The sequence below is a fragment of the Acomys russatus genome, chromosome 27, assembly GCF_903995435.1.
Source record: "Acomys russatus chromosome 27, mAcoRus1.1, whole genome shotgun sequence".
Classification (NCBI taxonomy): Eukaryota; Metazoa; Chordata; class Mammalia; order Rodentia; family Muridae; genus Acomys; species Acomys russatus.
The window spans coordinates 4,223,298-4,295,386 of NC_067163.1; the positions used below are offsets into that span (position 1 = coordinate 4,223,298).

The window sequence follows — 72,089 nt, forward strand, 5'->3', positions numbered from 1 at the left end:
AGCCCGGGAGCGCAGGTGCTTCTATAAAGTCTGTTGCATATAAGGAAGTGATTCCAGCTTAAGTGAATCTCTAAAAGTTGGCGGGTTCACAATAGTCATCACTCTACAGTCCAGCGTGAGCTTTTAAATTTTTTGGCTTCGGAGTTTCTTTTTGTTGTTTACCATTTTCTTACTTGCAGATATTTATAATCTCAGAACAAATTGTTACTGGCTTCCATGGTGACAGTAATTTGTCATCCAAGTTTTTGCCCAAGATGACTGCATTTGCTCAGCCCTTGGTACTGAAAGGAGAAAAGCATACAGGTGACACTAACTTCCCACCTGGTGTAGTTTGGAAGTGTCTCCTTCACAGGTTCCCATGCTCTCAGGACCCTTCGGGCCTCCAGCATCCTCACAGGCAGATCCTGTTCATCTGTCCCCTGGGACTATCAACACACATATTCATTATTGATGGCCTGTGGTAACCGGCAGGGAAATGGATGGCTCATTCTGTGGTGGCCCCAGCACACCGAGAATAGCTATTTGGGGTTTGCATTTCAGCTGTGCGTCTGGCAACGTGTCAGAACTTCCCAGTGCTCAGCAGCAGAGGAGGAAAGTTGATGTGAGACTGGAGCTCTGTGCGCCTTGAAGTGTGATTGGAGCCTGAATTCCAGCATCTTGAGGCTGCCCCCTTGTGGTGTGGTTCTCACTGCCCTGTACAGTCTTCAACCAGCCAAACTTTGTAACTCACAGAGGCTGTTTTCAAAGGCCTTAGGCTGTTGGTAAAATCAGTTAACAAATACAAACTGCACCTTTTCCACTTTAAAATGATTAGATTGTGTAGAGAGTAATTTTATTTGTAGGGTAGTTTTGACATTTTTTAAAGTATAAATTTGTCTATGATAAAGACCTAGATCCGCCCAGTTTACTACCTAGTTTATTACCACGCTGACAGTTACAACTCATCCACTCCTTCAGCTGAGTTTCAGTTACTCATGTAGTTGTTACTCTTTAATTTCGGGTGTCATCACTGGGTAAAGAACCTCATATATTTACATATTGCTCAAAGGATCTCAGTAGTATGCTTTTCTCAAGGTCACGGGGAAGGAAATAGTTACGTTAAAGGACAGCTCTCAAACTTTGGTTTTGAGACCTTGTGACTTTTAAAAGATAGGTTTCTGTTTTTTAATTCTCTCTGTCTCTGTCTCTCTCTCTGTCTCTCTCTCTCTGTCTCTGTCTCTCTCTCTCTCTCTCTCTCTCTCTCTCTCTCTCTCTCTCTGTCTCTGTCTCTGTCTCTGTCTCTCTGTGTGTGTGTGTGCACCCTCTGCTTACATCTCTCCCTCGCTGTCTGGGTATGTACACCTGAGTGCAGTGCCCTCAGAGTCCAGCAGAGGGCACTGGGTCTCCTGGAGCTTATTGAAAGTTGTCCAGCAGGGGTGCTGGGACCTGAACTAAGGTTGTCTCTCCAGCCCTCAGGACCTCTTTATAGTAATTATTGAGGACTCAAAATAAATTTGGGCTAAATGGATATTTTATTGTATTAGAAATTAAAAGTGGAAAAAAGGGAAGAAATTAAAAGTGGAAATTTGTAAATTAGTAACAAATCCATGACAGAATAAACAACATTTCTTGTAAACCTCCTGTAATTGCAAAAATAGGGCTCTGGCATTGCATAACCCTTTATCACTTTAGTGCCTGCTTGGTGGAAGGCCAAGCTGTGCTTCTGCGCCTGTGCTCAGAGGTAAAGTGTGCAGAAGTATTTCCACACTCCACTGGCTGTAGGTGGAGGGACAAGGTGTTGTCTATCACTGCAGCACACTTAAGAAGTAGCTCCCTAAGAGTCGCTTACCTTGTGGCATTGGAAACCCGTGTCAGAGAAATTTTGGACAGTGAGATCCACTGGGGCTGCCTTACATTTAAAATGGCTGTGTTGTGTTACACTCCTGGCAATGTAAACTCATGACTTCTAGCCTTCCCCAGTGCGTTCACTCACTTCTGCAAATGGTAACACAGTCAGTCGCCAGAAATCACACTTGCTAGTAGCACCAACACAGAGTTGTCAAAGTCTTCAAGTACTAGAAACTTGAAGCTTCATTCATCTCAAAAAAAAAAAAAAAAGTCTTGTAAAAATGTAGCCTGCAGTTTGTCAGTTGTCTGTTAACGTAAAAATACGTCACTGTGAAAAGGCGGCCAGTGTAGCCTGCACTTCAGATGTGTGTCCGTGCATGACCCAAGAGCTTTCATGCACGTTCCTGTGTACAGCACATGTTGGGTAAGTTTTAGAAGTGTTAGCATGTAGCTAACCGTTGATGTTGTCTCTGCAGAACTATTACATGAACCTGTGTCCCCCTCCTCAGGCTCATGATTAGGAAGGAAGGGAGCTCCTGCCTGTTAGTGCTGCACATGGGCACTGCTAGGCCACGGCTGCTGTCCACCATCACATACACAGTGCAGTCACCAGACACTGGCAGGGTATGCACCGTCATGGTGTGAAGGCAGTGCTGTCCTCATGGACCCTCCGCAGGGTCTTGAGCAGCTCCAGAAGCCTGTACCACCTTTTGAGAACCTGCAGCTGGGGCCTCAGAGTTCATGGGACGTAACTGCTCTAGTTTCCCCTCTGCCGCCCTGGCCAAGTACGTATTAGCTTACTCTGAACCCTTTGTGTTTCCAAGAACAACTGTGCTAAGTGGTTGAAGTTGAGTGGCACCAGCACATGTCGTGGAAAGGAGGAATCTTAGCCCCGCAGCTAGCCCTGTCCTGCTTCTAAAACACTTGCTCGGCGTTCCCTTGGTTTCTTTTGTGATGGGCAGTAGTGAAGTGAAGCTTTGGGTTTGTTTTCCTGTGTTACGGATGATTGATCTTTGATTCTCTTCATGGCCTCTGTAACTGCATGAACTTATGATGTAGGTTCAGTCATGAGTGTATGTCTGTCATGCGAACAGCGCAAAATCTGCTCAAGATGTACCCAGCAGATGATGAGCCTGCAACAGCAAAGCTGTAGCGCACTGATCATGGTCAGCATGCAGGATTCAGCGTGGTGACCTTGTCTGTGGTGCTGCCCTGGGTCTTTAAGTGGTGTGACACAGTAAGATCATCACTCTTAGTGAGCACACTGGGAAGTCAACTGAGGTCATCTCCAGTGGGTCAGGTGGGCTTGGCAGCAACCCTGAGGCATGGGCATAACTTTGATATTGAATTCTATCTCTTGATGTACCAGTTTATAAGATAGTTAAATGCTTTTCTGTGTATGTGCGCACCTCTGTGAGATTAAGTTTACGTCACGTGCATAGGAACCTATGGGGGTCAGAAGATGGCATTGGGTCCCCTAGAGCTAGAGTTACAGGTTGTTGTGTGGCACCATGTGCATGCTAGAGATTGAGTGAGCAGTAGTAGTACGCACTCAGGGTGGCTGATCCTTCTCTCCAGCTCCGAGGACGTATGGGAAGGAATACAGTTTGTATCAGTCAGGGAGCACAGGACTGAGGAGGTTAGGTGATCGTGGCCTGTGCGCTTGGTATATTAAGTAGTTTTCCATTTTGTCTGCAGTCGCTTGGTCTTGTGTGGCAGTTAGCCTTCCTGGTACCTCACTGAAGCCCCGATGGCAGGGCAAGCTTTGCAGCAGCTTACATGCCACACACCAGGAAGCACAGAGCTTTGTGGAGCAGAAGTGGAGCTAGGCTATTAACTCTCAAGGCCTAACCTAATAGGCCTGTGTCTGCCAGCCAAGCCCCAGGGCCAGAAGGCTCCACAGTCTCCTAAAACAATGCTGTGAGCAAGCTGGGGAGTGCTGAAACCCATGAGGCCTTGGGAACACTGCACCTTTAAATCATTGCTGAGTGTACCTGCCATAGACATAAAGACAGGAAGCATCCAGAGCTCAGTGCCCTGATCGCAAGGAGGCACAGCTCATCTTCACGTTTGTGTCTCAGGAACATTTCTCTCACAGGAAAGCAATCCTGTCTGACCTGACTTTCCTCCCTTTTTATGTCCTGAGACATGCTTGCTGACTGCAGTGCAATGCTCCAGGCCGCTCTGTTCAGAAGGCAGGAGTTAGCTGTAACTGTAACTGTTTTCTCATTCACATGTAAGTCAAGCATGGTGTAGTAGGACATATACTCTGTGACTGGGCCATGTATGGTTGGTGGCATTGATGCTGTAAAGCTTACGTTCAAGCATGTCACACTCTTCTGACCATAGCTAACATGATGCAGCAAGCACTTTGAGGAGGAGCATGTGCTTAGCTGTCGGGAGCCTCAGGTATTGGAGAAGAGAGGTGGAAAATGTAGATGAAGAACAGGCATGCTAACAAGGACTGGTACATTCTAGTGAGTGCTAGAGTCTTGAAGGAAACCACCTAAGGGGAACAGTGCTGGTTCTGTTCCTGTTGTACAAAACGTGAGGAAATTAGTGTTCAAAGAGATCTGTGGCTCATGCTTACAGACACTCACTGCTCCTTGCCTTGTGCCTGTGTGGGGCAGTATGCTGTGGAAGGATCCGACTGGTAGAGAGCACTGCTCCTTGTAGGGTCCTAGCTTCCTCCCAGGAGTCGCACTTCCTGAAGCTCCATGTCATCCAAGAGATCCTGGAGACAGCCACATCCAGACTGTACTAGAAATCATTAAGCAGACATTAGCCAGAGCCTGCAGGGTGATACATTGACGAGGAAAGAGTCTGAAGATGATGGACATTAGGGTTGCAGACAGTGGTTGCCACTTCAGTCAACTGGATGTGATGGCCAGTGAGGTTTGTTCTCGCATCTCAAGAGCTCACTGAGATTCCCAGGAGTTTCCTAGGAGTGGGTGAGTCTACAGAGTGATGCCTTTCAGAGACATCTGTGTGATGCTGTCAGGTCATGTCTGACAATACAGCAAGGACAGAATGAAAACATGAAATCAGCATTTCCTTCCACACAGGCTAATAAACTCACAGGCAATGGTGTAGCCGAATGCTGTGGAAGAGGTTAACACTTAGCATTTCTGTGTACTTCATAGACGATCCAGTGCTTTCTTCCGGTAGGGATCTGGGCTATGACTAAACCATCATTTCTCCTGACTGTGATGCTAAGGTGTGAGTGCATTCAGCTTGCAAACTGCATATTCTTTTCTGGTGATACCTCATAAATGTTTTGCCATGTGGCGTATACTTTGAGGAACAGTTGATGACCTCAGTCATCTTGCGTGACGGAGTCTTGGGTTAGCTGGGCCTTTCAGACTCTAAGACGTAAGTATCACACAAGGTGCGAGCCAAGCTCTGCAATATTCAGTGGTGGCTGCATAGCCTGCGGCATCAAGTATCTCTCTCCCATTGGTAGCTCAGGGTTAGTGGAAAGATGGCACGGGGTGGAGAGTAGGGCCCACACAGTGCAGCTGCCTCCTGCTTCTCACACAGTGATGTCTTCCTAACAGCCCATGGGCATAGGATCTGAAGCCTAGCAGAGGACAAGCTGTTTATTCCGTATGGCACCCAGCTCAGAGAAGCCCTCACTTCAGCTTGGCCGGTCTGTAGCCCTTCCCTGTCCTCTTAACCAGAAGGAGCTCACCAACAGGAGGCTTTTCCTGGCCAGCCACAGTGCTCTGTTGAAGCTCAGCTAGGAGCCTGCCTTTCTCTAGTTTCAATAGGCCTGCAGGTGAAATGCAGGTTGCTTTTTGTATGCTAAGTGAGGAGGAGGAGCTCTCCTTAACCTTCATCCATCTCTGTATGCAGTTGACTCACTCACGGCAGCTTTCATTTCCACTGTCAGACGTCCAGCTGTATGTGTTGATAGCGTAGCTCATTGCTGACAGTTTCACTGAATGACATTCACTGTTGCAGTTCCAGTTCCTCAGAGAGAGAGAGAGAGAGAGAGAGAGAGAGAGAAAGCGCCTTTGAGGTCGCTGGTGGAATAGGGCAGAGCTTGCCAACAGGCTGGTCACATGGTGTCATTCTGACCCAAGCCTGTCGGCATGAAGGAAACATTCATGCATGTGTTCTAAACAACTCAAGTTCCATTAGTACTCTTCAAAATGGCTGACAGTTATCCCTGCACTGTGGTGTAAGAGCCCACCACAAATGATGTATCATACTTGTTTTCATAATGATACTTTGAGGTGGCTTCTAAGGAAGGCTTTGTGGGAACTTCCAAGTTTGTCACTGCTAATCAGTTAAATGCTCAGACAGACAAATGGCCTACGTGCTCACTGCTCAGAAAGTACCTCAGTTTTAGCAAGCTGAACTTTAAACCATGACTGGTTTTCATAGGCAGTGTAGTCTTGGGTGTGTAGCCGTGAGGGTTGCAGTACTTAGGCAAGAGAAGAGGCTGAGGGCTGAGGTAGCTGAGCAGACCTAGGTGTGGCTTCCTGCGGATGGTGAGCGCCCCAGTCCCCTTACAGGTGACTCTGTTGTCTTTAATAAGAACTGTGATTTGGAAACTAAGTCACCTTATTGCTAATTACCCAATTGCAGGCACACTTTCCATGGACACATGTTTATAGATTTTTATTGTCTTACATGTATTAAGTAAATTCTTATATTGATAATTAATTTCAACCACAACCAGAAAGCTATAAAGTCAGAAATATCAGTTATGGGGCAAATGAAATTATCATATTTTTATTGCTGACCAGCCTTATGTAGGAATTAATTTAAATCTCATTGTATTACAGAGAGAGATCAGACAAGAGCTAGGTGACAAGTGAGGAGGCAGTCACTCAGTAGGACTGAGTAGACCAGTGGGGCCTGCTTGCTGCTTCCTACCTAGGAGGCTAGGGCTAGAGGAAGACTGGGGACCCTGCGGCGGAGGCTTGAGGGCAGTGGGTTGCAGTGCGCTTTTGCCTTCCAGGTCATTATTGCCCTGAGTCACTCAGCATTGACACCCTGTCAGGTGAGTGAGTGGACTGGGAAAAGAGCAATAGAGTATGACTTTTAGAAATAAAATCTTAAGTGGTATCTAACCAAGTTTTGCAGTACTCTAATGTACATGTGTGTATAGGCACACAATATGTGTGCCATTCCAAACATTTTAAGTCAATTTTTGGATCATAATTACAATTGTCATCATCATTGTTTTTGTTACATTGTAAAGCTGGGGATCAAATCCCAGGCTTTGCATGTGCTAGCAGGTAGTCGATCATTGACTTGTATGTGTTGCGTCCACTTTTTAAAATATTTTATATAAAGTTGAAGCCAATTTATTTTCAGGTTTTCTGGGTTTTGTTTCTTTGATTGATTGTATTTTTGGTTTTGTTTTGGTTAGTTGGTTGTTTTGATTTTTCAAGACAGCTGGCTGTTCTAGAACTCTCTCTGCTTACCAGGCTGGCCTCGAACTCATAGAGATCTCTATCTTGAAAGTGCTGGGATTAAAGGCGTCTTAATTCAACTCAGAAATAAGTCTAAGGTTTGTGTGAAAAGGCCATATGATCATGTAGTGTCATATGACCGTGTGTCCTCCTCAGACTCTGCTGCTGCAGAAGAGGAGCTGAGCCCTGTCTGAGCCTCTGACAGGAGTATGAGCTAACCCTGCAGCCTAGTATGGTGCTCTGCTGAGCAGGCTTCATGCTGTGCCCTGTGGCTCCGTTTTACCAGATGGATACTTGGCAGTGCTTGGGCATTCTTCCTTTAAGTTGTGTTTTCATTTGACCTGCAGTACTACTCTTCCTGTAATGGGACTTGGATGGCCATGCTTATGTCTACTATTCCTGTAATGGGACTTGGATCGCCATGCTTATTTCTAGAGATAAAAGATAAATGGATTATGCTGGTGTTTTATGTTTAAAATAATTCACTTGAATAAAATCCAAGCATGAAGACTGAAGGAGTGGGGAGTTCAGTTGCCTAACATGCAGTGTCCCCAGCGTGTAGTTCCCAGAGCCATATAAGACTGAGCATAGTGCTGTAAGCCAGTAGTCCCACACTGGAGTCACAGACAGGAGGGTCCAAAGTTCTAGGCCATCCTTAACTGTGTACACACACACACACACACACACACACACACACACACACACAAACTAAGGGTGGAAATATATATGAAGCCATAGTAAAAACTCATTTATGAAATAACTGACTCTTTTGACAAGTCTATAAGTTTATTTTTTGCAGTCAGTCAATAAACACAGTGTTTATGGCTTACTGGTGTTTTTTAAAGCATAAAAACTGTCTCGGTTCATTTATGACAACATGCATAAAATGTATTTTTGAGATACAGTCTAAGTAGCCAGCACTAGCCTCAGACTGAAGCTACCCCCGCCCCTCCAGACACAGCACCTGGGTAAACCTCCGACCCACACTGCCCGCTGGTGCAGTTTCTTCTCCACCATGTCAGGACCTGCTGCTGCTTTGTCTAGCAAGCCCTTCTGCTTCCTTTAGGTCTGCCTCCCAGGATCTGTGTGCATCTGTTTCACATTTGTGACATCTGTGTCACATTGACAGACTTGGCTGTGTGTCAGCACCAGCTCCCTTGTTGACCTGTAGGACTGACCTCAGTGAGGATCATTGCAGCATGCTAGGTGCTGCAGTGCGTTCCTCACAGCACTAGCAATCAGATTTGTTTACAGTCTCATATCAAGGATATGTTGTTAAGCTTTTTCTCAAAGTAGTGTAGTATTAGGGTAAGTTACTTTAGTTGGTGTTGGTAGGTTACAATCTTCTAGTCCCCTCTTTCTAAGTACAGTTTGCCCTGGACAAGTGTGTGTGGCTTAGCCATCCTTTTGCCATGAGCCTGTGATTTCTGTTTCTTTGCCCTCTGGTAGTTACTTTTTGTTTTTGTTTTTGTGTTTTGTTTGTTTGTTTTAAATCAGAGTGAATGTAAAGTTGTAAAAAAATAAGTGGGGGTGGGATTGAAAGCACTGAGGGTAGGAGGGGCTCCAAGAAGCCCGCTGCCTCCTGACTGAATTATACAGCTGGCACAGCAGCCAGGTCCAAGCCTCCACCTCCTCACATGTGACGCTGGGAATGGCGTTTACAATTTGTTTTTGTTGTTAGTTTCTGTCGACCCACTGAGAATACATGAATGAAGTACCTTTTCACAGAGTGTAGGTTTGATGACTGTGATTCGTGACTACAGGTTGGGAAGACAGAATGGAGGCTGCTGGGGAGTTGTAGTGACCCCTTTCCTGGGCAGAGGGAATTAACTCCTGGAGTGCTGAGTGCATTTCATGGTGGCCCTTACCTGTGCAGGAGAGGTGCTTTCTGAGTCACGGCCTCTCTCTGTCTCCTAGGATACCTACGTGGAGCTACCATGGAAAAATCCTGGATGCTGTGGAACTTCACGGAAAGATGGCTACTAGCCTTGGCATCCTGGTCTTGGGCTCTGTGCCGCATCTCCCTTTTGCCTTTGATAGTGACTTTTCATCTGTATGGAGGCATTGTTTTACTTCTGTTAATATTCGTGTCGATTGCGGGCATCTTGTATAAATTCCAAGATGTCTTACTCTACTTTCCAGAGCAGCCGTCCTCTTCCCGCCTTTATGTTCCCATGCCCACGGGTATTCCACATGAAAATATTTTCATCAGAGCCAAAGATGGAGTCCGCCTGAATCTGATCCTGGTGCGATACACTGGAGACAATTCCCCCTACTCCCCAACTATAATTTATTTTCACGGGAACGCGGGCAACATAGGCCACAGGTTACCGAACGCGCTGCTTATGCTGGTGAACCTCAAAGTGAACCTCGTGCTGGTTGACTATCGGGGCTATGGGAAAAGCGAAGGGGAGGCCAGCGAGGAAGGACTGTACTCGGACGCGGAAGCTGTGCTAGACTACGTGATGACCAGGCCTGACCTCGATAAAACGAAGGTTTTCCTGTTTGGCCGCTCACTGGGAGGAGCTGTGGCCATTCACTTGGCTTCTGAGAATTCGCACAGGGTGTCCGCCATCATGGTGGAGAACACCTTCCTCAGTATCCCACACATGGCCAGCACCCTGTTCTCCTTCTTCCCCATGCGCTACCTTCCTCTGTGGTGCTACAAGAATAAGTTCCTGTCCTACAGGAAGATATCGCAGTGCAGGGTGCCTTCTCTCTTCATCTCCGGCCTCTCTGACCAGCTGATCCCCCCCGTGATGATGAAGCAGCTGTACGAGCTCTCCCCATCCCGGACTAAGAGACTAGCCATTTTCCCAGACGGGACGCACAACGACACATGGCAGTGCCAAGGCTACTTCACTGCGCTCGAACAGTTCATCAAGGAAGTGATCAAGAGTCATTCTCCTGACGATGTGACGAAGACATCATCCAGTGTCACCATCATCTGACGCTGCCTCTTGATGGGTGCAGAGGATGTGTCCTTTCTGGGTGTGCTCATACGGTCTGCAGTGACTGAGCTTTGAGAGGCTCCGCTCTGCGTCTGATGGCCCTGGAACCTTCCATACTTTCAGAGCTGGGCTTCTTGAGAATGTTTGATCTTCCCATCAGAGCTCCAGCCTGGTGAAATACCTACCCTTAGCTTTAGTTTAATATTCTGGTTTGATAGACGTCATCCAAACGCTTCTTACTGGTTAAGCGGTAAAATCTATGTTGTGCTCAGATGGAGACACAAGCAGGAACCCTTCAGGGATCATTCCTTTAGTAAATACTGGGACAATCACGGGAAGCAAGCCTAGTGCTGCTGCGTTTTCACCTTAAACATTAAGATGAACTGCATGGTGATGTTTTATTCTTGACTTATGCAATGCGATATTTTTAATGTAAATAACACTGGTCACATGCCAATGTATATGGTCTCCTGGGTTATATCTATTTTTATGTAAACTCTATTTTGTTTCAGTGAGGAATGAGTGTGAGGACTGTGATGGATTCCGTGCTCTGCTGCTGCTGAGATCAGCGTTTTCCTATAATAAACAGGACCATTTTTCCGATACAAATGTACTGTGTTTCTGTTAGGTACTGTCCGCATCGTGGCTCGTGGGACAGGAAGTTAGCATCTTGCTGCAGCTTTCTCTGCATGCTGGACCTTTTGACATCGGTGATTTTGGTTGCAAATAGAATTTTTGCCTCTGTCAGTTTTTTGAATCTCCAGCTAAACACTAACAGCCAGAGAGGGTGAGAACTAGCTGGTGGGTGACTCAGGGTATCTGAGCACGTGTGAGCACAGCATTACGCCGTGCTTTCATCTGAAGTCCAGTACCTAGGATGTGCCGGCCCTGGCAGAGGCCAGCTGCATTTATTGAACTTCTTGCAAGTAAATTACATACTGAAAAACAAAAAAGCAAATAGTCAAGTGTGGCTTAATATTCCAGTTCTGTGTAATGGGGCTGTGTAAAGTGACCGTTTTCCCAGATGGGACCGAAGGGTTCCAAAGCTTTTGCCACCTGTTGCATATGTAGCGATTGAGCTGTAGGTGGGAAGTTGCACTTGAGGAAGGGAGCCCTTGGAAGCCTGAGAATCCTTGCTGTTCTCCCAGCCAGGAGGTGGGACCTGCCAGGCCCTTCCCCACAGTCCTCACCAGGTAGATGGGCTTGATACCTGTGTTAGGTCAGCTCCAACACAGTTGCAGAGAGCTCGCCGCACGCGCTGACCTTCCACAAGCAGCTAGGGCAGAGGACGAATGAGTCAACCATCTTACCTTGATTTCAGACTTTCCATGAACATAGGGCTAGAAATACTTTTCCAGGTAGCAATTCTTAGCCTTCATTTTATGCCAGTGTTTAGAAAACAATAATGTATAGCAAGTGTAATTTCTAAAGAATAATGCTTTTCTATAAATTATTAATTGTAAAGAGTCTTGTTTTTTAAAGAGCTGGTAACTCGTCGTGGAGGGTATATTTTGTATGTGTAAATTCAGTACAATTAAAGGCTGCTTTTCATCTTGTCAACCGTTGCTATATAGATGACTAACTACCCTGAGTAATACTCTACTGAGAGGGCAAAAACTAGCAACAGCCAGACATGAGCCGTCCAGGCGTACACTGCCAGTTTTTATGTTGACAGAGATCTGTGTCATGTTGTGCTTCCATCAGTCACTTTGTCTGGAGGAGCTTACAGTGTGAGTGGATACATCGTCCTGCCGAAGGAGGGCAGCTGCCTCTCCTTGCTGTTCCTCGGCTGCTTTCTGTCAAGCTTTTGCTGAGTGGGGCTTGAGGGCTGGAAGAGCACTCAAATGCACCACTTTTGCTCTCCTAGAGCAACCTTCACTTCTGCAGCAGAGACAGTCAGAGCTATGTTTAGGGGTATAGGGTGTAGGGCCATCTCTCATGACCTGCTTTCTGTTTAATGTGGTTCCATTAGATGGGCGGAGATGGAAGACAAGCCTGTACTTACAGGGGCCGTGATGCACTCCTGGCAATGTTTTTAAAAACTCTCATTTGGTCTCAGTCTCATGGCCTCCCAGTCTGTGAATTTCTAGCTCATTGCTCAAGAGTAGTGAGAAAAATGAATAAATAATCTTGTTATTTAGTTCCTGTGAATTTGGAAATACTAAAACTATCCTAAACATGACAAGAAAAAACTTAGAAAAAAATCTAAAATTCTATATCTCAAAGAATAATAGAACCAGATGTTAAAAAAAAAAAAAAAAAAGAAAGAAAGAAAGAAAAGAAAAAAAGGTTCTTCAGAGAATACTGCATACTAAGAGAACAATCTATTTGTCACAGACAAAAGGCTACTAGCAGGCTAGGAATGACCTGACAGAGCTGGTGACTCCATTCTTCACTTGAGAGGTAGAAATACTTAACTAACGAAGTGGATGAGCTGAAAACCCTAGGACATCATTTTAGATCCAAGCCCCAACACCGGGTCATCTGAGGTGACTTCCTTAAGCTTTGCTATGAAGGTTTTGACTGCAGTGACACATCCATTAACTGTTGCTGTAAAATGGATCACACAACATCTTAGATCATGGGTGGGCTGGAGACATCGCCCGAGCCGTGGCATGTGAGGCTCTGAGGTTCACACCTGCTGCTGTTTGCCCTTCTGTTAGGTTTGTCTTGGTCTGGTAGAGACGCTTGAATACAGTATGAGCTGCCTTGGAGCTGTGCTTAGTACTGGCTTATGCTAGCCTGTCCTCCCTCCTTGAGGTCAGGGTTCATAAGGTGAGCAGTTGAAAGAAGTCACTTCTCAATTAGGCCAGCGATTCTCAACCTATGGGTCAAACAGCGCATTAACACAGGTCGCATATCAGGGATTTGCATTACGGTTTCACAACAGTAGCAAAGTTAAAGTTGTGACATAGCAATGAAGATGATTTTGAGGTTGGGAGTCACCACAGCATGAGGAACTGTATTAAAAGGTCGCAGCATAAGGAAGGTTGAGAACCATTATTGACTTAAGCCCTCTGGTCATGCCCCAAGCCTTTCTCCTATCATGTTTGATAATTATATATTTTAAAGAGAACTGAAAGGAAAAATTAGTCCTAAGTAACTCTTTTGGATTGTCCACTTAAACTTAGGTATTTTCACGTGACTCAGGTAAAGTTAGAATTGACGCAGCACAGGGGTCTATTTTTTAGCTAGAGTAGAAAATGCAACTCTGTGTTCTGACTGCCTATGCACCTCCCCTCCCCTCCCCTCATCGGAAACACTGCTCGCTTGTGTGGCAGAGTCAAGTCAGCCATCCTACTGCTAGTCAACATTTGCCAATAACACAGATATACCTCCATTTATATTTTGTATTGTAAAAATGTAGATTAAAGATAGGACCATATAACCCACACTTTTTGACAAAAAGTGCAATATATACATATATAATTGGTGTGTGTGCGGCAGCATCTCTCACAGCTTCTGTCAGTACAGCAGGTACTTAAAACCCATCTTCCACATAGTTAGATGCATTCATTATAAAGTACGTTAGTCCAATTTCATAATCTGAGCCGTAATTTTGTTATTGCTGTATTTCTTTAAAATAGTAATAAAATTTTATAGCTCAAATTTGAATGTCCTAATACCTATGTGCTAACCATGGCAAGGAAACATTGGTGGGGGTTTTGTTTATTTGGTTGGTTGGGTTTTTGTTTTGTTTTATATTTCTTTTAAGGTATACTTCCTATTTTTCTGTACTGACATGCAATAAATTGATATATAGACAGCTTGATTATAATGTCATCAGATAGTTTGTATTCAGTCTTTTTAAAAATTCTATTCATGTAAAGTTTATCATAGGATATTAAGGTATCTAATGGTTCAATAAAACCGTGAATTTCACTGAAAGTAATGAATCTTATTCTAATGGTGTGGATGAAAATGTTTGCATTTCTGTCTCCCAAGAATATGACAGTTTTATGTGTGTTTAATTTAGGCTGATATCAAAAATATATTCGACATATTAACTATTGTTGAGTGCCTAAACCCCAAACATCTCTTCAGTCACATGGCTGCTGTTGAACCGTCTCCCCATTTACAGATTTCATACTTTTCTAAGAAGTGTTTGTGGTTGTTTTCCTCCCATCTGTGTTTTAGTTGATGACTCCGAGTGCTTAAGATGGTCTCACAGTTAGCCTTCAGGGTGTGTAACTCGCTCTCCCTAAAAAGACAGACACTTTCATATCTGAGTAGTGCCACCCAAGATAGAAGATTGGAAGTACATGGCATGCCGCAAAGCGTCCTAGAGAAGCATCTGGATCAGTCACTGTTGCGAACTGCCTTCTGTGAGAAAATGGAGTGGGAAGCAGGTGCTCGTGTGCTGTCCTCAGAGAACCCCAGCCTGCATTCAGAATGCAGACGGCTTTGGATCACTGCTTTCATGTCTGACCCTGTGATTCTTCCTTAGCTTCCTGCGACATTCTAGAAAGTCATGAAGTTTGATCTGACAGAGCTGACTTGCTGAGGGATACGGATGGAGAAGATGGTGTTTGAAAGCTTAGAAACAAGGCCTAGGTGCGAATGGGTTTGTGGCGCCAAGTCTTCATCATAAACTTTCTATAGCTGGTGAGCAGCGCGGCCTGGGGTACTCAGAAGGATTTCTTTCCCCACCTCTGTGCCACATCGTTTTCTCTGAGTCCAGAACACATTTGCTAATGTACTCCGTGAAATACCCTGGGAATGATACCCATGTTGGAGTAGACTGGAATTGCTGAAATTGGTATCCAAAGTGGACTTATTAGGTCACTCCAAGGAATTGCCAAGCGCTGGAATCAAGAGGTTTGTAACAGGCTTTATTCACTTGTTGTTACATAAGTGGCTTGCTTCTTGCAGAGGCCCAGCGTACTCAGCAAACCCCATGCTTTGCGAAGCCTCTTACAGTGACTAAGGCTGGAGGAGGCTTGGCGAGTTCTAAAGTGATTTCTAAAAAGACTGGAACCAAGTTATTGCTTCCTGCTCTCCACTATCTGCCTTACCAGTGCTGAAATTATGACAGCTGACACCTATTGAAACTTTAAAAAGATTTGTTTTTATTTTACACATGTGGGTGTTTTGCCTGCAAGTATGCCTATGGACCATTTGTGCATAGTACCCTCTGAGGCCAAAAAAGCCGTCAGATCCCTTGGATGTAGTTACAGATGTTTGTAAGCTGCCTTGTAGATGCTGGAAATCAAATCTGGATTTTCCAGATGAGCAGCAAGTGTTCTTAATCATTTGCCCATCCCTCCAGCACCTATTTTGCCATTATAACTGAAAGGTCTACCAACTCATTCCTAACGTGTAAGGCTACCCCTCTGTGCTCCCTGGCTGCATCTCAGATTGAAGGCTCCTTCACAAACAGGTTTCAAACCTCACCTTTTTATTCATAAATGTGGACTCATTCTTTGCCACTGACTGTAACCTGGTGCTTGTGGCTGTAAGTGCCTCTGAGTCTCTGACTCAGGTTTGTAGAAGCCCAGAGCATTTTTCTCTCTTTTCTTCACTGTCCGTCATATTCAGCCTTTTGTCTTAATACTGGTTATGCTCAGGTCTCTATTACATACTCTTGTTTTCCTTTCCTCCTGCCACAGCAAAGCCAACTGCCTTTTGCTTATTATGTGTGGCACCTAGTGAATTCTAGAAACTCTGTCCTTGCTTGATGCTGAGCCAATCCCCAATCCTTCAAGGAAAGGAAGCACACAGAAATGATCACTGTGAAAATTCATTTCACCGGGTTGAGACCTAGAGCCACAGCTAACAAGTCTGAAAGTCACATCACACACATCACAGAGACGTTGGAGACAGTTCTTGTGACTACACGTTAGGAAGTAAGGGGTCCGTGCCATGAGCCATTCTCTTTGGGAAGTCAGTGAGCACGTGAGCTTCTGGAATATAAAGAGTAACTGGATGCCAAGGTTAGCAATTGGAGGTCCAGCTTAAACCTGAGTAGAAGAAAAGAAAAATGCGGAACGTGCTTGTAGGATGGACACTGGTGGGTGGATGTCAACATGGCTAGTGCCAAAGCAAGAACGGAAGGCATGCTGAGGGAAGACTGTAGAGAGAAAGCAAGAACGGAAGGTATGCTGAGGGAAGACTGTAGAGAGAAAGCAAGAACAGAAGGCATGCTGAGGGAAGACTGTAGAGAGAAAACAAGAACAGAAGGCATGCTGAGGGAAGACTGTAGAGAGAAAACAAGAACGGAAGGCATGCTGAGGGAAGACTGTAGAGAGAAAGCAAGAACAGAAGGCATGCTGAGGGAAGACTGTAGAGAGAAAGCAAGAACGGAAGGCATGCTGAGGGAAGACTGTAGAGAGAAAACAAGAACGGAAGGTATGCTGAGGGAAGACTGTAGAGAGAAAGCAAGAACGGAAGGTATGCTGAGGGAAGACTGTAGAGAGAAAGCAAGAACGGAAGGCATGCTGAGGGAAGACTGTAGAGAGAAAGCAAGAACGGAAGGTATGCTGAGGGAAGACTGTAGAGAGAAAACAAGAACGGAAGGCATGCTGAGGGAAGACTGTAGAGAGAAAGCAAGAATGGAAGGTATGCTGAGGGAAGACTGTAGAGAGAAAGCAAGAACGGAAGGCATGCTGAGGGAAGACTGTAGAGAGAAAACAAGAACGGAAGGCATGCTGAGGGAAGACTGTAGAGAGAAAACAAGAACGGAAGGCATGCTGAGGGAAGACTGTAGAGAGAAAGCAAGAACGGAAGGCATGCTGAGGGAAGACTGTAGAGAGAAAGCAAGAACGGAAGGTATGCTGAGGAAGACTGTAGAGAGAAAACAAGAACGGAAGGCATGCTGAGGGAAGACTGTAGAGAGAAAACAAGAACGGAAGGTATGCTGAGGGAAGACTGTAGAGAGAAAAGAGCTGGTGGGGGTAGATGTCAATAATCCTAACATCATATTGATCAGCAGACCAGAAAGGTATATGTGGATGGATGGATGGATGGATGGATGGATGGATGGATGGATGGATGGATGGATTGATGGGAGGGAGGGGAGCCAGTGGAGTGGTAGTCATTAGGTCTCAACTTCAGGTTTTTTTCAGTGTACCTGTAGTTCTCTTAAAATTATCACCATTAATTTAAAAACACATGTAAATGTCACCCACTGGCATTTTCCTGAGGTGAGTTTGGGCATAACGTTATAAATATGCATAAGAGCAGGAGACAGGCTGCACCAGCAAGGGTGAGGATGAGGGTTTGCACAGACAGCCTGCATGGTGGGGTTTCCCAAGTGTGTACTGATTCCTCAATTTCCAGTAGGTGGTATTAGAAGGGGGTGCTTTAGGGGGTACTTATATCATGGAGAAGGGCCACAGCTGGGTTTGGTGTGCATCAGAGGAGAGCCACAACTGGCTTTGCTGTGCATCGGAGGAGAGCCACAACTGGCTTTATTGTGCATCGGAGGAGGGCCACAGCTGGGAGGGCTGCGAAGTCCTCTGCCTCTGAAGACTCAGAACAGATGGTGGCCAGCTGTCTCCAAGCCCAGCAGCACCCTCAGTAGATTATCTTCCAATCTTTACTTAGCCTCCAGGTCTGTGGAATCCTGTTCCAGCAGCCCACATTGAGTAAGAGTAAAAGCTGGAACTTGTGAGTGGGTCTAGAGGTGAGTGAGAACAGACTCCCTTTGAAGTCCATGTCTGTGCAGCCCCCTACTATGACTTCACATTTGGCTAGCTTGTGATGTAGTCACTAGCATCTCGAGTTTCAGACACCAAGTGTATATTTGGTTAATAAAACCCTATATTATGATGTGGAAATAGTTCTCTTCTCAATTATGTAACTAAGATGCCATAAATAAGGAGCAAAAAGTCCCTCGTATATAAGTACCCTGCTACAAGCATCAGCCATGGGTGACATGAAATCTGCATTTCCTAGCACATCTACCAGGGACAGAGTTCTTGAGCTCTCAGTGTTCCTTGAGTCACGATCTTGTCTCTAAGCTCGTGAATACCTCAGGATGCAGGTCAGCATTAATCTCGGTACTAGAGTTAAGATGATAAAGTCACAGCCCAGTGTAAATGGTAATTATGCTTATTAAAGCAGTCACTCAAGTTAACGTCGTACATAACAATTTTAGAATACAAGATGGGGAGTGACTGCTGTGCTCCATACTTTCAAAGGAAAAGTCTCATATTCAGACATCCTATGCAAGTGTATGCATATGTATAAATAGATAAAGCCATAGCATAATTATTTCTCTTTCTGGATAGTTATTCTTGCTTATATCTTCAAACTTGAGAAAATAGGTCACTGTTCAACTCATTGCCTTTTACCATGTGACTATGACCGAAAAGGGAAGCCAGAAACCTACCAAGTACTCCTGAGAACCAGTCGACCAAGTTCATTAAGAAACTGACGTTAGCAAACTGTTCTACTGAGAAACAGAAGCCAACCAGAGCCAGGAAGGACGGTGTTGGACTGTGGGGCTGAGCTGTCCTATGGGCCTTCTGCTTTCCCTTCCTGCTTGAGCTTGTCTACCGGGCAGATAGGGAGCCCACAGGTCGTGTCCCCTTCCACTTTTTTATTCTCTACACATTTTTTTTTTTACTATATTCTTTTGGTGTTTTGAACAATCATGTGGTTTGTTGTTGTTTTTGTTTTTGTTTTTAATCTCTTTGACGACGTAGCAGAGGAACTGTGCTAAGGAGTGACGGTTTACTTTGGCCCATGCTTTGCGAGGTCTTAGTCCATGGTTGCTCACCCTCAACACGGGGCAGCAGCTGAAAAGTGTTCTGGGACACGGAAGGGCCTAAAACATGACCCTCTACTAGCCACCCATTCATGAGGTTGGCATCCTCATGATCATCACCTCACAGAACCAGCAAGCCTTCCACAGAAGACCTTTGTGGGAGACACTGCAAGCCGCAACAAACAGTAAAAGTTAACTTCCCCTAAGTCAGACCTAAGCTGTTAAGCTAGTGACCCACAAGCAATGCATGTTTTTTGAATATTCTCATTAAACTCCCAATACAGCCTTTAAAACCAAGAAATACAAAATGAATTATTACCATTGGATTTTCAATGGCTTGTCAGGTCTCTATTGGCTGAGTAATGTCTTTTACCAAAAAAAGAAAAAGTATAATACATTTAGTTGACAGGTGATCCTAGGTTTTTTAGTTGAGTGGATAATGAACCCTAAACTAACAGTTTGCAATCCTAGCAATCTGCTGTATCTGACGTAGGAGGACAATCAAGGCAGAAGTGATTAAAAGCTGTGACTCGGGAAGACTATCCTGGTCTGTCCAGGTGAACGCTGATTCCAAAGGTTCCAAAAGAAGCACACACAGGAGACTAGGGTAATGGAGAGATGGAGACCAGGCCACAAGCCCGAGAACGACCGGGGACCGCAGCCCCTGGAGTCCAGGAAAGGTAAGCAGCCTCAGCAGGGTGTGGTCCCACTGATACTTGACCAAGTTGACAAAGACTGGAGTTCTGTCATTTTCATCTTCTAAGGTTGTGTTAACCCACCCAACCCCCAACTCCCCCCCCCCCCCCCACACACACACAGCTTGAGCAGAGAATTCACTCACTGGGGTTTGGTACAAGGAAGAAGGTGGGTACTGCCAGGGAGTCTTACATACACAAGCATAACTGTGGAGTTGGACAATGCGTGGAGGTGGGAGGCAGTTTAAGAATTCACTGTAGAAAGCTGAGATTACTTTGATGAGACTTGGTAGAAATACCCTCATGAGGGGCCTTCCAGTAGACTCAGAGAATTGAGTGTGTTGGAGAAAGTCTGCATCAGCTTACCTGTGTGGAGAGAGCTGGCCTCTGGTGATGACAGTGACAGTGTGTGGTCCCTTCACTGTGTGGGGAGACCTGGCCCTCGGGTGATCACAGTGACAACGTGTGGTCCCTTCACTGTGTGGAGAGACCTGGCCTCTGGTGATGACAGTGACAACGTGTAGTCCCTTCACTGTGTGGGGAGACCTGGCCTCTGGTGATGACAGTGACAGTGTGTGGTCCCTTCACTGTGTGGGGAGACCTGGCCTCTGGTGATGACAGTGACAGTGTGTGGTCCCTTCACTGTGTGGGGAGACCTGGCCTCTGGTGATTACAGTGACAACGTGTGGTCCCTTCACTGTGTCCTTCATCCTTCTCTCACCTGATCAAAGGAAAACAAATCAGTCCAAACCTGTTTTAGGATATTGGTGAACACACAAAGTTGAGCTGCTGAGCTAATCACTGTTGTTTCTCTGCTGAATTAGACATCAGTGAAAGTGTGTGTGTGTGTGTGTGTGTGTGTGTGTGTGTGTGTGTATGTGTGTGTGTATGCATGCACTTAAGTGCAGTTGCTATCAGAGGCTAGAGGCGTCGGAATGCCTTAGTACTGGAGTTGCACACAGGTGGGAGCTGCATGACTTGGATGCTGGGAGCTGAGTTCCGCCCTCTGCAGAGGCAGCCAATGAGCTCCGCCCTCTGCAGAGGCAGGCAACACTCCTGCTTACCCATCTCAGTACCAAGGGATTGTGCAAAGACTCCCATCCATCTTTATGAGTTTTTAATGTAGTGATGAACTTCATTATTGAAGACAAAACATTAGAAGTTTCCTTTTGCCACAAGCAGGAGACATATTCCTGTGAATGTTTGTTTCTTAAGGAAAAAGTGTCATGCAGTTGACTGAGCAAGCATCTTGACAAACTGTTGAAAGTTTGAATTTTTCAATTTTTTTCATAAATTTTAGATAGTATTGGTTTTCTCCTATGCGTTGGTCCTATCCAGCAAAAGTCTGTGGCCCTAAATGTATCCAATACTAAGGCCACTGTAGACTCCTCTTAATGTCAGTCAAAAGCACAAACAACATGCCTTAACATCACAGGTCAAAGTTATGTTTATGATCATTGTGCAGAAATACAAGTTCAGCTTCTTTTTTTAGTGTTCTTTAGCCATTCTGTGGGGAAAAGACATCATCAACAATATTTAAATGTATTTTAGATTGATTAAATATTATAGGTCTCAATGAGTAAATATTAAAGCTCCTACTTTCACAGGTTAACTAAACTTTCAAATGATTTTTAGACCATGTGCAACATCAGACAGGTTATTATCAAACATGTTGCATGCAGCGTGGAGTTACGCTGTTCTAGGTGCTGGTGTGGATGGACACGTGGGTCTGTTCATAGCGGAGTTCTGAAGTGAGGCACTAACCCTCTGGCCCTCCCTCAGCATTCCTATAGTGACTTTTCTTTCTGCTATGGCACAACACCTGACTAGGGAGGGCTTCATTTTGGCTCATGATGTGCGAGAACAGCCCAGCACAGTGGAAAGGCACCACAGCAGGAACATGCGGCAGCTGGCCACAGTGCAGGTGCAGTCAGGAGGCGGAGACAGACGCTGACCTGTGGCCTCTTTTCTCCTCTCTGGTCTAGGGCTGATGGTGCTGTCTACTTTCCAACCTCAGTCATACCCTCAGAAATTCCCTCTTAACACATACTGTGTGAGGGCTATCAATTTTAAACTGACAACTGAGCATAATCATAACTATCAAAGTCATAGGCTGTAAAGTTCTAGAATGATTTTCTAAGTACATTTTTTACCCAATCTAGAACTATTATTTGTTGTCAAAAAAGGATGAGCACATAACTTCATAAGAAAACTTGTCAACATTTATGCTACATAGGCTAAAATGTCTTTCATCTGTTTGGAGTATTGCTGAGCAAGCCTCGTCTGGATTTGTGCAGAAGTCAGATTCTACAGCAGAGTAAACACCTGCATGGTGGCTGTCAATGGATTTTCCTCATTAAAAATAAAACCCATTTTTCTCATCAAAAAGAAAATTATAAAAATTATAGGAATTTGTCTGGGGTTCAAATGTGGAACTGAACTGAACTGTTCACTGCACATTTTAGCAGTGTCTCAGTCTGGCAGAAGCAACTAGAGCAAACGTGAAGATAGGTTGGTAAAGACAAATACAATCTGAAGTACACAAGGAAAAGGGAGAAAGTGAATAGAGACTCAGAGCTCCCACCATCTGAGCACAATGGGAGTGCCAGAAAAAGGGGGGAAGCAGAAAGGTATCTAATAAAGCAATGGCTTTATTTTTTATTTTTATTTAAGAAATGAATATCCATATTTAACATCCAAACAGGGCGAGCATATAGCGCCCAATGAATAGAAACATTTAGTAGAAACCCTAAGAGAAAAGGTTAAGACAGCATCAAGAGAAACCCACAAACCATGTCAAGGAAAGCTTGACCACCGGGAACCACGGAGCATGGAAGGTGAGAAGACTGCAGGCATAAGTGCTAGAGATACCTCACTTATAGTTGGAAAACCTCACAGAAATAAAAGGGGAGTGGAGTATCCCTAAAAATGAGAGCTGTGTGTATTGTACCTCTCAGGAGGTGTAGGGTGTTATTTGCACTAGGAGGAACTAACGTACAGCAATTCAAGCCAGAGATGCATGCATAAACATTAGTATTAAGAATTATGCACTGGAAGGTTGGTAAAATGTACCAGCATCTTCTGTTCCCCCTTAAATCATAGGAAAAACCACTGAAGGGAACATATGCCTGTGACTGCAGGTTGGCACTAGTAACATGCTTACGCGTGGTATTAGGCAATCAGAAACGGAACATGCGTGTGAGCTAACATGCATTGGAGTAATGCGATCACAGGAAACAGTAAATTCATCTATGGAAGTGAAGCAGTCCAGTGGGTGTGGAATGGTGACAACGTCACTCCTGCACAGCGCAGACACACAGAACCTGGGGACTTGGTTCTGCTAGAACTCAGCCTTTCTGAGCTAACCCAAGGCTGTGTTCATACCTGTCCTGCCTAATACTTGGTGTTTTGTTACTACACAATGTCAGAGGCCTGGTTGTCTGTAAAGAAAGGAAATTCATTTGACTTGAGAGGCTGGGAATCCAATGTCAAGGAGCTTCACCCAGCAGGGGCCCTTGGGGGCATCATCCTATGCCAGGAGGAAAGATAGTGAAACAACATAAGAGTGAACATCCCCGGCCTCCTGCCGCTTATAGTCAGCGTTGATCCCTTCATGGCTGTGGAGTTCCTTGGCCCATGTGCCTCTTAGTAGCCCTAGTACCCACACTGCACAGGTGAGTTTCTTTTCCTTGCTCCCTTCTTTCTCCTGTGTGGCAGTCCTGTTGTACACATGTCTCTGTGACTCTCTGGGCTCTGTTGTGTCTGCTATGTCTATTCTCACTGTCAGAACATGACGTCTCGATCAGTCTATCATCTGCCAGTGTTACTCTGGGAAATGATTTTCCAAAGCAAACTTTTGAGGGAAACATTCAGACCCCATAGATAATGACAGCTTCTCAAGCCGTCCTTACTTTATATTAGAACAGAATACCCAAGGCTGAGCAGTTAGATAATTTGTGAGGGAATGAGGCCTATTTTGCCTCGCAGTTTCAAGAATTCAGGAGAGGGTGACACTGACATACGATTAGGTTCTGGTGAGGGTTTCATGCTAGAAAGTAGAAGCATAGTTGTAGGAAGGTCAGTGGGAAGGCGTCACGCTATACTGTGTATTAACCAATCCAGTCCACCTCAACAAAAATTTGCTACCAAAAGAGCAGCTGTAATCCTTATTTATTGAATCACTTCACAGCCTGGTCCCAGCCCCCGTCCTCCTCTCCTGCCTGTCCCATCCTCATGCCCACTCCCCCCCACCCTTCTCAGTGAAGGGGAGGCCCCAAAGGGCACCAGCCCACCCTGGAATCTCAAGTTACAGCAAGACTAAGTAGATCTCTCCCACTGAGGCCTGACAAGGCAGCCCACCTAGGGAAAGCAATCCAAAAGCAGGCAACAGAGTCAAAGACGGCACCTACACCATTGTTAGGGGACCCACACATTGACCCAGCTGCACATCTGCTGCATGTGTGTAGGGGTCTTATCTAGGTCCAGCCCGTGAGTTCTCTTCCTGACCCCTCAGCTCCCTCTAGCCTTCCTCCCACTCTTCCGCAAACCTCCCCGAGCTCAGCTGGTTCCTTGGCTGTGAGTCTCTGTAGCTGTTTCTATCAGCTTCTGGATGAAGCTTCTCAAAAGACAGTTATGCTAGGCTCCTGTCTGCAAGCATAGCAGAATATCAATAGTGACAGGGGTTGGCTCCCTCCCATGGGGTGGGTCTCAAGTTGGGCCCGTCATTGGGTCACTATTCCCTCAATCTCTGCTCCATCCTTATCCCTACACTTCTTATAGACAAGACAGATTTTGGGTCAAAGGTTTTATGGGTGGGTTGGTGTCCCCCTGCCTCCAGTGGAAGTTCCACCTGCCTGCAGGAGGTGGTGATTTTAGACTCCTTAACCCCCACTACTAGGAGTCTCCCCTAGAATCACTTCCATAGACTCCCAGGAGCCTGCCCTGTCCCAGATGCCCCCCCGCACTGGCTTCCATTCTCTCTCCCAGTCCTCCTCCCTGACCCCATACCTGACCCCCACCCTTGTTGCTTCCTCACCCCCTCTCCCACCAAGTTCCTCCCTCCATCTATTTCAGGTGCCCAAAAAAACCTAAAGGACCCTGAACAGCAGGAAGCAGTGCAGGAAAACTGTCCCCCCTCCCCACTAACCTTTCTCCCCTACTTGGTGTTGGAAGGGATTGGAGTGGAGTAGGAGAAAGAGATTTAAGGACCCAAAATAAAACCAGTTGGTTAAAAGTACGCCACAAGGCAGGCACTGGGCTCTCAGCACCAAGGAACATCACATGATTATTTAGTTACAGCTCTATTTTTTGTCTTGTGGATGACAACATGTCAAAAATTAGTAGGGCAGATAGAAAAGAGTGTGGTTTCCCCCATTTATTTGATCTCTTTACTACATGATCTCAGGCTCCGCCCTCCTCTCCCACAAGCCCCACCCTTCTGGCCCCTCCCCCAACTACCTCCTCACCTTTTTCTCAGAAAAGGGGAGGCCCCTAGGGGTATTCGCCCACCTAGGTACCTCAAGTCACAGCAAGACTAAGTGCATCCTCTCCCACTGGGGCCTGACAAGGCAGACCAGCTAGGAGGAGGGAAGCCAGTGGCAGGCAACAGAGACAGAGATGGAGACTCCTACTCCCATTGTTAGGGGAACCACATAAAGACCAAGCTGCACATCTGCTACATATGTGTAGGGGCATAGGTCCCATCCATACATGCTCTCTGGTTGGCGGTTCCCTCTCTGTGAGCCCCCATGGGCCCAGGTTAGTTTACTTGTAGGTCTTCTTGTGCTGTTCTTGATCCCTTTGGCTCCTTCTATCCTTCCTCCCACTCTTCCACAGAACTCCCTCACCTCAGCCTATTGCTTGGCTGTGGGTCTCTGCATCTATTTCCATCAGTTGCTGGATGAAGCCTCTCAGAAGACAGTTACGCTAGGCTCCTGTCTGCAAGCACAACAGGGTATCATTAATAGTGATAGGCATTGGTTCTCTCCCATGGGGAAAACCCCACTGTAATATATATTTATTCTACAAATGTGTTCATCTGGGGGAAAAAATATCTAATACAGTGAGAAAATGGATAAAATCACCAAAACTTAAAAGAATTCATCATGGAAATTGAGGGGGGGGGGGAAAGCAGGTACAATGTTAGGAGTAAAGAGCCAATCAAATCCAAGCACAGAGGGAAGATCATTAACAGATACAGCAAGGAAAAGGACACATCACAGAGCAACTGCCAATGCTCAGACAGTAGTACATCCAAATGTCAGTGGGCACTGCCAGAATCCCAAGATCTCTTAAGTATACACAGGTAAAACAAAAAAGAACTAAGAGTCCATGGGTTAGAAGAGCTGAGAAATCTGAAGGCAACGAAATTATAGCAGAAGGAAACCAAAGGGAAACAGGCAACTCAACAGGAATCATTGAGAGCCCCAAATATAACCCCAGAAAAGAACCTCACCATAGCATGTTACAGTCAAGTTATTGCAAATATGTGGCAAAGAAACAAAAACTGTAAAGGAAAAAAAAGGAAAAACACCAGTTCTCTCTGAAGGTGGAAACATCGAATAACAGCCAGGAAAGGCAGGAAATGTCGTATTTCAGGACTTGAAAGTAAATGAACACCAGTCAGGACTGATAGAGATAAGAACATTTTAAGGCAGCACAGTCCATGACAATGGAATAAAATGTTTCTGGAATGAACTATCTGAGTACTATACAGAGAGAAGAAGAAAATCTTCAGTGAGGCACAGGAGGGAATAAACTCACAAGACCATGAGCAAAGGAAGCTGATTCATCCAGTCAACACGGCAAGTTAGAACTCCCCCAATGCTAACAGGAAAGGAAGCCATGATTAGCAATAGACCCACCATCCTGAGCAACCAAGAAACACACAGGAAACAGCAGCCCTTCCCCAAAACAACCCAAGGCAAATATCCTAAACACAAACATTAAGAGATGTGGGCTGACTGCATTAAAACAAGACCTAGGTCCTGTTCAAAGAAGGATGCCCACAAACTCTCTAAGAATGGAAGCCACCCTATAACTTAAGCAAATCCACAAATGCTGGGTGGCAGTCAGGAAGTAATTCACTCTTTATTAGTAAAGCTCCAATTGCCACCGTCCAACCATTTCCTCTGCAGGAAACAAACCCTTGGGTCATGGAGCGATGACTTTGTGTTGCTCATCTCATGAGAAACTCAAGAGCCACAAATGTCACAGGTCACAGCTATCTTTGTGTGACCTCTGCGGAGGTTGTACAGACAGTGGTGCCTGCTCGCCAAGGGGAGGCTCCCCGGCAACCTTTATTGAAAGAAGCAGTGACACCACGGGAGGAGCCAACATTGAACACTTACTCTAAAGTGACCCGAACTCAAGTTGATCTGAGCTTTGACTTGAGTTTGACCAAGAAGCTATTTGCCCAACACAGTAATGAGGGCCAAGGGCTCCCTTTAGGCCACCTAGAGAATCCCCGTTGGATAATTGTAGAAAGGAACATGAAGAAAGGTGTCATCTCTTGTTCTTGTACTCCTTTGATTCATTTCATTTCTGCAGGTAATTAGGTTATATTAACATGTGATTAAGATATGTGCTTGATTTTGAAACCAGGTTTTACTATGGAGCCCAGGCTAACCTTGGACCTGCAATCCTCCTGTCTCGGCCTATCATGTGGTGGAATTACAGTCCTACCATTAAGTTTCATGAGTGAGTCTTAATCTCATTCATTGTAAAGGTCTCTAGAGAACCCCCGTTTGTGCCAGGGGTCATTATCCATGATGCTTTATTCACTGGCCTGGAGCATGGTGACGCAAGACCTACAAAAAGTTCACACACATACCTAATATTCTGCTTCCACTGGGAGATTAAAGAACAGCTCTTTTAGGGGTACAAGTGAAAGGAGGAGAAGCCCCAGCCCCAGTGAGGAAAGCTGATAGCATCACTGGGGCATGAGACAGAAAATGATAATCCAACAGAACCTTTTTTTTACACTTTGCCAAAGGGAAGATGTGTCTTGGCTCTTGGTGGGGGCCCCCTGCAGATGTTACTGGGACACTCATACAAAACTACCAATTCAGCACTGACTCTAAGAGCAAGAATCTCCCACTTGTGCTTTGAGAGGCACAGATAAGAAATGGAAGCACGGTGAATGTGATCAGTTGCTACCTCCTGCCCTTTTAGAAGCCCCACGGACACATACTGTCTCCACTCCATGTTACAGAAGAAGAAAAACTGGCCCAAGCAGTGGAATCACCAGCACTCAGAAGGCAGAGGTAGCTGAATGGGATCTCTGAGTTCGAGGCCAGCCTAGTCTACATTCCAGGACAGCCAGGGATACTCAGAGAATCTATCTTGGGGCGAGGGGGAAGAAAAGAAATGGGTTCTCACAGAGGTGATTGACACAGGGAGGACAAGAGGCTGAGGCAGGAGCAGCACCTGGGCTGTGGAGTCCTGGCCTCTCTGTACTCCTGTTTCTGAGACTTTCTCCCTAAGGTCACAAAGGGAAAGGAGCAAGAGAGTAAGCCACTGCCGCATACTCTGAGCTTAGGACGATGGTGACTGTGCAGGGCTGAGTGCTTGCTCACAGGCTGGTGCTGGAAGGTGAACTGGCACTGAGGTGATGGGCCCCCAGCCATCCTTCTAGACCAGGAATGAATGAACCAGTGCCTGCATGTCACCAGTCTCAGCCATAAATAGAGGACATCCTGCGTCCATACCTGTGAAACCAGTAATGTGGAGATTGTGTATCGACCCCTAGGCACAGTGCATGGGGGGGGGGGCACGAGTCTCTAAGGCAAAAGGACCTGACCCACCCCACATTTAAAGAGCACCCCCACCCACCACCCCACCCCTGCATGGCCTTAAACAGATGTCCAGCTTGGAGAAGTTCGGGTGGAGCTCACTCTGCTCCGACGCACTTCGTTTCGTCTTCCACTAGGGAGCTGTTAAGATCCCTGTCCTGCAGCCAAAGGAGGCAGCTCAGTGTTCAAGCACTGAGCTTATCTGACTTGCACATTAATTATCTTTTATTACACCAGCCTGCCTTCAGTGTCCCTTTCCCCTTCCTTAGAAGTCACGTGGCCCTACCCAAGCAGACAGCTCTCAAGAGATTGCCGAAGGGAAAGCACCGTCAATAAATTTGTCTTAAAAGTTGTGTCTGGAGTGAGCCAGTCTGAACCCCGAGCTGCCTCACATCTCCCACAGTGGGACTGTTGAGATGGAGTGAGAGATCTTACAAAAACTGAAAGTGAAATACGGAAGGTAGATTGAGCAATCAATGGAAGGCCAGAGCCAGAGGACCCACTTGAGGGTAGCAAAAGATGTAGCAGAGGCAGTCAGGAGAGTGCCTCGCTCTGAGGGCAGCCTCCAGGGACACGGATGACAGGAAATGACCCACCCCTGTGGCTACATACTCCAAAGGCCCAGACCTCCAAAGTGCCCATCGTGGGATGGATGAGTCTGCAGAGACCCAGCCACCGCGCCTTTCCTTTTGCCCTGAGAAAGGAGAAGAAATGAAAGTGGGGTGTATTCCTGTCACTCCACAGAAGGAGAGTACCTGGGTTGAGGTCTGCAGGGATGGAAGGCTGCTGGCTGCTACCCTCCTGCTGGCCCTGTTGTCCAGCGGCTTCACAGTGATGTCCCTGTACCAGTTAGCTGCCCTGCAAGCCGACCTGATGAGCCTGCGCATGGAGCTGCAGGGCTACCGGGGTTCAGCAACACCTGCTGCTGTCCCAGAGGCTCCAGACGCCACTGCGGGAGCCAAAGTAAGTTCACCTTCTGCCTATCCATCCGGGAGCCCCAGGTGAGCTGCTCCTGGGCTGCTGTACAGTAACGGGGTGGTGTCTCTATTCTTAGCTCCTAGCATTGGCAGCTCCTGGACCCCACAACTCCAGCCTCGGCCACAGGAACAGACGCGCTTTCCAGGGACCGGAGGAAACAGGTACAGCTGGGGCACAGTTAGCCGCTGGGGCTGTGCTGCACCCGCCGTGTTGGGCAAAACACTTCGTGTAGCGTTGTAGCAGATGCAATAGGCTTTTAGGCGTGCCTTGCCCCAGGTGCGTGGACAGGAGGACAGCTGTGTTGTGTGGGAGATGACAGAGGACTTGGATGGTGTGCTCAGGGAGTCAGCAGTGGAGCTCTTCCTGTCACTGCAGCGCGACACCTGCAGACAACCCGCATCTCAGTCCAGAAGCCTTTCCTAAAGGTGTGCAGGTTTCCTAGGTCCCAGCCGAGGTCGGGTGTGCACAACCCCTGCATTGTGTGGAGTTTACTATTGTTTCTTTAGCACACACACACTCACTCACATGGGGTGGGGGGCAATACAAAAAGCTGACAAAGCCTGTCTTTAATGCATCCCTTTCCATATGCAACATAACTTCCTTGTAATCTCTCTGCAGTGGCCTCTGAGTCTTTGTCCGTTCCCTAGCGTTTTGCAGAGTGGGGAGTTTACTAACGCAATCTGTTCTTTGTGCTTCATGAGGGGAAAAGCTGCGACACTGGCCACACTCTTGTTCTTGTCTACTTCTTTATTCATACAAAAATATTTACCTGATAGCCTGCATTAAAAATGACTTAAAGGCCACATAAATGACACAAAGTCTTGAGTTGCTAAGTTACATGCCAAGAGTATGAACAATATTACATATATTGCAGTGCCAAAAACATTGCACAAATTTAAAATTTACTGTATGTAGTGTGAGCTACCTTCTAACTGTTTTTGCTGAAATAATTACAGCACATATACTGGAATGTATATAATAATAGCACATATGCCACGGTGCATGTAATAATAGTACAGATACGACAAGGCATGAAATAATAGTACATAATTACAGAGCATGTAATAACATCTCATACACCATGGTCACAGTGCATGGAGTAGCAGTGCGTGTAACTGGGACCAGCAGTCACTGGATGTGCACCCTGCTGTACTGTGTTTCTTATTGTAAATTGTGTTTCTTATTGCAAATAAGTGTCTCACCAACTTCTTAGTAACTCCTTTAGTCTTATTTACTATTCATTTTTAAATAATAGTTTTAAATTATTGCTGTGATAGATAATGCATTACTTTTCTGCATCTCTTTTTTTGAGAAGTTATGCATTCGATAGAATCATAATTTATTATTCAAGTTCCTTATTGTAAATCTTTGGGATGACAGGTTTCTATATAATCATCCTAAAATGTTCATTTTAATACTTTTTGCCTTCAAATAGTTTCTCAAATTTGTTTGGATGTGAACACATTTACTAATTGTAAATATTTTCCATGTGTTTATTTTATTTTAGCTTTTCTAATTTTCTAATTTTTATTGATTGGCTGGGCTGGTTATCTATCCTAGTTTTTACAGTTTCACTGCACCATGTGATTTCTTCAAACCTGCCTGGAGCTGTTGCTTGTATTAAGGAGATCTTTGTTTCCTCTGGGATATCACGTTCAAGCACTTTTGACCAGGTGTCCTTCCTTCCCTGCTAACTCGCTAAATCCCTCTGCCTTTTGTTGTGGTAAATCCTCTCACTGGGGTTGCCTCCTCCTTTCTCCCTCCCCCTTCAAGCTGGCAACTCTTCTCCGTAACTCCTGCGCCACTGAGCATGTCACATGGAGTTCTCTGTGTGTGACTGACTCTCTGTGAGCTAGCTTTATCACCGCCTTGTCCTCCTCCATATCTGCCTCACGCAGACTGGGTAGTTTTACATGTTAACGGACATCAGTGTGCAGTCAGGTTGGGATGCCCCAGTGGTTTTAAGTCATCTCTGCTACACTTACAGGCTTCCAAAAACCTGGCTTTGAAAATATACCACAGCTTCGCCATCCTAAAGAGGACATAGGCTAATTTTAAGAGCTTCAAGAGTAAAAGAGAGCAGAGAACTATGGCATAGGTCTTTTTTTAAGATCTATTTATTTATTTATGTATACCATATTCAGCCTGCATGTGAGCCAGAAGGCCAGAAAAGGGAAGCAGATCTCATTATAGATGGTAACTGGCCACCAAGTGGTTGCTTGGAATTGAACTCAGGACCTTTGAAAGGACAGAGAGTGCTCTTAACCTCTGAGCCATCTCTCCAGCCCATGGTGTAGGTCCCAAAGCCCAGCACTTGGGAGGTAGAGGCAGGCAGATCTTTGTGAATTCAAGACCCAGCCTGATCTATATGGAGAGTTTCAGGCTAACAAGGGCTACATAGGAAAAAAGAAAAAGAAAAAAAAAGAAGCAAAGAAAGGGGTGGGGGGAAGAGAGAGAGAGAGAGAGAGAGAGAGAGAGAGAGAGGAGAGGGAGAAAGGAAGAAAAAATACTAGGGTTAATATCCTGTAATAATATACTTTTAAATTTTTCCTATTTGCATATTTTATAGATTTGTGATTTTATGCACCTAAATATTCCAGATTGATGTAACTGTGAGAGGGTAAATTATTAATAACAAAATTTAGAGAAAAAGGTACTGTGTATGTATGGTATACATATTTTGGGTTTTATTTGCATATATTTTCCTAATATTCATAAACCCAAGATGGGAAGGTTTCAGACATGAATCTGAAGGAAATGAAATGTCTCCTGTTTCTTTCCAATTGAAGTGTTGACTGTGTTTTATATACTACCCTTTTGTTGCCAGTTACCAGAATGATTATCTACAACCCACAATAGTTATCTGAAACACAAGGACTTTCTCTTGGTGTGTTAGTACATCTTTTTTACTTGAGAAAATATTATGCATTTTCGTACATTTTTGTTACACATCTAGTTGTTCTGATTTGTTTTCTGTGGACTTAATAACCATGGGATGTTCCTTTCCTGTCAGTGTCCCCACCAAACTCATAGCTGGGAGCTGCTTGTATCTGTTTCTGACCTGTGGGGTCCCTATATCCTATGTTGTCCTCTGATAACAGTCGAAGGCAAAGGCAGACCTTCAGTCTACTTGCCAAGCCTCCGAGTCATCTGAGGACAAAATTTTTTGTTTTAATCTTGTTATGTATACAATGTTCTGCCTGCATGCGTGACTGTCCACAAGATCTCATTATAGATGGTTGTGAGCCACCATGTGGTTGCTGGGAATTGAACTCAGAACCTCTGGAAGAGCAAACAGTGCTCTTAACCACTGAGCCATCTCTCCAGCCCCCTGGGGATAAATATTACTTTTACTTAACTTTATAACTTAGTATTTTGGCATAATTTTTAAAAGTTATTTTGAATTTCAAATTATATTTTATTAAGCTTAATGTATTTGATAAGGTCATCTTTATTACAGTATAATAAACATGTGGGGAAATGCGGGGAAATCCAGGATTTAAAAATTGCCAAATAGCTTATCATAGCCAACAATTCACTTTTAATCCTTTAAATGTGTTTGGAAAGATTCCTAATTTAAAAAAAAAAAAAAAGCACTAAAGCAATATAATTGAAAATATTACATAATCCAGTTTCCTTAAAAATGGCATCACATTGGCTAAATAAGAGCATCTTTAGAGCCCAAGAAGGTAACTTTGTTCAAATAGCTCAGTGCCAAACAAAACTATCGTGTCCTCCAGCTACTCTGCAGCCAGGAAGGATGACACAGATCCCGGCTTGCTGGGGCAACAGGGTGAGTTCAATCCCAGCCAGACACAGCATCCTGAACCTTCCTCAAATCAAAGGAAAAAGAGGGGGGCAAAGGCAGCTCAGTGGTACAGCCTTTGCCTGCAGGCACTGTACCCCAGGTACAATACGCAGCATTGCCCCACTACAGGGAATGCAGAAGCATGTGTTTTAGATTCCAGAAGGACCAAAACTCCTTTTTAACTGTTATTGTGTTGGTTAGTCTGTGGGTAACACTCGTCAGAGCTGCTTCAGCAGTTGTGGTAAAATAGTGGTGGAATCCGAACGGTTCTGGGGCATAAAGGAAAGTGAAAGGACCTCAGGGGCCCAAAGATCACGAGAGCACAAAACCCACAAACCCACGACCAGTCAAGAGTCACAGCTGCGCTGGAATCGTCTGTACCTCATCTCCAGATAACGATTAGACAACTTGGGTCAATCTGCTTTGTTTTTACCCATTTCTCATGCAGACTTCTCAGTGTGGAATTGGCGTTGAATCACACCGGGTTGCAAAGATAGTTCAGAGTCTTGGGGAATACCTCTGTCCAGCCCCCTTCACTCTGTGGCAGCAGGCCACAAGAAGAGACGCAGGCTAGTGCTCACCAAAGGCCTCGACACCAGATGTCACTTGGGCATTCAGGTTCCACGCAGGATGCCATACTACATCTAACTATCTTAAATGTTAGTGACCTGAGGGTAACGCCACAGACGTTAACACCTGGCATCCTAACATGAGGATTTCTTGGATAATAAAAAAATGTCAGTGCTATTGTCCAAGGGAAGGAAAGCTGTGGTGCCTGCCCAGTTGGAAAGGTCCAGGGTTGGCTCAGCCTTTGCAGCCTGGCTTCCCCGCAGGCTGCACCATGTCTGCGAAGGAATGCAGTGTGGACTCCACCACTTAGGTGAACTTGAGCCTCCTACCAGGCATGGGGCGGCCCCTTCCTAGAACAGCTGGCTGCTGCTACCATGATCTTTGACCCAGTCTTCTCTCAGTCTTTTTTTTTTCCCCTCCTCTCCTCTCCTTCAGTGGTAAGGCTCTCCCACCTTGCCCGGCCGTGTGTGTGTGGTGTGTGTGTGTGTGTGTGTGTGTGTGTGTGTGTGTGTGTGTGTGTTGCAAGAGCTGGCATCTGTTCAATTTCCAAAAATGTCTTTAAAAATTGAAAATACTAATCTAATAGCCAAATTTCTGAACCCTGTTCTGGTTGAGGTTGGAGTTGTGGGAAATGAGAGCCAGGAAGCCAAGCCAGTCAGTGCAGCCAAATGCACCAGCGAGTCTGTTCTCTGGGGTCACTGATTACGGTGAGGGGCACAGAGAAAGCAAGTGAATGACTCATGACATTTGTTGTAATATGGGAAAATGATCAGTATGTTGTTTAAGCAGATAAGAGAGTTTTCTGACTCTCAGAACTATGCAAGGAGCTTGGGGATGTCTTTCTAGCTCTCCTTGAACAATCAATATTTCTTCACATCTGCACTTTTCAGATGTGAATATTATTTTCAAAATTATTTCATAATATCAAATGATATGTTGTTTGTGTTAATAATTTCAGATGGCTGACATGCAGGTTAGTTTTAAGTCAAATTGACATGACCTGAATCACCTGAGAAGTTATCTAAATCAGGTGGCCCATGGGCATGTCTGTGGGGCAGCCTCTTGCTGTGAATTTATGTAGAAGGCCCAGACTGCTCTGGGTGGCAGCATCCCCTGGGTGGGAGGCGCTGAGCTATAGGGGAATGAAGTAAGATGGCAGAACCACAGCAAGCAAGTGAGGATGGGTGCGCTCTCTGCTCCTGACTGTGTAGTGCTGCTTGACTCCCTACCGATTTCCTCCAAATATGTAACATGGGATGGCAGACAATTAAGTCCTCTTCTCCTCCTCCACATTGCTCTGTGTCAGGGTGCCTGTCACAGCACCATCAGTGAACCCAGGACGGACGGCGTTGTTTGTCTCTATAGTTAGTTGTTGTTTTATAGGTGAACTCCTATTTAAAAGAGTTCCTCTGGGCAGGTGCCAAGTTTAGTGGTGGTGTCCTTTAAAGGACATGCCTGTTTCTAAAGAGTTACATGCCTGGCCCATTAGGCAGGTAGCCCTGGTTTGCATGCCATTGTGCAGTCACTCTAAAGTAAAAGAGGAGGGGGAGCAGACAGACAGACAGACAGAGACAGGAGAGATAGAGAGGAGAGACAGAAAGAGAGAGACAGACAGACAGGCAGGCAGAAACAGGAGAGATAGACAGAGAGGAGAGAGAGAGACAGACAGAGACAGAGAGGAGAGAGAAAGAGAGACAGAGACAGAGAGAGAGACAGAAAGGAAAGAGAGAGAGAGAGAGAGAGAGAGAGAGAGAGAGAGAGAGAGAGAGAGAGAGAGAAGAGGAGAGGAGAGACAGAGACACAGGCACAGAGAGAAACAGAGAGAGGCCAACATGGCAGAGTGTTTTCCCTGTCAAACTGTAGGCTGTCCTTTACCCTGCAATAAGCTATTGCGTTAGGCAAAAACATTGTTTTTATTTGGAATTAAGAATTAATGCCCATTAATTAGGTAAAGTGACAGGTTTCATCATAGTCGCTTCACACAGTATGCCATGCACTTTGATCCTATACACACCTCCCCTGACTCCCCTTTACTACCCTTCCTATGTACTGTGTAACCATTTCCTCTGAGATTGGAACATTCTCCTTCAGGAAGCTACCGGAAGCTACCAGAAGGCATACATCCAACGTAGCTTCAGAAAGTCCTCGAAACTGACCAGGTTCAATAGGACCCTTCCTGCTAGGGTAAGCAGTAAAAGCTGAAAGTTTTTCTCAGATCGAAGGAAGCTCAGATGCAAAGAAGACTCTGAGAGCAGCCATCTGCCTGGAAGGAGCAGAACCCAGGCAATCTGCCTGAAAGAGTGTTAGCCCAACTAACGCACTGCAAAGGACTCAAGCCACCGGCAGGCTGTGCAGTGAGCTCCAGGTTCCCAACTTTGTAGCTGTCATCTGTGCTGAGGTGGGCTTTGGTGATTTAGTTGACTTCAAGTAATTTCTGCTCTTGTAAGTAACCCTAATTTAAAAAGAGAAAAACTCATGGATCTCCAAGTTGGACTTTGGTAGCATTTGTACTTCGGTCTGTTGTGGCTTCTTTATCTGGGGTAAGTAGATGTACGTGTTGGGTCTCCCAGGAAACATTGTGTCACAAAACACTATGTGGCCTCTTTCCTCTTTCCAAATAATCCCCCTTTACTTTTGTGTTATGTGTGGTTTTGTGACTGTGTGTTATAATGTCATATATGTGGGTGCCACATATCATGCCATATATATAAATGTAGGTTTCACATATGTGAGAAATATGCATACTTATATTCTGGATTCTGTTATATTTCACTTAATTTAGTGATCTACAGTCAATCCTTTTTTTCTGAAAATAGAATAATTTGGTTTGTGCATAAATAAAACTCCATTGTATATACGTACCACATTTTGAAAAGATATATTTATATATTTTGTGTGTGAGTGCTCTACTTACATGTATGGCTGCATGCCAGAGGAGGGCATCAAACAGAAGATCAGATCCCATCTCAGATGGCTGCAAGACACCATGTGGGTGCTGGGAACTGAACTCAGACCCTCTGGAAGCTCAGCCAGTGCTCTTAATCGATGAGCTGCCTTACCAGCCCCCATACCACATTTTTTAATGATCATTTTTTTAGATGGGCATGTAGGCTGGGTTTTGTAGCTTAGCTGTTATGAATAGCTGTGAAATACTCAATGAATATGCAGGCTTCTCTAGACATTTTGTGAATACGACACATTTTAGAAGAGCCCAGGGAAGCCCACAGTCAGCTGGAGGAACTGGACAAAGTTAGCACAAAATTGAAAATAAAAATACATATAGTATATAAAATAACAAACCAGCAAACAAACAAGTTCCTTACATTTACTACAAAGTGCCTGAAATTTCAATATAATCTGGTTTTGGTAAACACTACATATATGCGTTAGGTAAGAGACAGAACTATGGTCTGCCTTCATTATCATCGGTTGTACGGTCCAGCTTTTTCAGTGTGTGATCACCACGCTTGGCAGTGTGCTGTGATTCCACTGTGTGATGTCTGTCTCCTAGCAGTAACAACAATAACAGGACTAGTTAGTTACTTTGGAAACCAGTAATTATTTCAAATATAGACTTTTACTTCACAAGCAGGAATAGACTGCTTCTGTAATTGTCCTGACCACACACAAGAATAGTTCAGTTGGGTTTGAGAATTGTATGGATTTGGGGAAATGTACCCAGTATCCCAGGCTTTAGGAACTAGAAAGAAACAGGACAGGAAGCAGAAAGCATTTTCTCAGCTGTCTTACATTTATATGCCTGGAAACACACCCTCACTCTTGTAAACACGCAGTTATGTGGGTGCTCATCTGTCTTTTTCAAGTCTGGCTTCCCTCTGTCCTTGACCTGACTGCCAAAGTAATTGTCAGGACACACTGTGGAAAATTTGTGTTGCAGGAGAAAAGCGTTGTGCATGACATTTTTTCCCCTTGAATCAGTTATAACCATTTACAATTACATTACTTACTTTGTTTATATTAGACTTAGCTTTGTTGACATTACACGGTCAACCAGGTCCAGCACGCCGGCCTTTGATTGGCTACAGACAGCAACAGCACACACTGGCGGCCTAGTTCTTGTTTCCAGTCAAGTGTTTCAAAGTTTCTTAATTAAGAAGTACCTGGATATTATATTGCTAATTATAGCTTTTCAGTGGGGAGAGCAGCTTCCCACATGGGCCATGTTGAGCAGTGTGGGGCTGGCTTTCACAGCAAAGCTGAGGCTGGCGGCTGTGTTCCTCCTTGAGGAATTTTGTTTTGTAAACTCCTTACTTCACTAAAATGATCTTTTCCTTTTAGACATATTACACAGCTTCTTATGAGTAAATATTCTTGAATGTGACCATTCTCAGATGAATTACCATGGTCTTCTGTATCACCGCATCATGCTTTCCAGAGGTATACTGTGAGGAAGGTTGTCTCGTGCCTCAGAAAGGCTATGATGCTACTATCAACTTAGCTGAGAAGGGAACCAGGTTAAACACTTAATATAGTTTCAGCTGTGGGAGAGGGAAATGCACTTTGTAAGCTCATTAAATACTAAACAGTCTCAGTATGTTTCACAGTCATTATCAATATCTGTTCCTCTCACTAGACTGTGTGTGTCTAAAGTGCTGTGGCTGCATGGCCACACTGTGGGAACACTGCACTTGTCTGTGTTTGCCTCACTGGGTGGCAAATCTTCTGTTGAACAACTATGGATGTTGTAAATAGGATCTCTATTGAATGACTGCTAATTAATAACTGGAAAATTTTAATGATAGATTTCAAATTTCGTTTAAAAAAAAAAACAAAAAAGTACATCCAAAGGCCCAAGGACAGCTCTGAACCAAGCGCCGCTGAGGACGCAGCTCACCCAGGTGAATGTACTTGAGAGTCTGGCACTGAACAGCCAGTTTGATAACCTGTTTTCTCCTCTGAGGACACGTCTTAAAACAGACTTTCTCTTCAAAAGAATTTTTCCCTTATGGGTTAGACATTCTAAACATTTTTCCAATGTGTAGGCTAGAGCCAAGTTTTAGTTCAGCCAGAATTAAATTATGACATTTACCTACCAGTTTGGTGACAGATCTTAGGGTTGTGGCAGTCTCCTGCTGAACTTAGCGAAACAGTCCGAGAAGAGAAATTGCGGCAGGAAGTCCATGCATCTTGCCTTGGTTAGCTTCAGTTTGCATGAACTGCTCTACTGGTGTTCTAGCATGTTCCCAGTTATCCGACTGGATCCAGCTACGACAGCAGTGCTCATGCTACTGACAGTGCTGCTGCGTGGTTGTTCTGTAAGGGGATAGATGCTAGGGTATCACTGGCATTACTTCACTTGTCAGGGACACACACGCGCGCGCATGCGTGTGCACACATGCACAGGCACACACCTGCACACACACAATAATGGAAAGATGAGAATTTGCCAATTTACTTTTGACTTTGCTTAACGTCCTCCGATTTCCAGTGTGGGGCAAAAGAGAGCTGTGCACACTCACTCAGCACCTGTGCTACCTTAAGACCCAGCTATACCACTCCCGGCCATACACCCAAAATATGCTCCAGCACACAACAAGGACATTTGCTCAACTAAGTTCATAGAAGCTTTATTCATAATAGCCAGAATCTAGAAACAACCTACATGTCCCTCAGCCGAAGAATGGATAAAGAAACTGTGGTACATTTGCACAATGGAATACTGTTCAACTATTAAAAACAAAGAAACCATAAAAATATTCAGGCAAATGGATGGAACTAGAAAATATCATCCTGAGTGAGGTAACCAAAACCCAGAAAGACACACATAGTGTATACTCACTTATAAGTGGATTTTAGCCGTATAGTACAATGAACAGACCCAAAGAAGATAAAAACAAGGAGGGTCCATGGCAGGGTGCTTAAATCTCACTCAGAAGGGGAAGTAGAATAGACAAAGGTAGTGGTTGAAGAGAAGGAAGAAGGTAGGGAAGGGAACAGAAGACATGAGGGGGAGGTCAGGCCTGGGAAGAGCAGGGGCTGGAGAGCAAACGGCCTGCAGAGAAAAGAGAAACTGGGTATGGGCATCTCTGTGAAAATGCAGTTTTCAATGTTATATTTCTACCTTTAAGTGCCAAGGGAGAAGTTCTTAATGCTCTTTTTTTTATGATTGCCCTTTACAGTTTGCACTTAACAGCTCAAGATAAGCACATTGTTACTTTGTTATTTCAAGGTCAGAATGTGAGAACATTTTCAGTCCAGCTCTGGGGCATAACAAGCATTCCATACCACGAGCAATTCTTAGCATGACCAGCGTGTTCATCCAGAAGATGTGCTCAAGTACAGTTTCAGTTAAACACCTCACATGCAGCGAAACTCCAAACTAACCCTTCCTTAAGATCAGGCCTATACAGTGGAGTTGTACTCACCCATAAAGAGCAGAATGATTTCATATGCAGGAAAATTGATAGAAATGGAGGTGATCATGCTAAGAAAAATAGGGCAGATCTCTTTGCCAAGATGAATGTAGTGGTGTGTGTGTGTGTGTGTGTGTGTGTGTGTGTGTGTGTGTGTGTGTGATATGAATGTAGTGTTTTCTGTTATATATTGAACCTACAGCATAAACACATGCACACACATGCTTGTGCACACACTCTTACACCTATGTACACACATGTTCACACATGCTCACACACATGCTTATGCACACACACATACACACAGACACACACGTACGCATGTGCACGCCCCCCCCACACACACACATGAGTAGAAGGAGGATTAATTGGGAAGAGGAGGGAATTCGTAGGAGGCACCAAGAGAGGTTGATGAGCAATGGGTGTGGTCAGAGTACATACTATGTTGAACAAAAATGGCTTCATGGAAATCATCACTCTGTACAATAAGGGTACACTAAGCTTTAGTGTTAGTCGTCTGCAGTCATGGGCAGTGTCACTCTGCAATCCTGGCTGGCCTGGAATTCACCATGCAGACCAGGCTGTCCTTGAATGCACAGAGATCACTCTGCCTCTGCCTCCTGGGTACTTTTTATTATTTTCATTTTTTAATGCATGCTTAGATTTATGATTTGTACTTGCACATTTCCACAGGCATTTCCTGCTTCTCCTGGCTCTCCTTACACATCAGCAGAAAGCCTCTGCATTTGTTTTGGACCATTGTCTTTATTTAACGACTGCTCTCTGCTCCTTGGTGATGCCTGACTTGACCTGATGATTCCAGGGGGTCTCTGGGACTGTGTAGCCTCAAGAAACTATACATCATATTTTTAAAGTTGTTTTTCTCCCCTCTTGCATCCAAAGTATTCTGCCAAAAAACACTTGACTTTGGCTCTAGAGTGAAATAGAATCTAAAGTCTGGTCCCATTCCTGGCATCCCTGAGGCTCTGAGAAAGCTGTCTACACTCTCTAAAGCAATCCTTCCAGTGCCCAATTATGAGAGTTTTTGTCAATGTCAAAGGCCAGAAGACACCACAAGCCTTAGGATGGTTTTTACTGCTTCTGCCTGTCAGTAGATCCTGGCAATTATTTTCATTTTCAGACATGGAAAAAAATCATACTTTTTGTAGTAAGTCACTATTTAATGTTAGATTTTTTTCCCACAAAAAAATCCTTATAAACTTAACCTTTTTGGTATAGGGTGGATATAAAAAATAAAGAACTTGCCTGGATCTGTACCAGATCCTCAGTGTATAAGTTATGTATGCAGTTCAGCGCTTTTGTGGGATCCCTGAGTGGGTCTCCTGAGTGTGTCTCTGACTCCTGTCCCTTTTCTGTCTCTTTTCCTTTGGTTCAATAACTGTGTCCAACTTCAATGTGATGGTCTCTGTTTCACATTATTATATTTTACTTTGTTACATTTTAAAAGAATGAAGGAATGAATGAAACCTAGTCACTAGGGTAAATGTTAACAACTAAACTGTCATTTATACCTGGTGGGAGAGGAAAGGTCTGTTTTCTGAAATAAAGTGATGGTGTGTGTGTGTGTGTGTGTGTGTGCGCGCACGCACACATACATACACACACACACACACACACACACACACACACACACACACACACACACATCTCAACCACTCAGGGCAAACTGCAACTTCAGGAGTAATTGACCAACATATAGTAGACTCCACAGATTTTGTGTGTGTGTGTTCTTGGTTTTGAGGAATTTTGTTGTTGTATTGGGTTTGTGTTTGTTGGTTTGTTTTGGGGGGGTTGTTTTTTGTTTTTGAGAAAGAAATTAAAATTTGGTGGGTAGGGAGGGAGAGAGGATCTAGAAGGACTTAGGGGATGGGAAGAATATAGTCAACATATATTTTAAATAATAAAAACATACAAAAGTGAATAAATTTGCTTTAGAGGCTGAACGGTACGGACGGTTTCTCCCTGAATTCCTCACGCATAGAAGCCTCTCCTCGGGTGTCAAGGACTCTGGATGTTTAGATTACAGTATGGGGGCCAATTTCACAAAGACCCTGTTGTGTAAGCGGCATGAAGATCTTAATGCTTCTGGGGAAACAGGGTTAGCTGTGTCCTCCATCTTCTTCACGGCCCTGTTGCTTCTGCCCATTACTAAAACATTGTGTTTTTTGCTTTTCAGTCACTCAAGACTGTCTGCAACTGATTGCAGACAGTGACACGCCGACTATACGAAAAGGTAATGACCAGCCTTGCTCTGTGTGCACTTAGGGCTCAGTCCAGTGTGGCTGACGCTTGCAAGTTTCAAGTCTGAGGTAGTGTTTGAACCGCAGCTCCCATCAGCCACCCTCCAGACTTCCTGGGCCTTTTCAAAATGACTAGGGAATAAGTGCAGAGACTAGTGTAAACACGTGACCGCAGAGACGCTGGCGTTAAATTTTACATAATTAGAACACATTGAGTTTTGCTTTTTTTGTTTGGGGAAGTGTTGGCTTCTAAAGTGACAGACAACCATTTTCATGTGACTGCCTGTGATCCTGGCCCAGAGCCTCCCTAAGGGGATTGAAGTGAGGCTGCCTTGTCCTCGCAGCTGTAACGTGCCAGTTTTTAATGTCCACTGAGCACTTGATGATGGGTCATTCACTCTTCAGAGTGGAATGCTTTCAATGTGACTTTTGCTTCCTTGAAGTTTTGCTAGTTTTAATTTTAGAAAGAGAGGGGGTTGGAGAGATGGCTCAGCGGTTAAGAGCACTGACTGCTCTTACAGAGGTCCTGAGTTCAATTCCCAGCAACCACATGGTGGCTCACAACCATCTATGATGTGATCTGATGCATACTGTATACATAATAAATTAATCTTTTAAAAAAAATTTAGAAAGAGAAAAAATAGTTTCTCTAATAGTAGCCAGACATAAGAGTACACTTCCCATGCCATTGCCCGGATGGCACCACCCACAGTTTTGAGCCGGAGGAAGGTCCAGGAAAAAAAAACTTTTCTCTCCCTAATTTTTCCAGTTTCTTATATATTTGTGTGACCACACCACTGTAATATGCAGCAGCACCTTGAAAAGTAAATATTGGGGGAATGCCCATTCATTGTAGTTTTTGAAAATGTTCGAGAAAGAAAAGATCCATCTGATCTGCATAGTTTCTGTTCATTTATCTCTCACTGGGGCACAAAGGCGTGGGCTGCGCACCGGCCCCCTCACACGTGATCCTTACTGTGCTGCTGTCACTCTCCTGCCCCTCCCCCACCGTGCTTATCTTGCTCCATGATTTGCCTCCTCACTTGAGCTTCCCTGCTTCATGCTTCCCTACATGTGTTCCTTATTCATAGTCTGGCACATTCAACATGCATGCACAGACACATACATGTGAATACACATGCCTGAACACATATAAATGTGCACTCGCATTCTACATACATACACATGCTACATACAAACACATGCACAACGCAATACACACACACACAAAATGCCTGCACACATACTCATAAACACATGCACACACATGCTACATACATGCACAATACACACACATGCACAGCACAATACACACACATGCACAGCACAATACACACATGCACACATAGTGACTGTGCACATACGTGCACATACATGCTACATACACACTCATGCTACACACACACACACACACACCATACCATGTTTGCCTTTCTGGGTCTGTATTTCACGCATGACAGGGACCTCCATTTCATCTTACACCTGGATAAACCCCACTGTGCATCTGTACCACACTGTCTACTCATCTGCTCATTTACTTATTCATTTCGCATACACTGATTAAGACTATGCAATGACTGAATCACTGAGGATATTGGAGTGTCTGTATTGAGGGAAATGTATGTGGGTTTTACTTTGATGAAATTTGGCCACTAATGGGGAGAAAAGAAAAAAAGAAGAACCATATAAATTAACAAGTAAAAACTGTATTAAAAAGGGGGGGACATCTAGGAAGGAAGGGAAATAGAGCCAGCTAGGCTGGGGGTTTCTGAGTCCATCACCCACAGTTGGGGTTTGCAACTACACGTGATGGCCAGGAATGGAGAGAGGCCTTAGGCCAGGCTGTGAGTGCAGGCTGGCCTTTGCAGTGAGTCTCAGGTGCTATTTTGCATTTATACTTCGGCACATGATTTTAATGGCGTTAGGTGCCCAACAAACACCAGGCCATCTGAAAAGCCGTGATTGTCTATAGTGTTCACAAGCCGCCAGCTGGTTTTCTAAGCGTAGGCTTCAAGCCAGAAGGACAGCCCAAGGACTGGAGACAACGTTTAAGACAGTGCGTGGGAAAGATAAGCTCTGCACATTTGTCAGAAGGGGGGGGGGCTAAATCCACACAGAACACTGCATCCTCTTTGCTTTTGTGTCTTGGGTGCAGGCGCGTGGGGCTGGACTGCTGCCAGGACTTGCTGGCAAGGGCTGGTTTTGGCCAGCCAGCTGGGCACAGGAACACACGCACGAGAACTGCCGTGCACTGGTACTGTAGCGAGGAGTCGGGCAGACTTACATATGAAGAGAGTTTGCATGCCATGAGCCACTGCCCCATGCAAAGGGCAGCAAGTCTTTCTCTGACGAGTAACACAGTTCTGTCTTCGCGCTTACCGTATCATCCGGGGTCTTAGGTGAAGTCGCGTAAATTCCCGCGTAAGTTCCCGAGAGCACGAAGAGACGGGTGGTTTGCATTTGACGAGCTCATCCTCAGTCATGGCCGTGTCCTACTGATCCGAAACACTCCAAAAGGAACTCACATTTATTCTTACTCCAAGTATGAGTGACAATGGACCAGGAACACAGATTTAGGTTGCCCTGAGAAATGGTCCAATGTAGAAAGTTTTATGACGTCTTTATTGCCACAGCACAAAAGAAAGTCATAAGTCAAAGCATTTTTTTTTCTTAAATGCATTGGTACAGTATCAGGTAGGTGGTGGCAAGGAGGAGAGAATTACCTGTTGACATTATTAACTTCTGGGTTGGTGCCAAAGATTGATCTGTTAACACAAGGATGTAGTTTAAACTCAGAAGCAGACAGTTAGCGGATGGACAGGGACCAGCCACGTGCGACTTACTCACTGTGCTTTTCTGTCCAGTGTGAAGGGCCTCACCGTGGTAGTGACTTACATTCCACTTTTGGGCTACGATCTTCAGCATCACTCCAATTTCTTCTGAATTTTGGAATATCTTTGCAAAAATGTCTGGACCACTCTGTCCTTCCTAATTGAGTTTTTTTTTTTTTCCTTTTGCTAATGAGATATGAAACTGTATTGTAGATGACAAACCTTACAAAAATGCTGATTTGAAGTCACTTTCTCTTACTTGAGGATTGTCTGTACTATTTTATTTGTTTTATTTTATTTTATTTTATTGAGACAGTGTCTATTACAAACTCCAAGCTAGCCCCTGAGCACTGCGATTACAGCCATTGGTCAGAGTCTTTAGTTGGACAAAATCAAATTTCTTTATTGATCCTCCTTTGTGTCTCATGCTTTTGGTGCTGTTGTTGTTTTTTGTTTGTTTGTTTGTTTGTTTTGGCACTGTTAGTGAATGTATCAACAAACTAGGCAGCACGATTGACACCTATGCTTTTTCCTGACGATCATATACACTTTTATAGTTGAGCCATCGTGTCTGTATTTAAGTCACTGGGTCATTTGGTCAGTTTTGTGTATGGTGTGGACAGTGGCACAGCATCACCCATAATAACATAATAAATGATGTTATCCTAGTGTCGTGTGCTGGAGAGGATTGAACGGGCTTGGCACACCTGTAAAGGCCAGGTGAGGTTAGAAGCATAGCTTTATTTCTGTACTCAATATTCCGTTGGTTTGTGAGTCTACATTTGCAACAGAACACAACAACATTTTGTCTACTGTAGCTTGGTAAAAAATTTAAAGTTGAGAATTAACTCAAACATTTGTATGTCATTTTAAAGACTGTTTTGGAGCCTCAGGTATCCTTATCAATAATAAATGAACTTATGGTTGTCTTTTGTATTTAGAAAAAAGAACCATTGCATCTGTGGAGAGGCTTCACTGACTCTAGATAGCCAAGTTTGCCATCTTAATAACATTAAGATTGTCAGTTTATGAACATGAGGTGTCTTCCCATTTATTTCATATCTCCTGTGTTAATTTTAGCAACTACTTTATAACTTCCGTCACATGCATCTTTTACTACACTGAGCAAACTTACCCTAGGCATTTATATTCATTTGAGTTCAGTCTTAGTTTAGGTAGCTATACTAACACAGACTGGATTGTTTAAACAACAAATTGTTTTCTTACAAAACTAGGACTAGAAAAATTCAAGGCCAGTTTCCAAGAGCTCTGTTAAACATGCATTTATATTTTGTGGTGGTTATCTTTTCATTGTGACCTCACACAAGGGTAAGAGAGCCAAGAGTAACACATCTCTTCTTTAAAAGATACCAGTACCAAGCCAAGCAGTGGTGGTGCACACCTTTAATCCCAGCACTCAGGAGACAGAGGCAGGGGGATCTTTGTGATCTTGAAGCCAGTATAGTCTACAGAGTGAGTCCCAGGACAGCCAGGACTACATAGAGAAACCCTGACTCCGAAAACTGAAATAGATAGAAATAAATAAATAAGTAAATACATACATACATACATACATACATAAATACATAAATATGATAGATAGATAGATAGATAGATAGATAGATAGATGATCGATAGAGGTGTCATAATACCTCCTTGAGGATCTAACTACCAACAGCATCACTTAGCATGTGTGTTTTGAGTTTTGGGAAAACATGATCTCAGTGTACAACAAATTATATTAAAGATGGAATTGGCTTCTTCAGTTCCATATTTTTCTTTTTCACATCTTTCCTTCTTAGTTAAAATGAAAGTGACTTGGGGGGGGGCGACTTAGCTAAACCCACTTGTTAGTTCTTGTGGGTTTAATGTCTGTTCCATAGTTCACTGTTTTGTATGGATAGAGGGTTTTACTTTACTTCTTTAAATGGGTGCCTTTCTTCCTGTTCATTCTGTCTCCTAATTGTTTTAGCTAGAATTCCAGTGCAGTGTTGGCAGCAGTAATAAAAGTCCTGCCCTTGATCTTAGCGTCATGCTTACGCTCCTTGGTTAGTGTTTGGTATGGAGTTTCTTGTGGTTTCTGGCTTCAGTGCCAGGGTGATTCTGGTTTCACAGCACAAGTTCATAGCTATGGTGTTTTTAGAGAAGATCTTGAGGAGGTTGTTGGCAGTGTCTGTCTGTTATCTGTCACTATGCCTTCCCCTCAGGGGCAGAAAACAGGGTGCGGATGCGTGCTTGGCGGGGGGGATGGCTCGGGAAGGGTGAAGCGCGGGGGGGGGGGCGGAGGGCCGAGAGAAGCGGGGGGGTGGCGGGGAACCGGGGCCGGAAAAGGAGACAGGGGGGAAAAGCACAAGAGGGGGAGGCGGGAAATAGGGACCCCACCGAGCGCAAAGGGGCGGGGCGGGAGGGGAGAAGGGGCCAGAGGGGGACGGGGGCAGGTGGCGGGAAGCCAGCCAGCCAGCCGCCAGCGAGCCAGCCAGCCAGGCAGCGAGCAGCCAGCGAGCAGCGGCCGGCAGCCCGGGCAGCCACCAGCCAGCCAGCCCTGCAGCCAGCCAGCCCGCAGCCAGCGAGCGCCGGCCGGCAGCCCGGCAGCCAGCCAGCCGGTCAGCCAGTCCAGCCAGCAGCCAGCGAGCAGCCGGCTTCCAGCCCGGAAGCCAGCCAGCCCGGCAGCCATCCATCAGCATCCATCTATCATCCTCCTTCCATCCCTTCATCCATCCACATCCAGCCATCCGGCCATCAGCATCCATCCCTCCATCCATCCATCCACCGTCCATCTATCATCCTTCCGTCCATCCCATCCATCCATCTATCCATCCATCCGTCCATCCTTCCTTCCGTCCCTTCATCCATCCATCCATCCCCTTCATCCATCCATCCATCATCCATCTATCATCCTTCCTTCCATCCCTCATCCGTCCATCCATCCATCCATCCCTTCATCCATCCATCCATCCCTCCATCCATCATCCATCTATCAGCCTCCCTTCCATCCCTTCATCCATCCATCCATCCATCCCTTCATTCATCCATCCATCATCCATCTATCATCCTTCCATCCCTTCATCCGTCCATCCATCCATCCATCCCTTCATCCATCCATCCATCCCTCCATCCATCATCCATCTATCATCCTTCCTTCCATCCCTTCATCCGTCCATCCATCCATCCCTTCATCCATCCATCCATCCATCCCTTCATCCATCCATCCATCCATCCCTTCATCCATCCATCCATCCATCCCTTCATCCATCCATCCATCCCTCCATCCATCATCCATCTATCATCCTTCCTTCCATCCCTTCATCCATCCATCCCTTCATCCATCCATCCATCCATCCATCCATCCATCCATCCATCCGTCCATCCGTCCATCTGTCTACACATCTGTACACACCACATCAATGAAGTCTGTTCTACTGTCTCTGTAGTCAGCACGTTTCCCTCTCTGTGGTAGTTATTCATCATAAACTGAATCTGAAGCTGAAAGTAAAGTGAAACTGTCCCCCCTGCTCTTTACAAAGGGGCTCTACGCTTGATCGGTCCTCTCATCCTAATCATTTGACCTCAGCTGTCACTTCCTGCATAGAGCTAGAAATGTGGGACAATTATCTCTCACTGTCAACTGGAAACACCCAGAACTGCCTGGGAACAGAGTCTCAGGGAGGTCTTGTCTACAGTGGAAGGACTATAGCATGTCTGTGGGAGGCCAACTGATGTGGAAATGCCACAGTGAAGAAATCGTAGCGTTCAGTCAAGGAAGCAGAAGGCACATGTGCATGTATTCCTCTCTCCTCTCCTGACTGTGACATAACGTGATGAGTGACTTCAGTCTCCTGCCACTGGGACTTCCCAGCAGAGATGGACTCGCAGCCTGGAATCATGAGCTAAGATAAACACTGAGCATCTCACCACAGCAGCAGAAGTGAGACTAGCGTAAAGCATGAGCCCCGCTTTCTTTCAGGGCTTGGTTTGTTCTCCAGACTCACTGTGGGTGGTGACCTTCCGGGGAATGCATTCCCGGCAGCTTCTGACCTTGCCGCCCCATCCCACGGTGTCTGATAAGTCAGCTGCGGCTAGCCCAGCTTTATCTCATGCTCTGATGGCTAAGGCTGTGTCCTAGAGTTCTTTGGTTTGGTGCCAGCCTAGCCTAGGGTGCTTCCTCTGTGGGGATGGAGTCTACAGACACATCAGGATGTACAGCTTGAAGTGAGAGATCCCAGTGCGCGAAGGCACTTGTAACCAACTGGATTTCAGTCCCCAGAACCCAAAGTGGAAGGAGAGACCCAACTTCCACAAGGTGTCCTCTGATCTCTACATGTGTTCCCTTACACATGTGTACCTGAACACACACACACACACACACACATACACACATATACACACACATATACATAATATACACACTCATACTGTTTTACCAGCATAGTGAATATTGTAGTCCTCACATAAGCCAGTGACTGCCAGGAGCTCGGGTCCCCATTTCCATGGCTCCTGCTAAAATAGGCTGAGTGTGTGGTTGAGTGAGTAATGAACTCTTCAGTAAATGTGCCAGGTTCTATGGGTATTTGAGAGCATGAGCTCTCTTTTTAATAAGGGTATTTGCCAAAAAAAAAAAAAAAAAAAAAAAAAAAAAGCCAAAATAGCTATAATGTAAGGAGCTACTAAATAAATTTAAATTAATTAAAACAAAATTGATCACTTTTAGGAACCCAGGTTTTAGTTCCTGTTAGGCATCTCTGTGAGCCCTACACTGGCTGGTGTCTCATTCCTCAGGATTTCCTTAGCTTATTTAGCCAAATATTTTACAGAGGCAGGAGAGTGCCTGCGACTAATTACCCAGCAATCATCAGTTTGAATTATTTTCTGCTTAAAGTAGAACATACTAATTCAGGGATTATTGGATACATATCTGCTGTGGGATAAAAATTGCTTAAGTCCTGGGAAGTGGCAGGCAGACAAACAAGCTGACCTCACCACAGAGGATTTATAACCCAAGGTGTATACTCACTAGGCGGGGTGTGTGTGTGTGTGTGTGTGTGTGTGTGTGTGTGTGTGTGTGTGTGTGTGTTCCTCTATGCTCAATGTATCAACTCATAAAATAAACCATAAACATAATCACCTTCAACATAACAAAATCGTTTTTAAATGTTATAGCAATACTTTGGTTTGTTTTGTTTGGTATTGTTTGTGATAAGCTCTCTCTATGTAGCCCTAACTGTTCTGGAAGTTGGCAGACCAGGCTGGCTTCGAACTCCCAGCTTGTGGTCTAGAGGTGTATACCAACTTGTAACAATCTTTATATTGGTTCTCCCTTGGTTGTTCAGTGACTTAAAATAGCTCGGGTACATCATGTCTTCTAAGACATGTCTTCTAAAACTGATTCATTAAGACTTTTTTACTAGGATCGTGTGGCATACAAACAGTAAAGAGGGCTAGCCTTTGCTACTTACAATGGATGTGCCCTCTGTTTCTCTGACTCTGTCATCCTGGTTCACATTGGCACACTGTGTGGAGCACCGGAACCACCTCCAGGGAATCAGTGCACCGCACAATACAAAGGCTGAGAGAAACAGGTCCCATGATGCTCCTGTGTCTGTCTGCCCATGGCCCAGCACCACCACCTCCCACCCACTTCCCCACCCCCATCTCTCTATGGTAATGATCCTTACTCATGACCTGAGTGGCATCTGGTTTGTTTTACTGACTTTTTTTTTTTTAACTCTTTCACATTTTCAGAAACTATGTAGCTTTGTTTACTGTTCTTTGCATTTGAATTAGGAATATAAACTAGCACAGCCATTGTAGAAAAAAATATGGAGCCCCTCAACCAAAAATTAAAAGTAGAACCTCAGTATGATTAGCAATTCCAACTCTGGGTTTACAGATAGAGAAAACTATATCAGTGTGCAAAAGACATCTGTTCGTTCTCTCAAGTTCACTGCAGTACCAGTCACAACCAAGAAGGCAGCTCGTTGTTCGTCAACAAAGGAGTGGGTAATGGCATCGTGAGGCACGAAGCAATGGATGCCATGTGCTGTAGAAAAGCATAGCTTGTTCTTTGTCACAGTGTGCGGGAGCCTGTGAGATAGATGCTGAACTTTAAATGTGAATATCCTGTCTCTTTTGGACTCATTTGATTAGTCTTTGAAACTTCCACCCTCCTCCTCGCTCCTTACCCCCCCCCCCCCAATGAGGTGACATTTTAAGACATGCCCACCATTTCCCACTATGTAAGAACATTCTGTGTTCACGAAAGCCCTCACTTACCAGGAAACTGGGACAGAGGGGAGGACATCCTATTGGGACTGTAGATGAGAGAAGCATGGGAGAAATGGCAAGTAGAAGGATCCAGAGGGTCCTAGAAACTTACAAGTAGAACATTATGATAGGCAGATTTTGGGCCCAGGGGTCCCGCTCAACTAAGGCACCAGCCAAGGACAATACAGGCGGTAAACTTTAAACCCCTACCCAGATCTAGCCATGGTCAGAACAGTCTCCACAAGTTGAGTGGAGAGTGGGATATGACTTTCTCATATACTCTGGTGCCTCACATTTGACCATGTCCCCTGGAAGGGGAGACCTGGTGGCACTCAGAGGAAGGACAGCAGGTTACCGAGAAGAACTTGATACCCTATGAGCATATACAGGGGGGAGGTAATCCCCCTCAGGAACAGTCATAGGGGAGGGGAATAAGGGGAAAAGGGGAGGGAGGGAAGAATGGGAGGACACAGGGATAGATAACCATTGAGATGTAACAAAAAGAAATTAATAATAAAAAATTTAAAAAAAAGAACATTCTGGAAGGCTTAGATTTACACCACAGTGGTGCTTGCTATCCTGCCCTCACTGCACCCTGGCCCTCAGCTTCCGACAGCTGCTTTCCTTCATTGATGGTCTAGCCTTGAGGTGCAGCCTACTGCCCATGTGTGCATCCCGCATCTGTCCCCTCTCCTGTGTGGGGAATCTCTTCCTAGGAGGTGCATGTCTGTACTCTCTTCATGGTGTGAGGTCGGGAATCCACTGCTCTGCTGCCTGCTGCTCTGTTTGCTTGTTCCTGTCTACACTCAGTACAACCTTGAGCACACTGTCACTCTGAGTAGGATTAGGGGCGATTTCATTGTACTGAATGGAGCTGCCTTCAGCCTGAACATGGTACACGGGTTCTGAGCACTTCCCAGTGCAGAGTCCATCCCAGTCAGCTGTCTGCGGTTCCTAGTTGTAGTCGGCTTGCCAGGCTGGGGAGAGACTTACGTCCTCCAGCACAGTTTGCTAAGTTCTTCATCTGACAGGGAGATGGAAGAAGGCAATCTCTCAGTGTACTGTGCAGAGGAAAGTCTATTCTCTCTCTCAGCCCATCACCAGAACCAAACCTTTATTAGAGAGAGAGAGAGAGAATGAATATAGAACAAGAAAAGAAAGCACAGGTATTGCTGTGGAATGCACCCAAATCCAAGGCAGATAGGCCAATGGAATACAGTCCTCCTCTTCCTCCTCTCTGTCCTTCTTCTCCTCCTTCCATTTTTGAGAATGCACAGTTTCAAATTTAGCGGAAGGGAAAACTGCTTTTCTCCGTTCACTTTCTCGTGAGTAATTACTCTCTACCGTAGGGTCTTACACGTTTGTTCCGTGGCTTCTCAGCTTTAAAAGGGGAAATGCCTTGGAAGAAAAGGAGAACAAATAGTGGTTAAGCAGACGGGCTACTTCTTCATCTACAGTCAGGTAGGATCAGGCTTCCCCACCCCGCTGCCCCCTGCACCCCTCCCCCCTGCTGCCCCCTGCGCCCCTCCCCTCTGCTGTCCCTTGCACCCCTCACCCTGCTGCCCCCTGCACCCCCTCCCCCCTTGCTCCCCACCCCTACATTACGGTCCAGTGCTCTCTCACTGTCTCGTACGTACATCTGACGGAGGCCTGGCTTGTCTCTCAGGTTCTGTATACCGACACCATCTTTGCCATGGGTCATCTCATCCAGAGGAAGAAAGTGCATGTCTTTGGGGACGAGCTCAGCCTGGTGACCCTGTTCCGATGTATTCAAAATATGCCAAGAACGCTGCCCAACAATTCCTGCTACTCGGCTGGTATGTAGCTGCTCAGTAGGACGATGCAGACCAGGCTGTGGAAAGTGGGGCTTTTTTAAAAAATCTCAGTGGAGACACCTTCTGCTGTAGACTCTGCTGCTTATTTTTGCAATAGTTCATGTTAACAGAGAAAACTGATAGCATTGCTAAGGGTCATACCAGTTTTTATACAAATTAAGAAGGCGATATAGGGAAGAGCTTTGGCTGCTCTTTGAGAGAACCCCAGCTTGATTCCCAACACCCACATGACAGCTCACAACTACCTGTAACCCTAGTCCCAGGGGGCCTGACACCCTCTACTGGCCTCCTTGGGCACTAAATATACACAGTGCACATACCCATGCAGGAAAAAATACCAATACACATGAAAAGTAGTTAAAAGAAATGAATATTTTTTAAAAAATAAGAATGAGTGTCACAGAATTTGACATTGGGTCAATTCTTTATTTATTCTGAGACAAATTAATAGGAGTACATAGTGATTTTTTGTCATTTTTGCTACCGTTACACTGTTTCACCACCTTCCTCTCCGGCACTGTCCCTTCCTCATAAACAGGGCCTCCCCCTGCTTCCCTGTCGTTTACATGTTAGCCCCACTGAGTTTAGTGAGCGTTGCTTCACGAACACAGGAGGGAGGTTATTTGCTGGAGCCTGGCCAAGTTTTAGTAGTGACAACACTGAGGAAAATGGCACCCCCTTCCCCCAGAAGCCATCGACTGTCACTAGTCTTTCATGGAGGGGTGTGGCTACATGGGCCCCTCCCTAACCCATGAAGCAAAGCTGAAGGTCCCAGTCCTGTTCTGGTCTTGTGCAGCTAGCAACACCTGCAGAGCATCCATGAGAGCAGCAAGTCTGTGGTAGGTTTTCTTCCATCGTAAGAACAGCAGCAGGAACAGTGTCAGATATAAAAAACCTGAGGGCTCTCTGGGATTTCTTTCCCTGTCCAGCCCTCCGGCTGCCTCACCGTCTCCCAGCCACACTTCCTTACTATTTGTAACCTTCTCACCTCAGGAGAATCCAAGCCCCAGCAGTGACGTAGCTTCTCCTCAGCTCCGCAGGCTCAGGCTACAGCAAGTCTAGCTACAGGAGGAGCATGTGGTGGGAGAGAGAAGCCTGGTCAGTCCAGAGTGGGAGGGAGGGAACATTGCAGACTGTCGAGGTGAGTTCTCAGGACTAAACAGGTGGCCTCAGACACCTGACTAGTTAGGAACTCCAATTTGCCCCAGCGACCTTGCATGGAGCACAGGACACCAAAGCGCAGGGCAAGGCAGACCATATCAGCTCCAGCCTGTCCAAACTGGAAATCGCCAATGTTTTTCTCATTTTATTTCAAACTGGTCGGTGCTGGTTTGAGAAATCCGCATTTCCCTCGTGCTTTAGAAATCCGCATTTCCCTCGTGCATGTGCATCTCTCTTTCTGTTGTTTTTGACAAATCTTCTCAGAACCCAAATAGCATCTTTCGTCTCAGACAGTTACCACAAACAGTGATGTGAAGCTCGGATTGTGAAATACCCCTGAAGTTTTTTTTTTTAAGACTTTCACAAACAAACATCCAATAAATCAGTTGGAAGCAGAAGTGAGCAGGACTCTGTCACAGAGGCCTTGCCACACTACATCTGCTGCCCTCATGACTTCAGCAGCCAGGAGGAAGTCTGTCCTGGTGGAAGTCCCTAATTTGCATAGTGGACTCTGCCCTGTGCCCGGCGCCGAGCAGCATTTTGATACTGTGAAATGTTTACCAGTGGCAAGCCTGTCTACTCTGTTGCTCATATTTGCTGTAGAAAGTCATAGCTAATACTCCCAAACACTTCCCTCGTTTGGCTTCCTCACTGCTCCTTCCTGTGTCCAGGTGCCTCGCGTCTTAAAGGATGAGTCATCTGATATTGAAAATGTCTCAGTAGCCGTAGACCAGAGACAATACATGAGACCCAGCTCTAAGACATTTCAGGCTTGCTACTTCAGTTTTGAGTTTGTTTTATGACCTTACACTAATCTGCCAAAAACCCAAGTGGCTAAGCTTGAGACCCCCAGCATGGTGCTGAGGACCGCTGATGTGTACAAAGATGAATAATTGTTTTGTTGATATGTTGAATAGGCTTCTCATAGGGAAAAAACGTCGCAGCTCGTTGCTACAGCCCAGGAGAGCTAAAGTAACCAATAACTCAGTGTTGGGAATTTAAGCTGGAGCCTGGAGTACAGCAGTAGCTCTCAACCTGCGGGTCAAGACCCCTTTGGGAGTCCCATACCCTGCAGCCAGATATTTACAATAGGTTCATAACAGTAGCAAAACTAGTTATGGTCGTGGCATAGCAATGAAATAATTTTATGGTTGGGCGTCAGCACAACATGAGGAACTGTATTAAAGGGTCGCAATGTTAAGGTCGGCTTGAGAACCACTGCTAGAGCAGTTCACACCAGTTTCCAGAGTTTGCATAGCCCTGGCCACAGTGCTACACCACGCTCAGAGTCCAGGGCAGACAGATCCACACAGCACACCTGCTCTGATCTCTTTTCACGCTTTTTTCGTTAACTACAATAAGGTAATGAATCCTTTAATGCTTTGCCAATTTCAAAACACAATTGTGCAAGTGTGTCTTTGGAGCCTTGCTTGTCTCTGTTGGGTACCTGATACACAACATCTGGTTCCTTGACAATATTTCCCGCTTTCAAGTCACAGGGTACATTGTTATAAATTAGGCACACACAGAGGCACCTGACATTTCAAGGGGTTTATTACTTTGTTTCTTTTGACCATAAAGGTCAATCACAGTCATTTAAGAAAGCTCATAAAGCAGAAGGCTGTGAGAGAAACTCCAAGGATGCCAAAGCAGAGGCCTGCACTCAAGGAGAAACTGTTTAACAGTAGGGATTGATATTAAATAAGGTTTTTCTTTTTAGATGTTTGTTCACTTTTTTGAGACAGGGTCTCACTGTGTAGCCAGGGCTCATTTTTAATGCTGTGTGTGTAGCCAACTCTGAGGTTGGGAATATTGGCATATTTTTTAAACCTTCAAAACTATTTATAGTTTAAACGCAGATTTTTAAGGTATAATTAGGGGCCAGTGAGATGCCTCAGTGAGTAAAGGTGCTTAGCAATCTGAACTTGACCCCAGAACCCGTGTGAAGGTGGGACGGAGAACCAGTTCCACAAAGTTGTCCTCTGGCCTTCCCACATCTGCCGTGACATGTGTCCTTACACACCACGCATGCTCACCCAATAATAACTAACACAAAATCAGTAAACATGAGGCAGCATAATGCTAGGCTTCTCTCAGTGACTCCACGAGATTGTGTGAAAGAGCAAGGTTTGGTCTACATGGCGTTTGCCCTGGATCCCTGTCTACATACAGCGAGCGCACGGCTGCTAGATAGAATCTGTTGTTTCCTCTCGTAACTTGCTTTTATTTACTTTTAAAGCTAACAGAATTATGGCCAGCTGTTGTGAGGGAAGTACTTGTGCTGACGTTACACAATAGCTTCCTCTAATGCACTCTCTACTGATCAGCAACCCCAGAGTACTCTTGTCACCCCTTCTCTCCCAGGCATTGCGAGGCTGGAAGAAGGGGACGAGATTCAGCTCGCGATACCTCGGGAGAATGCGCAGATTTCACGGGACGGAGATGGCACCTTCTTTGGTGCTCTGAAACTGCTGTGACCCACTTAATGGGCTGTGTGGGCCCCTCCCCTCCTCTTCACTGCACCTCCGAGGGGAGAAAATGAACAACTGGAAATACCGGAAGTGGGGAAAGTTTTCATCAAAACCAAGTTTCTTGCGAGCTGTGTTATTTTGGTTCACTGAATCTGGTCCCGAACAGGAGACAGCAGACAGCCACAACCAAAGTGTGTCACGTGAGTTACGGGAACTGGAGTCCACACTCAGAGGAAGGACCAGGAAGGCTACGCTCTCCAGAGCACGCACCGCACCCTTGCTTCTCGCCTCGACACACACCATCAGAACGCAGGGAGATAACCTTTTTTTTTTTTTTTTTTGGTGACTGGGGTGAGAAGAGGACCCACCTCTGTAGGTCACCAAAACGTTCATGCCAAGTCTCAGGACGCACCTCCTCTCTCGCATTAAGCAGACTCTCCTCTTCACCAGCTAGGACTAGGAAAAGGTTTCGTTGTTTGTTTTCGTTATTTTCAAGTTTAAAATAAACTCGATTAAAAAAATGTTTTAAGTGTCAAATAATTGGACAGAAAAGAGCTGACTGTTGAAGTTGTCCTCTTTTATAGGTCGAGCTTGCAATTGTTTCTGGTATCAAAGCATCCCCTCATTCTAGATTACATGTGTATTCCGTAATAACTTTCAGTTGCTTTATAAAATGCTATTTTAGACATATCGGCAAGCACAGAAATCACTAATGCGAAATGCGAAACTGTAGTCATGCTCACGCGAGCCCTGCTTTTGAGGGTGCATTTGTGGCAGGGAAGAGATTTTTCTCCATGTCCGGTTCCGTGGCTGCTGCCGCTGCAGCACTTCAGGTGAGAAATCCCTGCAGGAAACACCCACTTTGCTTGCTCTGTGACAATTTAGGTCCGTAGCATGTGACTGACGTCACGGTGAGGCTCCCACGAGGCTCGAGTCCCGGAGGGGTTTCCTCACAGTTTCTGCATCTGCGTCCTTCATGGCGTCCGCCTCCTTCGTATTCTCCTTACCTAATTCCAGTAGGTGCTTTACTTCATTAAAGAGGAAATGGAAGAAAAGATCTTTGTTTCTCTGTCTACCTTAAAATAGTGTGAAGATGCCCTTGCTGCCACACAGGAAGGAAATAATTTAAATCTGTGTCACAGGTCTACTGTGGATTAACTTTCTGTTCTCCACATCTTTTGCTTTGGGGTTCAAGTGAGATATACTTGGGAGTTGATTTGTTTTTATAAAATAATAATTTTAAAAAGCACAAGCTGTAGGTGGGGACAAGCACTGACGCAGAGGAGTAGCTAGGACTGCCCTAGTGTCACCGCTACAGTTGATGGACAAATGCCCACTCCTGTTATTTCTCTGTACAATGGTAAATTTGAAAAGCCAGGTGAGCAGTGTTCCAGGCATTATAAAATAACATGTAACCATGAAGTCGGGATATTTGAGACATCTCCGAGGGATCCTTTTACACCTACACATTATCTCTATTTCTCAGAAAATGAACTTCAACAAAAATACTGGATTTGAATAGGAGCATTTTATAGAAATTCCCTAGGAGTGGCATGTGTGAGTCATAAAAAGACCCATTTTTAGCTTTCTCCATAATTTGCACACTGATTTCCATAGTTTCTATACTAGTTTACATTTCCACCACTGGCACTAAGAGTTCCTCTTATCCACATCTGTGCCAGCACTTGTTGTTAACCTTTTTTTTTTTTTTTTTTTTTTTTTTTTTTTTTTTTTTTTATGATAGACTAATTTGACCAGGGTGAAGTGGGTTCTCACTGTGGCTTTATTTGCATGTCTCTGGTGGTCAATGACATCGAATATGTTTCCTGTTTCCACACTAACACCATCTTTTGAGAACCACCTGCTCATTCATCGGCCCATTTATGCATTTGATTGTTTGGTTTATTAGTGCTCTGGGTCTCAAACCTTTTACAAGTAGGATTTTGACACTTTATATATTCTTATAGATTCTTATATGTTCTAGATACCAACCCTCCATCAGACATATGGCTAGTGCATTTTTCTCCTATTCTGTAGGCTGTTTACTCACTAGATGAGTTGTTTTCATTGCCACAAAGTCTTTTAATTTCACAGAATCCCATTTTTCAACTGATGGGCCATTTCCTGAGCAGCTGGCATCATGTTCAGGAAGTGCTTGCCTGTGCTGGTGTTTTGAGGTGTGTCTTTCATTTTCCCCTATCAGTTTGAGTTTAGGCCTCAACATAATAAAGACTGTACCTGACAACCCTACATCATGCTAAACCCAAAAACAAACAAACAAACAAACTAAGCTAACAGCATTCCCACTAACATCAGGGCAAAAACCCCCACACCTGTTTAATATGGAAGCTGAGCTCTTAACCAGAGCAGTGAGACAGAGAGGAAAATAAAAATAAAAGCAAATAGGAAAAGAAGACGTTGAAGAATCCCTGACTGCAGATGGTATGATCCTCAATACAGAGCCGTAAGAAACCCCTGGGGCTCATGCACTCCTTCAGGAAAGGGGCAGGACAGAAAAGTATCAGACAAAAGCGCAGTAGACTTGAGCAAACATGCTCAGAGCAAAGCAACAACAACAAATTAGAAAAACAACTCTATTCTCAACTTCCTAAAAACTAGAACAAATAACAAAAACCAAGAATAAGCCTGACCAGAAAGTGACAGCTTTGCAACACAGGAGAAATTGAGACACGAGAAGATGGCGTGATCACCCGTGGTCATGGACTACAGGAGCTGGTGTTGGCAAACAGTGACACCACTCAAAGCGGTCTGCAGATAAGATGCCATCCCCGTGTGGATTCCAATGGCATTCTCTTCATTTTAGCGCTGAGCATCCTGCGGCCTCTTATTCTCTGCACGTTAGCCAGACATGGCGTCTAGGTTAGTCACCATCCACTGCAAGCAGAAGGCTCTCTGATGAGGGCTGAGGCGGGCCTGTGGGCACAATGGTCACTAGGAGTTGGCTCAACACCATGTAGCAGAGCAACGCTAGCAGGTTCCCGCTTGGGGCCTTTGATCTTTCTAACTACAGGTTCATCATGCCAATGCTATTACTCACAGAAATAAAATGCAATTCAAATGGAAACACAAAAGACCCTGGATAAACAAACCAACCCGGAGCAAAATGAACCATGGTATAACCATTTCGATTTCAACTTATACTACAGACCGCCATAGTAAATCAGCACAGGCTGGCAGAAAAACAGACACGTAGCTCAGTCCAGCAGAGGCGAGGGCCCAGATACAAACCCACAGCCACGGCATCTTAAGTTTTGACAAGGATCCCAAGACTATGCACTGGAAGAAAGATAGCCCGTAATCAAAAGTAGAAAAAGGAAGGAAGCCAGATCCCTGTTGCCCAGTGTGAACAAACATCAGTCAAAATGGATGTGAGAGCTGGGAACACAGGAAGAACGTCTGAGGTGAAAAGTTCCACCTGTGACAAGTCATAGTCCAAACAGGGCGACAGTGACTAAATCCACCCCAGGCTGTGTGTACAGGGGACAGAGATGAGCCCGTTTAGACAGGGAAAGAGGAGCCTCTCTCTCTTCCTCCATCTTTCCCTCCTCCATGAAGGATATTTTCTGCCTACAGCCACAGCTCTTTTTGTTTTTTGTTTTGTTCTGTTTGTTTCTTTTGGCTAGAGCCATTACATTTTTCCCCCTAATGCTTAGTTTCTTATTAAATAGTTTATAACGAGGGTACCGCGATTTCAGTACCACTAAAGCTTGCCGTTGCTTGCAAAGCTTAACGAATATGTATCAGTCATCGGAGTGCTGCTTTGCAGGCTGCATACGCTAATCAAGAAGACAGCATGCTCAGATCTACACCCATGGGTGCAGAAGACAAACTTAAACTGTAATGCTAACAAGAAGGGAGTGAGTTGCCTGGTCTCGTGTTGGCGAGGCATCGCAAAGTAGCGTTTGCAGAGACTTGCCGCTTGTGGTTTGGATGGGGAGCTGCTGCCGCTGCTGACGCCAGGGCTCTTGTGTCTGAACACTTGCTTCTCAGCTGCTGGTGCCACTGCCCAGTTTGTGAGACCCTGAAGGTGGAGTTCCATGGTCAGAAGTGGGTCCCACGCTGCTTCTGGCCCGAGTTTCCTCTTTCCTGAGATTTGATGATCTGTAGCCACACACACAGACTGTGCCCTCTCAAACCTGAGGCCAAATGTGTCCAGTGTCCCTTCCCTAAGTTGCATCAGTCAACAATTCAATTCTAGACATCAGAAAAGTAAGCAACAGGAAAAAGCAGCACTGTCTTTAGGCACCTTGTGTAAGGATGAAGGAAGGAAGGAATGATGGGAGGAAAGGAAGGACTGAGGTGAAGTTTCCTCCTGGTTCCAAGCAGAGGTACAAATGATGAGGTTTTGTCAGCCATGCTTACACGCACCCAAGGGCCCCACCTCTGTGACTGGCCAATGTGGCAAGGGCTTCAGTGTGTAGGTCAAAGGTTGCTTGCCATTTAATCTAGTGTAAGATTGGCATCGTGTGACAGCAGCAAGGAAGCAAAACCAACAAACAAAAACCAGGAGCTGGATGAGGAAAAGCATCCAGGCAGAGTGTCTTCTGGAGACTGGAGGATGTCCACATTGGACCACCCTGTGGGTGTGGGACCAGGGCAAGGAATGAGGAGAGGCCCACAATGTCGGTGCTTACCCAACATGCCCTTCCTGAGTCTTTCCTGCAGATGAGAGGAACCCCCGAGGCTTGCTGTGGACTCTCCCTAGGGAGAGAGTGTGTGCTGGGGCCCAGGTCACCAGTGGAGTGGGGGACAGTGTGAACAGCACCAAGGAGAGGGTGGGAAAGTAACCTCATCCCCATTAAATTCTCATTTCCAATAAAGTTATTGCACAACATGGTCAGGGTGACTCCTGGAAATTAAAGAGAAGTTGTTTATTCTTTGCCAAGAACAATCCACAAAATTAAGAGGGTTTCCAGACCCTCTTCCAAATGTCACAGTAAAAAACAAACAAAGAATTTCTAAAACAGAGTGCCATCAATCAAGGAATTGCCTTGGCCAGTCACAGAAGGTTGCCATCAAGGGTTGGGGTGGAGACCTGCAGGACACAGTCATGTGGTGAGCATAGCCCTTGTCTCCTGTGGGGAGCTGGACATGACTGCATCCCTGGGGTTTCATCTCGCCGTATCCCAGGTGCCAGATCCCGCTGTGTCTTTATATTTCCTTATTAATTATACAGTGTGTGTGTGTTGTGTCTGTGAGTGTGTATGTGTATATGCCTGTGAATGCATGTTGTGTCTGTGTGTGTTGTGTGTTTTTGTGTGTGTCTGTGAGTGTGGTGTGTGTATGTATCTATGTGTATATAGTGTGTGTATATGTGTGTGTCTGTCTGGGGGGTGTCTCTCTGTGTGTGTGTGTGTCTGTGTATGTATGTTTGTGTGTGTTGTATGTGTCTGTGTGTATCTGTGAGTCTCTGTGTGGGGTTTTGTGTCTTTGTGTCTCTGTGTGTGTGTGTGTGTGGTGTGGGTCTGTGTATGTCTGTTTGTGTGTGTTGTGTGTGTCTGTGTATGTCTGTTTGTGTATGTTGTGTGTATCTATGAGTGTGTCTCTGTGGATCTGTGAGTCTCTGTGTGAGGTTTGTGTCTGTGTGTGTGGGGGGGTGTCTGTGTATGTCTGTTTGTTTGTGTGTGTTGTATGTGTCTGTGTGTGTCTGGGTGAGTCTCTGTGTGGGGTTTGTGTCTCTGTGTGTGTGTGTGTGTGAGTGTGTGTGTGAGTGTGTGTACTATCTCTGGCATTCCTTATCAAGCGGCAACAGTGTCTTTCTTTCAGGTTACTAGAGACTGAAGATCTTCACCTCTAGAACAGGGATTCTTCAAGCACTCAGACATGTCTAAGATAATAACATGCTGATGATAAACACGGAAACTGTCCAATAACGGAGTGGAGAGTGCCTGGAAGCCAGCGCAGGAAGAGAAAGAGGACCTGTAGCATCACTTGTGCTGGCCAGTGCTTTTGTGTTGCTGTGACACAAGCATAAGGCAAAAACAAGGTAAGGCAGATTTATTCCGGGGACAGTTTCAGAAAACACTCATCCCACCATGGCAGGGAAGGCTTGTGGTAGGAGTGTGAAAGGGTGTGTTCCTTCCTAGTGTGCACCAGAAGAGACCCCCCCACTGGAATCGGGCTCTGGGTTTCAGGGGGATTTACATGGGGGGCAGGGCTCATCAGCTCATTCGCTGTAGTGGATGTAAGCATGCTTTTGTTTTGATCCCAAGTGTGGGATGTGAAACAGACTTGTGTGAGGCTTTGTGGTATTTGTCCACTAGAAACAGACTTGTGAGAGAACAGATGATGTTTGTCCACTAGAAGAGGAACTGCCTCTTGTGGGGGCATGGTCTTTGCCAACTGATAAACATCCCAGTATGGAGTCTGAGAGGAGATATATAGATACGTGTCCAAAACAAAAGGCTTGGCTTTTTGGTTTGGGCATCACTTCCTATTGCTTGGCTTCGAGATGCTCCAGAGACTGCTTTGGGGTTTCGGGTTCCAGTTGCTGCTCCGGGGTCCGGCTGCTGCAGCTGCAGTCACCTTTGCTGAATTGGCTGGTTTGCTATTTAGTGCGTTGGCTGGTTTAATTCTCCTGTTCCTTATTAACCCCTTTTTCTCCTATCTAGGGTAGGTGAGCTGGAAGGGAGTATAAGGCATTAAAGAACCCCAAATAAATAGGTTTGAAAAAGTCCAAAGCCTACAACTTGCTACTGATGAGAGTTCCTATAGTATTAACAGAATCTCCACCTCATCCAAATGCCCATAGTTCAGTCTCTTCTGGGCCTCAAGACTATGTCTGAGCTCCAACGCTGTGTAAAACGGCCCTCCGGCACACAGTAGCACCGAGCAGACGTATCATCCCAAGGGTGGGATTGAGCAGCAAAGAGCTACTGGACCAAACAAGGGCAATGCAGGACAAACACTAAACCTTGCAGCCCTGGGTCTTGTGTCTGTGACACATAGTAATCGCAGTGAGATCCCCGGCAGGCTTTCGTAGCCCCTGCTCCTATGGGGCCCTTGCTTCCTGCAGCACACTCAGCTCCCGTGGGCTAGCTCCACATGGAGTCTGCAGCTTTCCAATGCCAGCTATTCACTCCTCCAGTGTTCTCATGTCCACACCAAAACCCAGACCCCATGTGCAAAGCCTCATGAGTCTGCCGCACAAGGACAACTGACACAGGGACCGTACTCCTCTTGCACACTGCCTGCCCTTGTTGGCTTTCCTCTTGGCCCAGTGCTCCCATGACTCAATACTGAAGAGTCAGCTTCACACAGAGAAATGGCAACTTCAGCAGCCACGCTGTGACGTAGCTGGTCGTGGGACCATGGCCGCACTGGCCTCTGATAGCTTGTGCGTCTTCTGTTTAATGGTGCTGATCTCTCTGTCATTAAAGCCACTTCCTCTGCATCTGCTTTGTCCACGGCATTTGGTCACTCTCCTTCCCTTGCCAAACTTCAACTCCTCTGCTGACTTCTAGGCCTGAATCTCAGTGCCAGTTCGGCTTAAAGCTGCAACAAGTAGCAATGCTGTAGCTATATACTTTGCTGTATCAAACCTTCCTCTACAAGATCAATCAATTCATTTTGAGTTCCCATTCACTCAAGCTTTGAGGACACAGGGGAAAACATAGCATGGCTCTTTGCACAAATGGAATACGGCATGATCTATAGTCCAGTCTCCAGCAGAGTTCTGTTCCCACCTGAAACCTCATGTGTGCTGTCTTTTGCGCTCTACCATTCCCAAGGCACTCCCCGACAGAATCTCCCATTAAGTGGAGCCTAGATTATCCTAGGACATCTGTAGTCCACAACTCCAGTGTCTCCCAAACCCCTGATGAAAGCCATTTACCAAGGTCCACACCCCTTGGTAGGTGTATCTTAGCAACAGCCTCCCTGATGTTAATGCTGCTTGTGTCATCACTATGGCAAGATATAAGATGGAAGCGAGTCAAGAGAGGCATCATTTGCTTTGGCTCCTGGTTGAAGAGAGATTTCAGCCCATCAGGCTAGAAGTGCGGCAGGAAAAGCCAGGGCGAGGTGACTGGTGCTCACATAGCGCAGGCCAGGAAGCAGAGACCTGGCTACAATCGTAGCATTTGCCCTGTAAGCACCTTCATAGTGACTCACTTCTGTCCATCCAGCTTTCTGCCAACTAAAGGTTCCATAGACTTTAAAATAGCATTGCAAGCTGTGGACAGTGTTCAAAACATAACACTCAGAGTGCTTTACAGCCACATACACGATTGCTCCTGCCCATACAAAGACAACAAAGAGAGAAGAGACTGAGAGAGGAGGAGAGAAAGGAAAAGCATTTGCGATTTAAAGGGTGAAATAGCAAATTAGCAGAAGACGGCAGAACACTCAGATGTTTTATTATTATTTTAGAATATTTGTTGGGATACAATTAAATCTCATCACATCTTAATAATTTTAATTTTAAATGCAATGTTAATATTTATACAATGTTACTCGTAATGGCACACAATTGCTTTAAAGTACTCAAAACTTTACATAAAAGTACAAGGACAGGTACGGATATGGAGGAAGAGATTAACAAAGCTGCTGTCTCTCTTTAGTTTTTGCACCTTGACAATGTTAGGCAGGGGTGGTGAGTTTTTGTAGAGTGGGTGAGTTGGATAATATTTTTCTTTTTCTTTTTTTCTTTCTTCTTTCCTTCCTTCCTTTTTCATTTTTCTTATGCTGAGTGTGGCTATGTGCAGTGAGTGCCTTTTTCATCAAAGCAGCGCCCTCTTGTGCCCTGTAGCACACACGTGCAACCACTAGAGGGAAGCACTGGAACACTTAATGCAACCACCTGCTGTATTAATACAATTAAGCAAATGATAAAACTACAAAGCACACAGTAAGCCGAGAGACAGACGCCGTTAGTGCTTCCTCAGGGTGTACCCCATGCGCACTGAGCGTCTGCGGTGCGGCCACCTCTTGTGCGTCTTAACTGGAAGTTTCTACTGTATCAAATCACTTAGCAATCCTGCCTGTAGGTAGCCCCAGTGTCAAAGGGAGCAGAACCGAAGCTTCCAGGGCTCTGTTTTGGGTGGAAGACTCTGTAAAAGCCAAGTGACTGAAGGTTCTGAAATATTGACATTTAACGTCCTGCAGGCCAGGGCCACATTGTCTTCAGCTATTCCACTCATGCAGAAAACACTCGTCGCCCACTCTCGGTCTGACCTGACTTTCTTGTGGCTGTCAACACACCTTAAACATGCGTCAGGAGCAGAGTGGAGAGCTGAGAGCACTGCCAAGACACTTTCCCCTCTCTGCTGAGTCCCCACCCGTGTCCCCACCCGCGGTCCCCACCTGAAGTTTCCCACCAACTCACATGGCTCTTTTCATTCGTAACTAATAGGGGTCTTGTGTAACCACTTCCACAGCGGGTCATGTCCCAGAAGTGACCTGAATTAAAGTCTGGCAGCCCACAGTCACTCTCCACAGTTAACTCTTCCTGCTCTGGTCGAGACTAAGAGCCATGGAGAGTCCTGGGAGGTCCCTGTTCGATTGCAAGTCCTTGCCCCTTGACCTTCACCTCTCAATGGTTTGCTCTAAAATCTGAGGAGATCACCTGTCACAGTCTGATGTATGAACATGGGAGCCCATGTCCCCATCCTCTCACCCCCTTCTTCATACGTTCTATGTACCCAGAGCCCCCAGGACAGCATGCCTTTCTTGCAGTTATATTCACCACGGTCTTCTTCTGTTTCAACCACCAGCACTTAACACTATTTCTTGGCACAAAGAGTGTTTCTGCAGTGTATCATGAGATTGATTCATCCAGTCTCTATCAATAATCTTGGTAGCAGATATATGCATTCACACATACGTCATCTCCAGCGAGCAAATATTAGTGACACGTTGTACGGGAAAGACTTCCATGAGCCTGATCTATAGGCAAACGCAACATCTGTGGCTGTCCTGCGCTGTTTTGAGGTGGACCCTGTTTATGTTGAGATGGGTTCATCTTTGCCCTACGGAAAACGACGACTTCATCTGTGGACATGTGGCTGGACATCAGTAGGTCACACTTCCAAGAAGCCACAGGCTCTTGCCTACAGCTCTCTGTCTGACTCTGGTACTCGTGGGTTACTGTTTCTCTTCCTGAGTTCCTCTCCACACATCTGATTGGAGATGTTATTCCTCATATAGACACTGGGGCAATGTCTAGTCTGAAGCTCTTCTCAGAAATAAATTAAATATGACACAAACAGCTCTACATTAGAAAGCACTCAGAACCCGTATTCTAGACACATTGTCCACCGCAGAAAACAATCTGAGGACTCATGCTGTGGACAGTCAGACATGTTTGCCCTGCTAGTGGATATGCGCAGGAAGTGTTTTTCCATGTGATCAGACTCACCTCCTGTGTGGGGCTGCTTGTGCATGAGGGTGGGGTGGCAGCTATTAGAGGCTGGGGACACCAAAGTGCGGCATGGAGGAGGGCCAGGGAGGAGGTTTGGGAGGTGTCAAGTGCACACGGTGAAGGCGGGAAGCCTGGGAAGGCGGACAGCTCTGAGTGTGCATGGACGAGTTCACACAGTGGCAGTGGTTGGGCTGGGCAGTGGGATTTGGGACAAAGAGGCGCATGATGGCAGATGGGCTGATGACAGAAAGTGACAGGCTTCAAGAGATCTGACAGAAACAGGGAGTGGGCCAGTCACTGTGGACTTCTTAGCAGGTACACAGGCTGAACACAGCAAGACACAGAGAGAGTTTGGTTGTGGGAGCAAAGGGAGGGTAAAGGGTATGAAACGTCATATAAGCTAACAAAGAGGGGCAGCGAGCCCGAGTAAAGCACCTGTTGCCAGTCCTGACAAACCTGAGCTCAGTCCTAGGAAGCCACATGAGGGAAGGAGAGCACAGGTTCCATCACGCTGTCTAATGACCTCTGCGTGTGTGCCTTGACACTCCTAATAATAATAATAATAATAATAATAATAATAATAATAATAATAATAATAATAATAATAATAATCAAAGAACATATGTCTTCTCAAATATCCTTAGTGGTAATTGTTCTTCATTTGGTTATAAATGAGCTATCGTGAAGAGATGATCAAGAAATGGTCAACACAGAGGCACTGAAAGTGCTGTTCACCCCGATTTGTTCACATATTATATGCACGTATCAAAATATTATGTATGTATGTATGTCTATATATATGTAATGATTACATGTCACTGAAAGTGTGAACTCTGACATGACTTGATTGTTTCCTAGCTGCCCTCGAGCCATCATCCCATGCGGGAATAGCTCTCAGAGCTTTACTTTCTGCCTCTTGAGGGGTGACAGCAAGTCTTCTCTATGTTGACCCTGTCTACTTTTTTTTTCTGTTTTGATAGACACCATAAGCAAAACCAGCTGCCCAGCGGGTGTCACAGCCTGCCACGGGCCAGTTGAGGGAGACGGTTTATTCAATTAGCACTCCCTCCTTCTAGGTGATTCTAGCTTGTGTCAGTTGACAAAACCAACAAATTCCCAAGTCTTGTTTGCAAGCAGCTCTTGAGTGTGACATGCTGTGCGGCATCATAGGCTTTGCCTTTTACTTCCCAACCAAACTGCTTCACGGTGGAGGCTGCATCTACACTGCCTTGCTGCCTTTTAATTCATTTTCTTCCTTCCTTCCCTTTCTTTTTATTTCTTTTTTTTTTTTTTTTTTTTTTTTTTTTTGAGACAGAGTCTCTCTGTGTAGCCTTGGCTGTCCTGGACTCACTTTTGTAGACCAGACTGGCCTCAAACTCACAGTGATCCACCTGCCTCTGCCTCCAAGTGCTGGGGTTAAAGGTGTGCGCCACCACCACCCAGCCTTAATTCATTTCTAATTAGCCTTTGGATTTAATAATAATGAATAAAGCTTAATAGTCCCCGAGCCTCAGAGGAAGCCACATTGAGGTCACTCACAGCTGAGACAGAGCTACCAGGCCAGGCATCATTGGGGGTATAAGGATTCATCTGCGCTGGGAACCGACACAGACCAGGGGCCACAATAGTGGTTCTTATTAACATGTGAAATCGTGTTAGTGCAAATGACCGTGTTATTCACATTGACCTTAGAGTTGAAACCCATCAGTTCTCACCTCAATGACTGTACCAGACCACAACCTTGTGAAAACCCAGGTTCTGTGCTGTATTTCAGGAACTGTGCACATGCCAGACTTCAGCTAGGAAAATCTTTCTGCAGATCTTCACCCACACACTCTGCCTTGACCTGCGAGCTGCAAGCTGGTAATTTTAGAGTATTATGCGTATGTACCACGGCCGTGGGCGTGGAAGCTCTTCTATTTTGTCCTCATTGTCTGCGGTTGGATGCCAGCGCTTCTGCTCACACAGGCGCTCCCTGTCTTGCCATGGAGATTTTGCAGAGCTCCCCATTTAGTGTTGCACACCCCTCCTTTGGAAACACTTAAAAACCTGACGTGTCTCACTGTGTTCTCCTGACAAGCAAGGAGAAATGGCCCTTAGATCTGGCTGGGATCCCGGCTGTGTTCCTTTTAGATGTGCCTTGCTCCCCTGGGCCCGAGTTCCTGGTGTGCAGAGGGTTGATGTGGGAAAGAGATAAGTTTAGACAAAGCCGTTTCCATAGTGTCTGTGGTGGCATGTGACACTTGTCCACACAGGTGTGCTCACCTTTGTCAGCAGCCTGGGGCCGCTCAGGGCCAAGGCTAGGTGCAGCTTAGTTCTTTTTATTATCTCCCGTTCTTTAGTGGCAGGCCTGGGCTCAAAAGAGGCTATCCATTCATGTTTCTTAGTTGAGAAGCTGCTAAGTAAAGAATCTCATTTCACAAGATAGCTGGGAGGGACCTGCAATGTGGCTTGGACTATAAAGTGTTTGGTGCATAAGCTAGGTGACTTGAGTTGGCCACCTAGCGCCCACGTAAAAATCTAGGCATGGCTGTTCCACTTATAACACAGGTTCCCACTTATAACGTCAGGTAGATCCTGAGATCCCCAGCCAGCCAGCCTCAACCATTCAGTGTGTTCCAGGACAGTGAGCGATCCCAGCTGGGAAAGAAGGTGGATGGCTCCTGGGGAAAGCAAGGTTGTCCTCTGGCTCCATATGCACGTGTGCGCACACACCCCTGCACATACACATAGGCACACATACATGCAGAAAAGAACTGAAAGGCTGTGTACCACCCTGCTTTGGTCAGTCTGTGCCAGTTTCTGCTGTGTTTTATTTTGAGGTCACTCTTGTAACTCGACAGAAGCTCTTTCCTTTGCACCATCTCAGCTGTTAACTACAAGAGTGAAATAGAGACTTAAAACGCCCACAGTTGACTTGCTGAGCATCCTACCTCGTTCCCAGAGCAGGCTGTCCCTACTGTGTATTCACACTGATTCAACAGTGCTGGCTGTCAGTCACCGTACCAATTGTAAACAAGCCGTTAAGTCACAACTCAGGACACAGCAAATGACTGTCAGGGTGGCGTTTCTTCATGCCTTGAGTAGTATTTGTGAAACATTGTGACCTCTATTTCGATACATGGAACTTATGTTCTAATTAACACACACAGCTACATTAATAAGGGCAATTGCTTCTTCCACTCTTGTTCTTGACTACGGCTCTGGTGACATAGTGGAAAGACCTGTGTGTCTCATCAGAGACTGTCAGGGTGTGAGCACTGCATCCTCACTCATCTATAGAGTGCATGCCACCATCCTTGGTGATCTGTAATAACCATGGAAGTTGGAAAACTATGGGCAGCAAACCGTATTACGGCATTATTCTTGGGAAATGCTCTGAGAACTGAGCCGGGGCAGGCAAAATGAGTCACATGGGAGCGCAGAGGGTGAGGACATAGAGGCAAGTCCTTTTGTGAGAAGCTGACTCTGTTTAGTGCCCTCTGCTTGGGGTACAGGCATGCCCCCCTTTTTCCCTACTCTACAGAACCATAAAAGAAGGCAATAAGGCAGGACCTTGGAGGATCAGTAGACCCTGAGAGAAGCACGCACTCTCCAGGTCTGTTTGTGGCATCCATGCTGAGCCCTGAGTGGGCAGAGGGCAGACCCAAACCACAGAAGCTAGGCCAAAGTGGCCTGATATAAGACCCCGAGCCACTCCTGAGAAACTGGGGTTACAGATCCGACCCAGCAATCATGACTACATATGCTGAGCCCCTCCAGTCCTGCACTCCCACACCCTGGAATGCTGAGGCACAGAAATGCTATTTTCAAGAAAGAAAGATTTGGTCAGTTTAGGGACAGAAATATTTATGTATAATTCATAATTTTATCTGCTTTGTAGACTCAAGCATTTTCAACTATTTATATTTAAATATACTAAATATATTCAAGTCTCATCAAAGCAACAGGCACTCCTATTTATCTTGTGAACTTTCCCTTTTCTGCTCCTGGGGGTTAAAAATTTATGAAATTATTTATGCTCCTATGTATTTGTATTTTCATTCATGTATGCTTAGCACACTTCTCCAGGAAACATTTGGGCATTGCTTTTCATTTCTGAGTTTGGCCCGTGGTCCCTCAGTGTCTTACAATCAGCATAAACAACCTTATGTCTAGCTGCCCAATGGGCTAGGCCATTTCTGAGACATAGCAGGGTCTGTTGGAAATGGGCATGGATGTATGTGGTGGCCTCACAATGGTAGCCCCACCTTTGTGGCAACATTATTGGTTTCTAACAGTTAGAGGTGGTCACCCTGCTGCTACTATCACAAACTGATGACATGAATGAAGGGTAACCCGGAGAGAGTGCTGTGCTCCCAGGCAGACCCATAGCCATTTTTTTTCCATCTAGGGCATCCTGACGGGCAGTCTGCAGGTGTATATTTATATGCTCCAAAAGGGAGGTTTGCACTAATAGCTTTGAAATTTTGAGCCATGGGAATCGACCAGAGATGGAGACCTTGGTCAGCTTTTGGAGAGTTCACTGCTTGGCTGTGTAAGGGTGGAGAGACATCACCAGTCTCGAGCACCATTCAGTTCTTCGATGTGTCCATCCCCTTGAGATCAGGCAGCTCTTTCGCAGCACAGCAGTGAGTTGCATTGATCCGAAGGCTTTGCCCTAACTCTCTGGACTCCGGAATGCAAACCAATATTTCAGATTCTCACCATGATTCCTTCCAAGTCGTGTCAACCCTCCTTGGTTATGAATGAAAGGT

General features: G+C 45.4%; 2 protein-coding genes across 2 annotated transcripts in view; both read left to right on the top strand.

Annotated features, from left to right (window-relative positions):
• Positions 1-10,204, top strand: part of Abhd13 (abhydrolase domain containing 13) — an 11,907-nt gene extending 1,703 nt beyond the window's left edge. Inside the window, exon 2 of the mRNA XM_051169456.1 lies at positions 9,171-10,204. Coding sequence (XP_051025413.1) covers positions 9,191-10,204 — 1,014 coding nt within the window. The 5' untranslated portion in view covers positions 9,171-9,190. The remainder of the gene's footprint in view (positions 1-9,170) is intronic.
• An 18,426-nt stretch (positions 10,205-28,630) lies between these two features.
• On the top strand, positions 28,631-57,576 carry LOC127209858 (tumor necrosis factor ligand superfamily member 13B-like). Its single transcript, XM_051169491.1, is given in 7 exon segments — positions 28,631-29,364; positions 29,456-29,540; positions 42,329-42,385; positions 52,834-52,902; positions 52,905-52,945; positions 53,151-53,301; positions 56,845-57,576. Coding segments are annotated over 7 exon segments (831 nt in total). The 5' UTR covers positions 28,631-29,049; the 3' UTR covers positions 56,958-57,576.
• The last annotated feature ends 14,513 nt before the right edge of the window (positions 57,577-72,089 follow it).